The sequence below is a fragment of the Mus musculus genome, chromosome 3, assembly GCF_000001635.26.
Source record: "Mus musculus strain C57BL/6J chromosome 3, GRCm38.p6 C57BL/6J".
Taxonomy (NCBI): domain Eukaryota; kingdom Metazoa; phylum Chordata; class Mammalia; order Rodentia; family Muridae; genus Mus; species Mus musculus.
Window position 1 is genome coordinate 115,363,771 of NC_000069.6, and position 72,089 is coordinate 115,435,859.

The 72,089-nt window shown below is 38.6% G+C and overlaps 1 non-coding gene across 1 annotated transcript; it reads left to right on the forward strand.

Annotated features, from left to right (window-relative positions):
- The first annotated feature begins 27,783 nt into the window (after window positions 1-27,783).
- Window positions 27,784-27,915, forward strand: Gm22337. Its single transcript, XR_003954816.1, has one exon. It is a non-coding gene; the product is annotated as a small nucleolar RNA SNORA17 (small nucleolar RNA).
- The last annotated feature ends 44,174 nt before the right edge of the window (window positions 27,916-72,089 follow it).

Here is a 72,089-nt window from a genome sequence, read left to right on the forward strand (position 1 = left end):
AGGAAATTGTAAGGAGGTTAAATCCACCCAGCATTCTCTCCTAAGAAGAAATCCGTTCGGGTAAATGAGGTGGGAGTTTTAAAACCAATGCAAATCCAGTGAAGTAGATTACTAGGTATTAAACGTCAAATATGTTTGCCACAAGGAGTCTTCCCATGTAGTGTGCAGACAGGGAGAGGGGGAGTTGAATGAAGGGACTCTAATTAATAAGTAGCAAAGTAACTTGTTTTAAACAATTTTTATTAATTTAATTTAGCCAAACACTTGGATTATAGCCTGTATTCAGTATAGTAGAGATTGAGAAAGAACTGAAGAAGTAAACACATAATAGAAACTATGATATAATAAAAAGTGTATGAGGAATTTAAGAACAAGGGGGAAGTAATTTTTTAATTCATAAAATTTTGGATCAGAGCCATGGATGTTTAGAAGAGAAATTGAAGATGGGCTAGAAGTAAGTGCACTACTAAAATTTAAAATAATGAAAATTTAAAATGAACAAAACTAAGCCTTATTTTTGTGGGGCACAAAGGGACAATTATGACTTCTACTCAATAGTTTTTATTTTATTATGAAGGAAATTATATACTCATGAAGCTCAGTTAATCTTATAGAGAAACTGTATCTCAGCTAAGTAACACAAGGAACATAAAAGCAGGGAACATAGCTTTTATGGAATGAAATCTATTTGGCCAAAGTTAATCTGAACTCCAACTTGTGAAAGAAGATAGTGACACTTGGAATAATCCATGGTAAGGATTTAACAGACCCTCAGATGACCTGTCAGAAACAAGCCATTGTTATCAGTATAAATAAAACGTATGTCATTATGAATGTAAGTAAAATTGAAAATAAGCAGAAAAATTGTTCTCACTAAGCATTTTCAATTCATACTTGCTCTCAATTTAGACTTACCAATATAACTTTTAAAAATAGAAAACATCAAACCCATACACACTGCATGACCTGCATAATACCGAAGCCTCTAAAGAGTTTCATGATTACTATTCCTTTTTCATGACTAAAGCGTTTCAGATAGCATTAGGAACATTTGCAAGTTATCTGTAATTTCCTTTTGCACTTCCTTTGTGTTGTTTTGTAAGCTGTTTTAAATTTACCATTAATTGATGACTTTCATCTTGTGGACATTAAACTTGAGAATCACAATCTCAGCCTCCTAAAAGGCCACAAAAGAAATTTACTCCATGCTGAGCTGAAGAGCATCTTAAGCGGAAATTCTGGTGAAACTAATTCCCTTGTCAACCTCTGGGAATCAAGCCACAAGCTATAAACTTTACTCCCAGAAGGCAGAAGATGAATGGGAAGAAAATCCCTTGTGTAATTCAGCATTCATCTTGTAAAAATATGTGCTGTACTCGCATGAGCAAAGTATTGCTGGAGGTTCTGGAGCTAAAGCCATGCAAAGGTAGATAGGAGCCTGATGCTAGGAGGCTGATGTGCCAACAAGACAGTCCGGCATTAGCTCCCCTCATTCCATCTGATGATGCCTTTGCTCCCTCCAAGGCTTCCTCATCATCACTATCCCTAATGTCCTCTTTTCCATCTTGTCACTGGAGCACAATGGAAAAGAAAATCAGTGCCCCTGTCACTTCACACACCAGGATACACAAGTTACAGTCTCAGCTAACAGAAGAAACCTTCAGATCTCATATCCTTGCAGAAAACACTGAGATGGCCTCATACATCCTGAATACTTAATTCAGTGAAGCAAACTCAGTGAATGAGCAGATATTTAATGACAGCATCAAACAATTGGGACATGTATGGGGCAAAAGGACAGCATTAAAGTATATTTCCTGGCCTTGCTACCTTGTGGGAGACCAGAGCTCTTCACAGCCACTACATGAGTTGGATTGGCTTCTCAAGAGTCGCCTGACTTCACCTCCAACGTCTTGTATTTCTTGAGACTACTGACCGTTATGCCACCCACAGCATCTGGCTTTTACATGTGTGGAATCTTGTGAGCCAAACTCAAGTAGCCAAGCTAACATGGCAAGTGCTCTATCTGCTGAGCCATCTCTCCATCCCCACAGGACAAATACTGAAGCAGGTGCTTTATATTCAAGTATTAAAAGAAAATCCTAGATTTTGATGAGTTTCCCAGCTGTTAAGTATAACCCCTCAAAAGGATGTAATATGGATAGAAAATAGATGTACCAGATGGGAGAAATGAAATAAATACCATGGGAATTCTGAAAACATTGTCACTTTGTAGGTATAATTATGACGAACAGTGGAACTCTCAGTTAATTCATACAACAGTCAGTAAAATTTGAGACATTTCCGTCAAATGAAGTCTCTATAATTTGACTTTCAAAAATTATAATTTAAATACTCAAACATTATCATTTACCTGATACAAAATTTAATTAATTTTAATATTACTTAATAGAAATAGAAAAAATAGCTTTAATTACTTTGTGTAGCTTCTGGCCTGCTTTATCCTGTGATATCATGGTTCTGTGAAGAAGAATGGCATTTTTTTATCCTGATTAAGACAAATATGAGTTTGATTCACCAAGCTAGAATCAAACAAACAATAGATTATAAACTAAGGTCTATAGAAGCTCTTCAAGAAAGCAATATTAAAAAAAAATGTAAAAGGCCAGTTGCACAACTTACTTCCTCAGTGAGATCTAAAATTAGTCCCAAAGCCACAAATTAATGAACTCTAAAAGAGATTATCCCTAAAATAGTATTGTACACTTCCTAAGGTACATTTTGTTAAATGGTTTCCAATTATTCGATGTCTCCAGTGCCTCTTCTAATCTAATCCTGTGCCACAGAACTGATTCCTTTGGATTTATGGGAGTTTAGTTCTGTATATTTTAGACATATGTCCTACAAGTAACTTTATTAATTACTTTTTCCTTCTAGTGCAGAAATACCTAAAAAAAGCAAGGTAAGGAGCGTGAGTCCTCTCTGCTTCAAAAGTCTGTAGAATACAGTCCATCAGTCCATCCTGTCTGAGAAGCCAGGGAGCCAGGGTATGTGGTAGTCAGCCATGTTGCATCAACATCCCGGATGTAGACAGAGGGGAATGCTAGTGCTCAACTTAGTTAGTTAGTTAGTTAGTTAGTTAGTCAGTTAGTTGGTTAGTTGTATAAAATACAACTAAATAATCAGTCTGGTATTTAGCCCATGGGATGATGCCACCTATATTCAAAGTTGGTCTTTCTTGTTCAAGTAAATCTTTTTAGAAACACCCTCATGGGTGTGCTTCTACAGTAATTCTAAATCCAATCTAGATGAACCATCAATGTAACCAATAATATTGTTTATCTACAAGTAGATGTCTATGTTTGCAACAACACCCAAACTTCTGCTTGTTTTTCCTCTACATTATATCTTTTTCCTGATAATCCCTGAGAACAAGCTCACTCCATGGAGCTTTCATCTTCAAGAGTGAACATCATTACACAGACAGTTTAATGTCTCTGAGCAAGTGTTTTAAGATAAAGAACAAGTGTTGCTTGGAGCTGCTCACCACTGCTGACTTTCCCTCTCATCCACTGCTACCCTAGACGCATGAAACTACAATAGAAGGATGCATAAAGGTTCACCTAGATGTGTACTGCCTGCCCCTTCTCAAAATTGAATGTAAACTGATCAGTGGGAGACAGGAAAAGATATCTGGGTTTGACCTGATGTATAGTTTTTTCTTTCTGAATTAAAGCAATTCCATGGTGGAGGGAAGTTCACAAGACGCAAGAAGCTAAGAAAAGCTACAAGGCCCTAGAAGCTCACAGTTTCCATTTTTTCAAGGTCAAAAACGTTATGAAAAGCATGAAAAATCAGAGGAGGAAACTTTCTAACCTGGTGAACTGTCCAAAAGTTATATAGGGGCTCCAGTTATGTGGCTTTTGTAAGTGATCACTCAGGTTCTGGTTGGCCTTTTGGTAATGCAGCCATCATTGAGTTACCCATTCTCCTGTAAGTAATCCCTTACCTGTGCTCTGTAAATGGCACCAATATGTTATTAGACGCGTTCTCACGACCGGCCAGGAAAGACGCAACAAACCAGAATCTTCTGCGGCAAAGCTTTATTGCTTACATCTTCAGGAGCCAGAGTGCAAGAGAGCAAGCAAGCAAATGGCGAAACCCCATCCCTTTTTAAGGAGAATTATCCTCCACCTAGGACGTATTACTCCCTGATTAGCTGCAGCCCATCGGCCCAGTTGTCATCACGGGAAAGGCAGAACACATGGTGGGAAAACTGCCCCTGCATGTGTGCAGACTATGTTTACCACTTAGAACACAGCTGTCAGTGCCATCTTATAATGGCAAATGTGAGGGCGGCTCCTCACAGATCCCCCTTTTCTTTTAATAAGAGCAATAGGCCACCCATATTAATGAGAGTGGAGATAGAGGTCAAATCCCCAGTGTGCAGGTAAAGGAGCCGTACACATAACCTCCTCCCAGGCTCATCACCCAGAGGGGTCCTGGTCTGGTCCCGTGTTGTTTTTCCTGGGGGAAGGACACTTGAACACTCAACCTTCTTGAAAGATGACATGTCTCCCTAGAATAGGCTCATATGTGCCGCAGAGCCTTTCTACTGCAGTGCTTAGCCTTGCAACTCTCTCGGGCTGCTGAAGCACACTCACTCTATCCCGTGCAATGAGACTAGCCTCATGGGAATATAAGAGCTGAGTGGCCAGCGACCTATTGCCTAAGCATAGATAACCATATATCAGGGGGAGCACCATGTTCTAGAGCTGCAAGCGCCTGGGCAATAACCACCTTGTCTCTCCTAGTTTAGGCCTTAAGCTTACAGACCAACCAAAGAAGCAACACTAATCCACAGCAAAGTGTATCTCCACATAATCCCACCCCCATCCATTCTTTAAAGAAGGAAAATGCTGAGGAGATCCAATTGGGTAATCCTTTGGTCAGCGACAGGTCCAAGCGCGTGGAGTTGACCTGAAGTCTCAATTCCCGAAGGGATCTGTTCAAATTCAGCCATCCAATTCTGTAACATATACTGAAAAAGACTTTTTGACAATTTAGCTGCCCTAGTAAATTTAACATACTGAATGGAAATAACACACAATCCCGGAAACTTTTGTTCACAACCCTGCTGAGTTATTTGTCATAATACATCTAGTTGTATCTGGACAAGATCTATGAGTTGATTAACCAGCATGAGACCTCTCTGTATCTTGACATTAGCTGAGGCCTGTTTATCTATGACTGTAGTCACTGAGGCTGACAAAGTGTTAATGGTGTCAGTCGTCTGGACCTGTCCAGACAGAGCCAAGGCTGTCTGAATCAAGGCTAAACCCAGTTCCTAGTTAGTGGTAAAAAAGCAGGAGAATACTTGAGCATTATACATCACCGTCATTGGGAGTGGAAATATCGACATTATCCCCCAACGCTGCTCTCTCATTGGACAAAATAAGGCCCAAATGCTGCATAATATCCCTTCCCCAGAGGTTAACCGGGAGTGGGAGCACATAAGGTATGAATTTCCCTTGCTGTCCTTCAGAGGATTCCCACGTCAAGGCAATGGAGCTTATAGTGGGACATGATTGATATCCTAGGCCCTGTAATGAATGAGATGACTCTGTGGTGGGCCATGCTTTGGGCCACCAATGTGTAGAAATTATACTTTTATCTGCTCCGGTATCAAGGATGCCTTCAAACTCTTTTCCATTAATCTTAAGGCGGAGCTTAGGTCTATCATTTAAAGATACAACCAAATAGGCAGAATCATTTCCTGAGGAGCCCATTTTCTTTATCTCAGGTCCTGCAGATTTCTCCCTGGTATTATCAGGGAGGAGCAGCAGCTGAGCTATCCTATCTCCTTTACTAATAGAAAAAACGCCTTTGGGGCTTGAGCACAGGACCTGTATTTCAGGGGAATGTTGACAATCCATAACTCCAGGGTGGACTACTAAGCCCTGCAAGGTGAGTGAACCCCGGCCGAGAATAAGGCCCATGGTTCCCGGGGGCAAGGATGGTATAGGCTCCACTGGCACCGGCTGAATACTCATTTGAGGCATTAATAGGAAGTCGGAGGCGGCACGCAGGTCCACCCTTGTGGGTCTTCCTGGGTCGCCTCTCTGACTGCTTCCTGGGTCCTGACAAACCGGTTCCCATATCTTTGAGGGCCCTGGGACCGAGGGCCCAATGACCCGTTTTTTGGCACATAAGCTGATTGACTATCAGGTGGGGGAAGAATTCTGCCCTTTATATCCCTCACAGAGCGACACTGGTCAGCTCTATGATAACCCTTGCCACACTTAGAGCAAAGAGTGAGGGTCCCCCCCTGTTTATCTGGAGCTCTGCAATCTTTCTTAAGATGCCCAGGCTTTCTGCAGTTAAAACATGTCCTCCGATCATTTCTGCCCATGGAGCATTTTTGGGATTGAAGGATGGCAGCCGCTAAGCCTGCATTGCTGAGAGGTCCCCCAAGCTCTCGACAGACCCTGAGCCAGTCTTGTAAGCCTTTGTTCTTTCTTGGGGCTATGGCCGCTCGGCACTCCTTTGTGGCTTGCTCATAGATTAGCTGTTTTATCAGAGGCGCAGCTTGCTCTGACTCTCCAAAAATACGCTCTGCTGCCTCTGTCATTCTGGCCACAAAATCTGAGAAGGATTCCTGTGCACCTTGAGTAATCTTGGTCAACTGCCCACTTGCCTCTCCCTTCTTAGGTAGTGCTTTCCATGCCTTAACAGCAGCAGCTGAGATCTGAGCATATGCTCCCCAATGATAATTTGTCTGGTTAGCAGCGTGTTGTCCCTGACCTGTAAGTAATTCAAAAGTCCACGTTCTCTGATCCCCTTTCATGGTGGCATTGGCCCTTGCCTGCGTCTGGCAGGAGTCCTGCCACAAGGCTTTCCACTCAAGATACATTCCCATACTGGGGGCTACAGCTTTTACTACCGTCTGCCAATCACCAGGAGTCATAGCGTGATTCGCAAGCCTTTCCACTTGTGCTATAGTGAAATTAGCACTGACTCCATAGTTACGGACCGACTCGGCAAGCTCTTTAATCTGTATATACGCTACCGGAGCGTGGACACGCCCACCCTCGGCTCCTTCAAAGACCGGAAATGCCTGTTGTATTTTCCTTTGTTCCTCCTTTGGAATGAACGAGTCTGTGCATTGCCTCTCTGTCCATTGCCTCTCTGCGCAGGGCTGATGCACTACGCAGGGCGGGGGCTCAGCATAGGGTGGAGGTGCACTATGACCTTGAAGCCGACTGCCAAGAGGCCAAGCAGCAAGCTGGCCTTTGCCAGCCGCTTTTGGCTTCCTTAACTGATTAGCTAGCACTTTACCTGGCTGGTACCCTTTTTTCTCATAATGAGCTGCTTCTTCCTCCCAGTCTGTTTCTTCAGAGGAGAATTCTTCATCTGCTTCAGAGCTACTAAGAGCTGGCTTCCTGAGCTCATCTAGTGACGAGTATCTCCTAGAGACCTCCGCTAATCGATCTTTTTTCTTTTCCCTTTTTCCTCTTTTTCTTCTAATCTCTCTCCAGGTATTCCTACCTAACCTTAACTTTTCCTCGGGTTCAAGACCCTTGGAAAGGCCTGTATACTTATTTTGTGTACCATATTTTCTCTTTGCTCCTACTCTCTCTCCCCGCTTTACTTCTGATAGCTTGTCCTGAATTTCCTCTAGAATCCGCCCTGCCTTAACCACTTGATAACATGTGAAAAGGAACAAAAGGGCTTTTAACACTAGAAAAAATTCAAGGCCAAACATTTTCCACTTTACTTCTGATAGACTGTCTTGAATTTCCTTAGAAAGTTCAAGATCAGACTTACCTCGTAAAGCTATACTCACTGGTACTCTCGTTCCCCAGCTGAAAAGTTCTGAATTCATACAGTTGAATCCTTCTTAACAGTCTGCTTTACGGGAACCTTTATTACCGCGACCCGCAGTTCTGGTTCTGGAATGAGGGATCTTCCTTGCGCCAGTCCCGAGTTTTTTTTCTCGTCCCGGGTTTCGGCACCAATTGTTATTAGACGCGTTCTCACGACCGGCCAGGAAAGACGCAACAAACCAGAATCTTCTGCGGCAAAGCTTTATTGCTTACATCTTCAGGAGCCAGAGTGCAAGAGAGCAAGCAAGCAAATGGCGAAACCCCATCCCTTTTTAAGGAGAATTATCCTCCACCTAGGACGTATTACTCCCTGATTAGCTGCAGCCCATCGGCCCAGTTGTCATCACGGGAAAGGCAGAACACATGGTGGGAAAACTGCCCCTGCATGTGTGCAGACTATGTTTACCACTTAGAACACAGCTGTCAGTGCCATCTTATAATGGCAAATGTGAGGGCGGCTCCTCACACCAATAGACTCATTCGTTCACCAAGTCAGACAAGCTCTTCTGTTCAAACATTCTCCTTACATCTCTTGATTTGATCTGACTTTGAAGCTCCAGACCAGCACTCTAAATCAAATGAAGAACAAGAGGTAAAAAAAAAAAAGCTGACTTGAGCTGAAATTTTATGTAAGCATTTTAATAAATGATATCTATAGGCTTCATATATATCATAGTCCATGTGTTCTTCATAGTAACCTGTGAGTTAAGCATCAATGGGAGTTGGCATTCAAACAAGTATAAGCCATGCTCCTTATTAATTGGTATTGAATTTCTCATATCTAGACAATTCATAGTATTGAAGACTAGACAGAAATTTAATGTAGAATCATAAATAGAAACTAACCACTAACTTTCCTAATTTTGGTGAAGGCAATTAAGACTGGATGGCACTCCAACACAGTGGGAAAGTTAGCACATCTGTCACATGAAGTATATTATATTAGATGCCAAGAAAAACTTGCAAAAGGATAATACAGATTCTGTATGCCATCCTATAAAGTTTTATATTATACATAAAGCTTTATATTACATACATAAAACAATAACATAGACTTAAACCCAGTACCCATTTAATCTATGCAATCCAATGAGCATTTGTTCAGTTTACTTTAATTCACAACCTCGATAAAAATAGCAAAATCAGAGTCCATATTAGGCATGGGAAAATTTTAAGGATATCAAGGCTAAAGGGGAAACAGCTTGCCGGTTACCAATTAAAGTTTCAATACATGCTACCACCTGCTAGAACCCAAGGAAAAAATGTGACTCACATTTCTTATATACCCAAGGATTATTTGCCAAGCAAACACATATACTAAATATTAAAGAGATGCAATTTTTTATAAAAATATTTTTTCCATTTTAAAATATAAATATTCAATCCTAGGCAAAGTTATCTGTTGGCAAAGCTGAGAGGGTAGCCCATTCATAGACATGATTAAGCTTCATAGACTGCAAATCAGTCTTACTCGGAGAATGACATTTGGAAAATCTATTTAGTGAAAGGCCAGTTGTCAGGGCAACGAACACATGTATCTTCACATCGGTTCCCTCATGCTGGCTGATACAGATGCTTTGTCAATGACAAGATTAACATCAAAAATCGAGATTTCTCAAATGTATTCATTGCAATGCCTTGTTTTTAATACACATCGCAATAGTAAGGATTTGGAAACTTATATGTTGTAGTCATTATACATTTTAAATGTCAAGAGCTACCCTTTGACATACACTTCACTGATGGCTTACTTCAGATGCATTTTTAGAAAATAAAAAATGGTGTTTGTTTTCAAAATAAAAGTATCTTGAATCAGCTTAGGTCCAGTTACAGATAAACAGAAAACATTGTAACCTTCTGATAGTCTAACGACCCCACAAACCCAGAAAATTTACAGTAAAAAAATTACTGACCAACAAGCAACAACCTGAAGATTTGAAAACATTATGCACATAATTAGCTTTAAAACAAACAAAATGTTGAAAAAGGAAGTTTCCTTGACAAGGTGTGAAGATGACACTTTATCTGTGGGCATAAGGACAAATATTTAGAATGTAGTTAGAGATTATGCTTATCTTGTAAAGTGTTCATTACAGGTTCTCCCTGGAGATCCATGCCTTCAATAGTCCTGAGTAGTTGGCTAGATTTATAGTTCCAGGAATGGTTGGTTTTTCTCATTGAATGGGTCTTATGTCTAATTAGAGAACTGCTGACTACCATCAACGTATGTGTGCGACTGCTATACCAATTGGCTTATCAAATACCACACTGGTCATCACTGTGGTTCATAGGCAACATAGCTGGGATGGTTTGTTGGTTGCTTCTTCCTTTTGACACTTATATGGCGCCTCTGGTAGCATGAAAGCTAGCCCTCAGGAAGGAAGTCAGGACAGAAAACCATGACTAATTAAAATACAGAATGTGAAGCCCAGTCCCAATGGATACATATACAAAACATCTCCCACATCCAAATCTCAGGGAACAGTGAAGAAAAGAGAGTGAAAGAAGTTTAAGAGCCAGAAGATTGGGGACATTGCTTTAAGATTGTGTCTCTTAGTAATCCCAGAAGTCTCACCAACATGACTGCCTAAACAAAAGCAGAACAAAGATAACAGTCATGCCAAAGTGGATGAGGACAAGACCATGACGCCTCAATAGAGAACTGCAGGTAACTAAAGAACACGGAAAGTGGGAGAAATAGTCTTTCCCAGGGAAGAACACACAAATTGGTTATCCAATTCTGAATGGTTGTCACTGAAACATACAGAGAAATAGCATCACACTGACTGAGCACATTATACTTAGTAGTGAAATAGAGAGAAAGAGAGAGAGGGAGAGAAGGAGAGAGAGAGAGACGTAAAAATAATTAACAACAACAACAACAAAAACAAAGGCCAAGTATCTGAAAGAGAATAAGGAAGGTTATATGAGAAGATTTGTAGGGAGAAAGGGAAGGGGGAAATGAAGTACTTACATACTATAAAGTAAAAATAAAAGAAATAATAAAAAATGTAAAACATAAAGATGAATACATGTACACTGTTTGTTAAGGAAAAGACAATCATAAGTGACATGGAAAAGGATAAAGACCTAGAAGACATGTAAAATTGTATCTTCCTGATTACTCAGCCAGTAGGAAAGGGAAGTGTCTTAGATATCTCTCCACTGCTAGGAGAAGACACCATCACCAACTCCTAGAAGAAAAAGTGTATTTGTGGCTTAAAATTTCAAAGGGTGAGAGTCCTTGATCAACATGGAGGGAAGCATAACAATAGGCATGGCACTGGAGTTCAGAGTTCACATTTTGAGACACAGCCATGATGCAGAGAGCACTGGAAATGACAGGGCTTTTGAAATCTCAAAACCTGCCCCAAGTGATACAAAACCATACCTCCAAACCCTTCTCAAAAGCTCCACTAATTAGAGACCAAATACTCAACATATGAACCTATGAGGGCCTATTCTCATTCAAACCACTACAAGGCAGATGTGCTCACCTTGGGATAAAAACAAGAATCCATTCTTTCAATCAGCATGCATGTCATTTTAGACTGACCACTTAGGTTTGTAAGATCATAAAATAAGCTGCCTCTATTTTGGTGTTCTGTGTCTCTCATTCTGTCTCTCCAAGTCTCTGACTCAAGGAGTTTCCCTTCAAAATAGATTGTTTCATCTGGAAGGAGTTGCTATACAACAATGTAAGCAAGACTCTTGTTTTGATAAGACAATAATCCAGCAGAGAAAGAATGGCAACAGTTATGTAATAAAATGAATAAATATGAGCTTACTTTACATGATGATTAATTCTGTGATGGAAATAAGTAAAAGAAAAGAAAGTAGCAGGTTGAGAAATAAGTAACAGTGTTTAGAAGCTAGGTGCCTTAGCTAGGATGCACCCGAGAGTCCCCTCTGGAAGTCTGCCCTCATGTGATTTAAGATGCTTCAATTTAGGGGAATACCAGTGCAGAGAGGCAGGAGTGGGTGGGGGAACAGCCTCACAGAAGCAGAGGGAGGGGAGATGGAATAGGGGGTTTTCAGTGGGAAACCAAGAAAGGGGATAACAACTGAAATGTAAATAAAGAAAATATCTAATTTAAAAAAAGTTTGAAGTGATGAAAAAAAAAAACAAACTATCATCTCAATCAACTTTGTAAAACAAATTGCTAAGAAGGAGAAACAGTAAGAGTAAGGGAGAGGGACTAGGGAAAAAGAGAAAAGCAAAAAGGCCAGTGAGCAATGTTACAGAACAAGTGGTCTGATGAGGCCTCATTGATACAGTTTAGGACTAGGGCTAAGAAAGTACTTATGAATTTAACTGGGGTAGGTGAGAAGATTAGGGTGAGGAAGAAACAAAAATAACTAGAAAGTAGAAAAGCAAATTCAGGTTTGCTGTGTTAAATTTACAGTCTATAAAATTAATCTCTGTGAAATTCATCCCCAATGAACCTCTGTACGTGTGATTCTTGAATTCAGGGTCAAGGAACTGAAAACGCTGATGGCTTTATTAGGGAGTTACTATAATGTCAATCTGTGGAAGTAAATACTATCATAAACGAAAATTTGAGCAGAAGTGAAAGGTAGCCACAGAAGATCACTGTGGTTATAAACATTTAGGGATCCAGCAGAAGAAGCAAGGGAGACTGTGAAAAGATATCATCTAGATAGGAAATTGAGTTTTGGATATATTAACTTATGAGGCCTAGGTGTCCTTGATATGACCATTTCAAATACTTCCTAACAAGGAAAGCTCTCAAACAGAGTATGTTTGCTAGGTATTTTCTCATGACAACCCGCGACAGAATTTAATGCTTAAACAAGAATTGAGATTTTCACATCTATAGGCAACTGGGTGGCTTTACTAAATGACGAGGTTCAACTGACCTCAACTTAGCTTGAGCATATATCTGTAACCAACCAGTAGGTCACTAAGGAACCAGCTTCTCTAGAATGGTTTCAAATGCAAGAGAAAAAAATAGCATCAATATTGCAAAGGGAAGCCCTGGCTTGTGTCCAGAACAGTGGCAGGGTTCTGAGAAAGATGGAAGAAGAATGCAGGGCTTCATCAAATCCTGCTGGCAATTAGCACACCATTAATTCTCTCACAATGAATTGGCCAGGTCAAGTCTAAGCTGATTCCAGAATCAGAGCTAGTGAGGACTACAAATATCAGAAATTAAGGGCATGGAGGACAGGGGTTATAAATTAGAGCCCATGATGCAATTAAGTTGCCATAAATGGATGAGAAGTTTACAGAAGAATAACAAAGAGTGCGTAGAAATGACACAAATTAGTCTAAAGCAATAGATAAATGTGTACAAAATCTGGAGTTGCTGCCCAGCCAACTTTTCTGTCTTCTTTGTCTATTAGATGTTTTCTTTTTAATGATGAGCTATGAAAGTCACAAAGTGATTGAAATGATTCAAGAGAGGTAGTTAGTTAGTTCCAGGGAGATGGGGCTATCAGTGGTAACAAGACCACTGTGGGCATACATGCGAAAATCAGTGGGAGAGGCTTTATAACACCTTGTTGGATATTAGACATGAGGAACAAAAAGGGGAGGGAGTTGTACCACTTGATGATCTTTCTGTTAAATTGGATGCTAATTTCAGTATTCTCAGGGATGAAGAAATTTCAGGTAGGCTCCATGAGCTCAGGAGGATTGTCTCCTTCAGTGCACCTGTTCACAACTCAGGATTACACAGAAACCTGTTCATGCCAGGGGATTTCACTCCAGCAATTAAATAAAACTGTCAAGAGACAAAGGCAAGATTGAACTCAAAAGAGAAATTACTTGCAACCAGTGACTTGATTCCAGAAGACCGAATATTTGACAATGCCATGAAAAATCTGTGATTAAGTATCTAGTAAACTGTGTCCTTGGAGAACTTGCTCCTCTAAATAAAACCCTAATTTGAATCTATTGTACAAAGTTGCATCTTTATGAAGTCCTGGAGTGGTACATTTTACATGAGCAATATTGCTGCATCCTTTATTTCTTTAGTTACTTGAGGAATTGAAAGAGCCATTTAGTAAAGATTGCTTAAGTTTCCAAATCATGGCATGCATGAAAAATTCATCAACTTGCTATGGAGTGCTATGAACTAATTGCTCATTTCTTGGGTCAAATGTCTTTGAGTGTCTAACACTACTTAAGCAAATTAGTGCAGATAGAGGTGGTTAGAGGGGAAAACTTCACAAATTTAAATTTTTAAAAGCTCTGATATATTATGCAGTTTTAGGTAATAAATAGAAGATTTAGTACAAGAAATATATGTCTGACAATAATCTTGACAAGTGAAGTGCTGCTTCGAGATGAGAAATATTCTCTCCTTTAAACCAGGAAGTAATTACCCTGAGAAGCTGGGGTGAATGAATATCTAAAAAGTATTACACATTTTTATGTCATTTCTGAGGTCTTTACTTTCACATGAGAGAAAGCTAATACAAAACGACTGGTAGGTCAAGAAAAGAACTTCCATAATTTCAAAGGCTTTCCAATAAATTCTCCTTCTCTGTGATTTTACTGTCAATAGATTGCCTCTGGCTGCCCAGGAGGACACTACCACCTGAGCAAGTAAAACACAAACCAGGCTTTAAGACGTTTCTGGATTTGTTTGCCATTAAAGAAATGCCCTAAATTAAAATTTTACCTACAAATAACTAGCTAGTCAAGTCATCACATGAAGAGGAAAAACAAACTGATACTTGGGAATGTAGATTCAAGATAAATCACTGAACTGGGCACACAGAATGGAAGGACACAGAACCAGCTGGAAGGCAGAGGCAGGCTAGAAACAAAGTTTCTTTGGGTTATATTTATTGAGAATCTACCATGAATGACTCAGAAAAAGAGATAGGGGAAGAATACAAGGGAGACACTCAAGTATATCATACTAATATAATACACCATTAAAGAAACTCACAGTATCTGGCATTCAAAAACAAAACAACAACAATAAAAACAGACAATTTTCAAAGTTGAAAATGATAGAAGGAATATATTAGAGTATATTTGGCTTAAATTGTGTCTTTGTGGGAAAAATGGCGACCAGCAAGGTATGAAAAAAAAAAAAAGATTGGGAGTGAAACACAGAAAAGGTACACCTGAAAAATAATGTCCACAGAAATACAGATGTAATTCAGAGTGGCTGAAAAGATGCCATCAGGAACAGTGGTTTAAATGCGAGCTTTGTTTATAGGTGATAGAAATTTGACTCCGATTTTTCAGTACATACTTAGAAAGAATCAAGAGTGTAGAAGAAACCAATAAAGATGAGCTAGAGAGATTTCTCAGGAGATAAAGACTCCATACCACTATTCCAAGTTCCATTCCCAACATCCAAAATTTCCTGAATCTCCAGGTCTAGGATATCTGAATTTCTCTTCTTTTCTCTATAGGTACTGTGATCAAATGCACATATGCCCCGAGACACAAATGCATATACATAGCTATTTATTTTTTAAAACTTACTTTTAAAAAGAAATAAATAAGTTATGAAAAGGAAGGGTCATTAAGGAAAAAAAATGAAAAGTATGTTGAATTTAATATATATATGGAAATACAGGCAATTCTATTAAAAATTGAGGTTTTGGAGCTGTTTTGTTTTGTTTTGTTTGTCAGAGAGGTGGCCACTGTAAGTGATAAAATAGGAATCACTATATGTGATGACCAAGAGGCCTGACAAGTGATGTCATTTATAGTATTAGCTCCAGTGGAGAACATTTTGTTCCCCTTCCCTTTTACTCAGTGTGGAAATAACTGCAGAGTCTGAGAAGAGTCTGAAGCAGAGATCCAGGTGATGTATCAGTACAAATATCCAGGATATAATAGAAAGATGGGACAAGCATGTGACTTGAAATCTATCTCAGATCATGAGTGACAGAATGACATAAACTTAATACAATTGAGTTAGCAGTTGTTGTAGCCACAGCTACATCTGCAAACTATAGATAATAAAAAAAAACTGATAAAAGAACATAAAATCCCTAAGCTTCACATTCAGCTTTTGCCACCATCAAAATCAGACTGCACCCGCTTGACAGTATTAATTCCAGTTTCTCCTCTGTATAACCTAATTTGGGGGCTTTCAATTCTTCCTTAAAGCTTTTCCACTAACCGTTGGTTACTTTGAACTAATTAATTAAAGCAATTTAGGCAATTGTTAACTAAGAAAAAGAGGCATAGGGGTTTGAGTGGCATTAGGAATAAAAATGCTTAAACTATATTGAATAAACCATTTGCTCTTGCTGCTCAGATATAGCAAATCTCTAAAAAATGCAGCAGAAAAAAATAGTTGAGCAAATATTTCATGAAATCTAATTCATGACAAAAAAACAAGTCTCCATGAGACATAACACATTGCTTGGAAGACAACAGAAATAAGAGAGCTTAGATAATCTGAAAATTAGCCTTCTCTATATAGCATCAAAAGATGAACCTTAAGACATATTTCCTCACTGTTCTGAGTAGCAGGATTAGCTAAATTTCTTTTAAATTATGACATCTACATTTGTGGTATAATGCTGAATGTTCAAGTTCTAATATATACTTATTACAAAGCGAAACTCCTGACAATTAAGGAGACAACTACCTCTTACCAACAGGAAAGAAAACAACAGGCAAAGGCAGAGCTGAAATCCTTCTAATGGGCTTTCATCTTGCCTGGGAAGAGGAGATGATCTATTCCAGGCATAAAGGCATAAACGCAGCCTTCCAGAGGTGTGTTTTTATGTTGCTTTTCAATGGCTAATAGGTGTTCCAACTCTGCTATGAACTCGTGAACCCAGCAGAGATTTAGAGGTACTTAAAAGGTTGGTACTATACAGTGTTCATTCACACCACACATCTTTGCAGGCAGAGCCACTGTACTGCCATTATGGCAAAACACTTCTATGTGGTTTTTGGTGCTAAAATAGGATTCTAAAATTTACAACTGGAAAATATCTACAAATGTTGGATTGAAGCAGCACTAAACAATCAATAGGCATTTATTGTAACACAGAAGCATTCAGGCCCTGACTGGCATGCTGTGTTATCTAGTTATCATGTAAGATTTGTATGGTGTAGTCTTCATGCAAGAAAGTTATATAAGAAACTTAATTTTTAATACTGTACATACTTCATATGTTAGTATTTTTTAAATGATGTTTAGAATCATTTAAACCTGTGTAACATCAGAGTTTCCTGCTCAGGTATTAGTGGTCTTATGCTCAACAAAAAGCAAATTCCTATTTCTCTAAAATGTTTCAATAAGAAGACCTAGAAAGTCAGAATTTCAAAATGTTGCACCATTAGGAAAGAGCTGAGAAATGGACCAGCAAACTAAAATATGTTGTTAATCCTCTTAAAAGGTGAATCATTTGGTAAGTTAGAAAAAAAATGGATCCATTGACAAATCTTCTGGAGAAGAAATAATTCTAATTTCAGGAGCTGGAACTTGGATGACACTGTACAATCTCTTTGTTAACACTGGGTAACCTGAGTTTGAAACAATAAACCCTATGATGGCTAACCAGAGTGATGCACCAGACACCACTTGGGTTACTTCAAATATTCACGTATCTGTAGCATTAATTTAGCTATGAAGAATAGAGCTAATTGCATCTAAAATATACAGTATATAAAGAAAAAAATTCATGAGAGGATTTTAGATCAGTAAATGTTCTGGATTTACAGTTAGCTAAGTTATACTGATAGAATTCCCCACTTGGGCCCAAAACAACTCCAGACTTCATACTTTCCAGCCAAAAAGCAGGAACTATAACTCAGTAGTATCTTTCTTTTGTGACTTGCTGATGTTCATGGTCTGTCTACGATGAGAACTCTTTGTCAATGCCTTCTATGAAGTCTGGCCAGGCTCTACTTCTGCCCTTGTATTTACCACCTCTGGGAGCTGGACCAGAATGGAAGGAAGGAAGCTTGACCATATATGGGTGGGTTCACAGGAACTCGGTAGTTTTGAGTGTGGATGTGGGCGAGTCTTCTCCAAGAAAGTTTTCATTGTTACAGCCTTCTTTATTGTGAGTAATGGGGGCTATATAAACTTTGGGGAGTGGGTAGGAGGTTTTCCAGGTGAGTGTTCATTATTGGTTAGTACAGAGGTGCTGGAAATACTTCATTTGCATGAATAGGAATTCAAGGTACTTAAATCTGTAATTTGGTTCTCAAGCTATGTAACTACCTTACACATGGTGGATTTAGGGGATCACAAGGCTATTTGCCTCAGGGTATCAGTCCCAAAATGAGAGAGCCTTACTCCTGCTGGCCTCAAGATTAGATTTTCAAGGTTTGGACACATTTGGACCTCACTCATGCTCCAGGACAAATTACATTTCAATCTCACATCTTAAAATTATATATGGTGAGAAACTTTTGATAAGGTATTCAGAATGAGCTAAGAAGAACATAAACAATGGATATATTTGCTGCAGTCTCTGCCTAGCATCAACATTCTTCATTCTCCTATGTGTAGTGTCCACACAACAATAACTATATAACAAATGTCAATTAACATTTAATATAATGCCACTATGCTTCCCTTTAAAATGTGTTTACTATTTTAATCAAAATGGGGCAATCAAGCAAATCATTGAGTAATATGTTGACCTAAAATCCAGGGCCAATGAACTCTAGCCAACAGTCTGTAACAAATGGATAAAATAGAGATGTCAACCCTCATCAATATTGGTAGTAAAATGAAACAAGTAAAATAGCAAAGGAACTGATGTATATTAGTTTAAGCATCTAAACATGAAACATATAAATATCACAGTCAGGGGACATCAACACTAACTCATCTTGGCTACTGGAAAATTAAATATTCAAAAATGTTAACTGAATAAGCCTGGTCTAATGCTACAACCACTCCACTTAATAACTCAGTGAGTAGATACAATGTAGTTGGAAAATAACTGAGGACTTTATTAACATGTATGTTATGTATTTCTCTGATCATAATACAGACACACCAGTCATATGCTATGGTATATAAATGTGCAACTTGTGTTTCACTTTGAAAGGATATCACAGCAGGTATCTTCCTAGGAGATCTATTGGAAGGTTATTTTCGTGTAGTTTGCCTTCCTCCCTCTGACAGTTCATATCAAGCACAAGACCACCTGCCATTCTGACACCCTATTACCTCCAGTTTGAAGGTACCAGTGGTGTTCTCTGAAATAGGAACTGAATGATAATGCCTACGGGCTACACATTTTTTGTGACCCCAAAGAGTTAAAATGGACTCAAGATAGGGAGGGCAAAAGTATTTGACTCCTACGAATTAAAACTGCTTCTTCTGTTGTCCTCTGCACATATGAATGTATTGAGTAGCAAGAGCTCTATAGTAGGTGCCAGAGACTGTGTTAATCTCTTTCAATAAAGCAATAACATTTGGAGCTGCAGTCGAACCATTAGTCACTATCAAAATAAGCTAAGGAAATCATGTCACATTTTTAAAGGCTAATATACTTTCTGAGCAGTCAAACAGCTAAGTTAAATGAGGTTTCTTACTATCTGGGATTGGCTTGCCACCACTGCCCAAGGCACTGTACATATTAAATGACTGTACATTTGGGGAGGGTTAAGTGGGAGATGTAAGTGAAGTATTACAGTTTCACCAGACCTTTATTCAAATACACTGTGCTTCTATCTTAGCATTTCCAAAAATTGGTAAAAATTTTCAGAGCTCAGTCCTCCTATGTGATTATTAAGTCACTAGTAGCATGTTCTTAACTGAAGTAAGAAAACCTAAAGTCTTCCTGTCTGTTATTTTTTTCCATAAGCCAAAGCATAAGGCAGGTGTTCTGTTGCAGAACCAAAGGAAAAGGACCAACTTCAGACCCATCAATCATGGCAAAACTTTCCTTGGCTCAGGTTATACTGGACATTGTGCTATCAGAAAGGTAAAGGACACTAGGTCCTTGGAGCTTACCAATACCCTTTCATAAGTACCTGTATCATTCAGGTAAACATGGGTATTCATGGCTTCAACATGCCAGAGCCTTGGACTCTCGAAGATGCTAACATTCCCTGCTTTCTATGCTAATCTTGTCAGATCCCATAATCAGCCACCAAACCCAGACACTATTGCAAATGCCAGTAAGATTTTGCTGAAGGGACCCTGGTATAGCTGTCTCATATGAGGCTATGCCAGTGCCTGGCAAATACAGAAGTGGATGCTCACAGTCATCTATAAGACGGAACACAGGGCCCCCAATGGAGAAGCTAGAGAAAGCACCCAAGGAGCTGAAAGGGTCTGCAACCCTATAGGTGGAACAACAATATGAACTAACCAGTACACCCCCCCCCCCCCCCCGGAGCTTGTGTCTCTAGCTGCATATGTAGCACAAGATGGTCTAGTCGGCTATCACTGGGAAGGGAGGCCCCTTGGTATTGCAAACTTTATATGCCTCAGTACAGGGGAATGCCAGGGCCAAGAAATGGGGGTGGGTGGGTAAGGGGGGCAGAGTGGGGGGAGGGTATAGGGAACTTTTGGGATAGCATTTAAAAGGTAAATAAAGAAAATATCTAATAAAAAATAAGTAAATGAAAAAAAATTATGTTGTTTGCAAGCTTGCTTGTTACCAAATTCTAAATGACTCTTAAGTTCTTAGTTAGAACCTGTACTCACTTTATCATATTTAATCATTAAACAAAAGGCATTTTAGAGTATTAGTAGAAAGCCTAGAGAATCCCTAGAAGAGCCAATTAATCTGCCCTTAGGGCTGCATGGCCAGGAACAATGTCCAAATCACCTGGCTGGGATGTTCATAGCCTCAGAGTCATTACAGTTGACCTTTACTGGAGAGGCCTGTACAACGGTCTCTATACCCACAGCTTCTCTACTACAGGCTATAAACCCTCGACAAAGGAGTCTTGAGCTCCCAACAGACCCTGAAACTCTCCCTGTAACATGACTGAACAAGATAGTTTCAGTATTTTCCCTTCTTAAAGATCATTTATTCGCTTTACATCCCAATATTAGCCACCCCTCTCCTCCTAACACCCCCTCACACAGATCCTCCCCTTATTCTTCCCTGCCCTTCTCCTCTGAGGAGGACCCCCCCTCCTTGGCTAGACACTTCCTTATAAGACCATAAATTTATAAAAGAAAGGTGAGAGTACCACTAGAAAAGAAACAACAAATTCTTAAAAGATTAACAAATTGTAGAAACACCTTCAAATTTTCTTTTTAAATGGCATTTGCATTATTTTCCTTAAGATCCTTTTTTTTTTCTACATTTCTGGACATATTTTTGTTGATTGCCTCTTCAAATGCAATGACTTGATAACAATTTTTCTTCATAAAGAATATAAAAATGACTTAATCTTTTCCTTCTAAGATGGCTAATTAACATATGAGGGATTTATATTCATAGTTTAAAAGTTTCTTTCCATTTCACAACTCATTTTTAGTTGATAAACTCATATTTATCACATAAAGTTTTAGATGGTGCTAATTAGAAAAATCAGAGAATTTTTTTCATTTATGAACTTTGAAATCAGAAAGAATTTCCTCACACTAACTGACTGTGTCTCTTTTTTTTTCTTTTTCAAATCACAATGGCTTCATTGCTATATCTACTGCCCCTACCTTAAAGAAATTGTGAGAAAAAAAAATGTGAGAATTTGTGAAATTTAAGTTTATTTGAAGCTAGTTTCCAACCTTGTGCCTCCATTGCAACATCAAGAGAAGCTAGAGAAATAAATTCTTGATTTCTACATGATATGTCAGCTACATGAAGTAGGAAATTTACTAAAATATAGAAAGAATATTTTAGAAGTTATTCAGTAGCTACACAGCCATTGTTGGAAGTCCTAAAGACCTCCCTCACTCTGACACCAAGCACAAGTTCAGGGGTTTTCATAACAACATATTTCCCAGAATTTACTAGAAGTACCAACAAGCTTCTTTGGAGGCCATTTTACCCATGACTATGGTTTGTCACAGTGCAGGGGTCACGTGGCAGGGGTTGCATGAGACAGAACCCTAGAGAGAGACAGAGACAAAGGCCCAGTTACAGACTCTCAACAGAACCATAGATACTACTACCTTCATCCAGCAATGATTTCTGAGAATATGAATGAACATTTCCAACCAGGGAGTCTCACCCAAGCCTCTATATAGTTGACCTTGGTTTCTAATCGCCTGGAAGTCAAGTTCATGCAGCTATCGGGCACAGTGCAAGGCCCCCAGAGAAAAACGATTTATCAGAGAAAACATATTTTAAAATAAACCTAAATTACAAATTTTTAAATAATAAAAAGAAAAAAGTGGTTGTGATTCCATACTAATGAAAAGAACTCTTTGCAAACCCTATGGGTGGAAAATTCAGAAACGGGACTCTTCAGAAATGCCTGAGAGAGAAGCCGGGGTAATGGATGTGGAGTGATCTGCCTTCCTCTCTCTTTGCTATAGCTCTGCTTTCCGAAGTATAAGGCTCTTTCCTACAGAGGGGTAAAGATGACCACTGGCAGTTCAAAGCTCTGTAAAACCTTATAAATAATGGTCCAGAAAAGAGTGTTCCTTTTGCATGGTGCTTTTTAAAAAGCCCAGAAAAAAAAAATATCCTGCTGACTTATCAATACACCAAAGATTCTTTTATGGGCCAGACCAGGGATCCTATGAGATCAAACTCCAAGTGACTGTGAGATAGAGAATAGTGTATAACTTCTCTAGTAAATGTCAGAGTGAAAAAGAGAACTCTATACAAACATACATATAATATTTCATAAAAGATCTTGAATCTGGAAATTTTGTTTCTAAAAGTATGTTTAACTGTAAAAAAAAAAAAAATGATTCCAGGAACTGGCAGTATCAGTAACTACGCTAAAATTTTCTCATTTATTCTCTGGTTTGCAATGTTCTCGGTAAATCTTTAAACCAACGTCAGGTTCATCCATTGGTGCCCTCTAGATTCTGCCAAGAAACAGAAAACATGCAAGCTTGAAAAGAGAGAAAAAAGCTTTCTCCTTCCTGTTTACTTCCCACTTCCTCCTTCCTGCTTGGGTTCTGATTCCCACAGTGTCTCCTCACCCAACAGCAGAGGTTAATTCCAGAGAAAGCAGCAGTTTTTCAGTTGGCGGTCACTTCTACGCCTATGCTCCTGTTCATTAGAACTGTGTTTGTTTGTACTCTGCAAGGCTCCTTTTCCTGCCATTGGAGTTTTCAGTGTCTCAGCCCTTCCTTCTGTGCTCCCCAGCTGTTCCCTGCCATTGCTGCTTTGACACTATGCTGGAGTTTGCTGTTTGGTTTTTGTATCTTTTTTGTATTGGTTTGGTTGGGTTCTCCACCACCAGCTAAGGACTCCTTATATGAAATTCTCTCTCACTGACAGCTACTTCCTGTGCCTTTTGCTGCCGTGTGGATTTATTGGGGCCCTTTTGACATTTTCCATTTTCCCACACCAGGTAAGTGTTCTTTATATGTTTAATTCTTTCTATGAAAATATCTTGCATGACTTCTTCTGACTGAACTCCATTATGTTGATTGATTCTATTTCCAAAATTAGTTAAATGAAATGATACATATGTCATTTTATTCTGGAGTTGGATGAGAATTTGGATTCAGATTTTGTGCTTACTTTACATTTTTCTTGTTTCCTTGTGTTGTTGCTTCATCTAGTATATCTCCAGGTTCACCGTTAATTTATTTAAAAAAAAAAAAAAACAGTGCTGGGACAGAAACCAATAGATGGAATTCTGTTAAACCATAGAGAAGTGTGCTCATTAGTTAGTTTCAACAACATGACAAAGTATTATCTGGAGAAAGTCCTAATGAAGAATTATCTTGATCAGGTTGGCCTGTGAATGTGTCTGTGTATCTGTGTCTTAATTGTCATTTGATAAAGGAAAATCCTGTCCACTGTGAGTGGTCCCATTTCCTAGACTCTGCCTAGGCTTCCCAAATACTGTCAAAGAAGGAAAAGCTCTCTGGAAGCAAGCAGGGAAGGTCCAAGCATTTATTCTCTCTGCCCCTTACTGTGGATATCACACTTCAAATTTCTGTCTTGCCTTTCCCATAATAACAGATTATGATCTCCAGTTGTAAGCTATACAAACCCTGTCCTCCCCTGTGTTGCTTTTGTCAGGAAATTTTATCGCAGTTACAGGAATGAAACTAGAACAATGAACGTATTAAAAGTCTCAGTGAAAATAGGACAATGTAGGTATATTATCAAATAATGACCAAGCATAAGGACAACCCAAGGGGAATGCATGTAGCTAGAAAGTATATATTCTTGATGAGCAAGGTTCTCAGAACTTGTTTCCTTTCTGCTCAGAAAAAAGTCACAATACCATTTTATTAACAGTTTCAGGTCATTCATACATGTATTTGTTTTAAGACTGTTAATACAAGTCACCTGTTTTCATTTTGTTGACATAGTGTAGTATGAGAGCTAAAGCTACCTTGCTTAAACCCACCCAGCCTCTGTCCCTTGAACAAGTTATCTAAGCTTTTCATAAGATGTCTATAGTTCTACTTCCTGAACTTGCTGTTTCCCTAGTAGTTATTGGGGAATTAAAATTCAGTAAAAATTAGAGCAGTACAAAAGGCTCGATGGCAAGCATTGTTGCTACTATGTTTTTCCTATTCATTTTTATTTCGCTAACGTCATAATTTGTAAGTATTTGGCTATGTGCTGCATACTTACTGAAGACATTCTCTCCCTCTTGTTTTGCCTGACATAACATTTTCCTTACTGAACAATATCTTTCCATTGTCTCTTGTCTTACTGGTAGAGGACCTGAAGCTTCAGGAAACCCCTATGTGTCCAGTATATTTGAGGCTAACATTTGGACTCTGAGCCAACACCAGGATTTGTATCCCAACCTTTATGCACTTTGCAGCCTCCTTCAACATTTTCAGCTTTACCATGTATGGTATGAATTTAATTATATGTAAAATGCCGGAGCAAAAAAAATCCATAACAAAAAAAAAACTCTTCAATAAATGGCAACTGAACACTCTTAGTAATAATATTATTACCATCAACACAAAATCATTTTTATTATTTACCACACACACACTTACTGCAAATGTCTTCAGAGAAAATTATAAATAATCCAGTAAAGAGAATGTGAAACTAAAAGTTTCAGTTTTACATTAGATAACCTCAGATCACAAATCAAGGTGTCTCGGTTCACAGTCATAATTGACGATCTTTATTCACAAAAGGAGAAAACAACATATTTCACTCACACCTCACTAGGTCTGAGTTATGAGGCATTCATTACTCTAAGAGTACCTCCCAACCCTCTCTACCATCCATAAACTGTGTTCTCACCTTGTACCATTGACAATGTGAAAAGGGCAACTACAGCTTCTACACAGCGCATAGCAATTAGGATAATGATCTTTCTATGTACAGGGCATTCGATAGCTCCCCACACCATCCCATTTAGCAGGCTAGGAAGGCTTGCCTCCAGATATGTTTAAAGAGAATTGTGAATGCTTAAAAAATAAGTTGAAAAAATGACCATTGAAGACAATGATTACCAAAAGTTGAGCCTGTGTCTCTTTTATAAAAAAAAAAAAAAAAAAAAAAAACTTTAAATTCTTTCAGTTTTTTTAATTTTAAAGGTTTCTTTCATTTGTTTTGAAAATACAAATATGTGCTGATGACAGTATTCCAGAACTCTGTTATTTACTTACTATTCTTTTCATATTTCAGCATAGTATTTTAACTGATTCTTTGGTAATTCATATCAAATAATACCATAAAATAACTTTTTCCCAGCCCCTTTATGCACATTCCCTCCACTCTTGTGATTTCCCCTTCCCCAAAGACAGAAATAAAAATAAAAATTTTAAAGTAAATAATTACATAGAATAAAAAGATAAGGAAAAAAGTCCAATTTGTGTTATCTATATGCTACAAACTCAGTGCCCTGCCCCTTAAAGAGAACTGAGTTATTCCCCTTCCTCTCCCTTGACAGAAGCCATCAAAGTGGAGAGATAACTTCAGCATCCTTACCATAATGTTAAGAGGTTGTTTGTTTGTTTGTTTGTTTGTTTGTTTGTTTTTGATGGCTTCCTGATGGGCTGCTGCTTTTTCAGGGGGTTGATAGGTGGGCTGGTGGTAGGAGTTGTCCCAGAAGCCTTTCATGTCCCTCTTTCTCAACTATGCATCTGCAATCATTGATATCACTTTGAAAGTGTCACTGCTCTTTACAGTCAGTGGGAGCATGAATCATGGGCTTCTACTTTGTGTCCAGCGATGGCACATGCCCCATGCTGCTGTAGGCCCACAGACCCAGACAACGCCCTTGGAAGCAGCCCAGACCATTAATATCACTGTGGCCTCAGGTTTTGATGCTGGCTACTCACATCAATATATCCCCTGCAGCAGCTCGGGCCACGGGCCTCAACGTGGTTTTAAGCTGCTGCACTGATCATGGACATCTATACGGACTTTGGTGGTAGCATAGGCCACAGATCTGAACCTGGCCCTGGCTGCAGTAGGACCACGGACCCACACATGGTTCTCAGAAGCAGCATAGATCAGAGCATCACCGTGGCCTCAGGTGGCAGCACAGTCCACTCTTGTCATCCTGGTCCTCACCCCTCTCAAATCTCCAGTTCTGCCTCTCTCCTAAGCAACAGCACCTCTCCAGTTTTCTCTTTCCCATCTCTCCATCACGTATTTGTTCATTGTAGTTCATGGGGCTGCTGCCCTGTGCCGTTAAGCAGGGTGGCCTGCAGGGTTTTGGTGTTTTGTTTTTGTTTTTGTTTTTTTAATTCCAAAGTAATATTTTTAATTCCAAAGTAATATTGAACCTGAACATTTCAAACAAATAAATATGGTGGGACAAAAAAGCTTCAGAATATTGTGGTTTAATGTTAATATAAGTCAATACGGTCTGGGCCTTTTTATTCATAATTCAGCTGTGAAAGCACCAGGGACACGATCAGTCTAACACTATATTCACACTCATTTATGCTGTGCATTCAAAGTATTGGTTTACAGAACCTATAAGGGCCGTCCTTTCCCTTCTGCATACTCAGTTGATGAAAGCCTTTCTAGAGGAGAAAACTAGAAAATGCATTTGATGAAATACATAATAGGTGCTTGGGGGACAAATGCTTTATGCTTCAGTTCATTTCTCCTCAAGATGAACATTCCCACCAAAAGGAAAAAAGAAAGAAAAAAAAAACGCATCAGAGTAAACGACACACCTCATTACCTTTCCATCTCTTATGTAGCATGTATGAATGGAGGTGTAACACTGAGTAATGGAAATACATTAAAATAGCCAAGACTTGGAAATAGTCAAGGGAGGACACAAAGATTCGCTAGATTTCAGAATAAAAAAAAAAATGTATAAAATGAACATAGTGGTCCCAGCGAAGCCACTGAAGGGCAGAATCAGCTTTGCTATGGTGAGATCTAAGGTTGGATTGTGAGGACGTGGTCAGTTCCCCATCCATCACTCCCCAAAGGACACTGAATGGAAATAAATTCTTCAGATTCAGACCACTTACCAGGAAATTTTATAATTTCAACAAGAATATGGGGAAGAATGTGCACAGGTTCTTATGACCTACATACAACCTTAAAACAAACTTTAATATGACATTCCTCTCAAACCAAGATTGACAAAGTATTCAGACATCCTTGATTTCCTAGAAAAGTCAGTCTTGGGCTTCCAAACAAAAATTTTAAATAAAGGCTTTGTCAATAATGTTAACAGATTACTCAATCTTCACACCAATCTACTGCCAGAACCTGAAGCTCAAGAATACAAGAAACTGAATACTGATGCCAACTTTTATAGCAGCAAGAAAAATAAAACTTCATATTCAGTTGAGTCATAGTGTGGAGGATCAGTTAGACCCATTATCTTCAAAGGACACCAATCTGTATCATCCACTCAACTTTGCTCCATTGTTTTTCTACAGTTCCACCACAGAGTGACTTAAATAAGTACGATGCCCTGGCCTTAAAGGAGTTGCAGGTGTGGCTGCTACATCACATGTGTGTTAATAGAATTGTAAAGAAGAGAAAGACTATGTCTATACTCTGTATTCAGAACGATGAACATCCGAATGATTTGTAGTCTAAAATTCACTAAAGAAAATAGAGTCTGAGATGAATGCCAGTCTGTCGCCGGGGAGTCTGTGCTGCTCAGACCTGGACAGGGCTTCCAGGATAAAGCAGAGACTAGAAAACCCTCCTGGGACTGCTCACTATCCTCATGTGGAGCCAATTGGATGGGCCAGGAGAGGAGCAAGCCTGAGCTGGCTACAACTGGTGCCATGGGGTCCAGACAGGGACCTAGCCTGAGATAACCACAAGCCTGGAACCATTCAGGCCTGGGGATGTAGGGAGTGCAGACCATGCCCGAGATAATGAAAGAGTGGGACATAGTACTTCGGAGACCACTGCTTAGATGAGCCAAGACTATCAGAGACACTGAGAAACAGTGAAAGAAGCAAGTAAGTCATAGAGAAATGGAAGAGAAAGAAAAACAGAAGGATGTGGTTACAATGAAGAGAGACAGAACTGGAGACTGGAAGGTAGTGAGGAACAGCCTGATGTGAGTAACCTGTGATGGTACTTGGGACCATGGAGGGGTCCTGGCCTGTGCTACCACTAGGGGTCACATCTAGATCTGTGGCCTTAACAATAGCAAGGGTCTGTTACTAACAAAGGCCAGGTGAACATCCCTGGTCCAGGGTGCCACCTGAGGACATGTTGATGACATGTCTGATTCCTCCCGTAACCAGCTGCAGTACTTTGGAAAGTGGCCCTGATTAAGGGATAATAGAACTCATGTGATATAAACCTTGCTGGAGGATATAGCAGGGTTAAAAGTTTAAGTTGGGATGGGCTCATAACAACAAAAAAAAAGAAGAAGAAGAAAGAAAGAAAAAGAGAGAGAGAGAGAGAGAGAGAGAGAGAGAGAGAAGAGAAGAAAAGAAAGGAAAAGAAAAGAAAAGAAAAGAAAAGAAAAGAAAAGAAAAGAAAAGAATAAGACTGGTTAATCAAAGTCAAAGCTTGTAAAAATCTTTATGGAAATTCACTACTTTTAAGGTAACTTAAATGTACAATTTAAAAGAGGATTTGGAACACAGGTATCCTGCATAGGTGGATAATACTTCCACAGAAAAGAAATGAATTATTTAATAAAAACTCTCAATTTCTGACAATGGATGCTTCCCTATGGTCAAGAAATTTCCAGAGTCCCTCAAAATAGAATAAGCTATTGTCATTCTTCTTGCTTGTTTACTATAATAAAATGATAATACTCTATTGCTGAAAGCACAACATATTTTAGTTGCAGGTCAAGAGAAATCAATCTTGAACTGAAATAAAAAGGTCTTCTAGCTAGATTTCAAAGTGCCAGAGAGTATTGTTTTTCAGAATGCTGAGGAAAAAAGGGCATCAGTGGTGTCACTAGAGTTCACATGCTCCAGTATTGGCCTGCCAGGCAAAAAGTGCCCACTGGTACAAGTGGCATGAATGTTATGGGGGTAACCAACCATTCTCTGATTTGGGCTGTAGCTTGCTATATTGGAGGGGATTCATGATTTACTGTAAATCTTTCAGAAGCATATATATCAAAAGGTCATAGGCCCTAAGGGTTTCCACTTTTCAGTATTACATTTGTTTTGATAAAGCAAGGAATATTGTCAAACTGCATTCTAAATATGTATGTTCATAACCATAGATTAGTGTTGCTCTCAACTTTGACCAGAGAAACTTCTTTCTGAAGTAGGTAGCAATATAGAGACTTTTATCTGGTCAAGATGCTGAGAATAAGTGAGTGTTGGGTACTGAGCCACAAATGGGACATCTATATCAAACCCTAGACTTAAAGGCTCAGAAGCATTGTGAAAGAGTAATATGAAAGAATACGAGATCCAGAGATAGAGAGAAGTACTGTGAAATGTAGTCTTCTAGACTTGACATAGCCGATGAAGTCATTAACTCACTGTAGCTATGGTTACTTGCACATGGTCAGGCCAACAAGATCATTATATATGCCAGTAGACAGTATTAAATGGACTCAAGTAGAAAAAAAAAATGTTAGGAAACGAATATGTTGGAAAATATCTGGGACAAGTAGAAGGAGAAGTTGGGGTGACTAGGATCAAGATATGTTACTTCATGTGTGGAATTGTCAAACAATGAATAAAAGATACCCTGATAAAAGAAAAAAAAACAAGAAACCTTCTGCTCGACTCGAGACTCGAGCCCCGGGCTACCTTGCCAGCAGAGTCTTGCCCAACACCCTAAAGGGCCCACACGGGACTCCCCACGGGATCCTAAGACCTCTGGTGAGTGGAACACAGCGCCTGCCCCAATCCAATTGCGCGGAACCTGAGACTGCGGTACATAAGGAAGCAGGCTACCCGGGCTTGATCTGGGGCACAAACCCCTTCCACTCCACTCAAGCCCCGGGCTACCTTGCCAGCTGAGTCGCCTGACACCCGCAAGGGCCCACACAGGATTCCACACGAGATCCTAAGACCTCTAGTGAGTGGAACACAACTTCTGCCAGGAGTCTGGTTCGAACACCAGATATCTGGGTACCTGCCCTGCAAGAAGAGAGCTTGCCTGCAGAGAATACTCTGCCCACTGAAACTAAGGAGAGTGCTACCCTCCAGGTCTGCTTATAGAGGCTAACAGAGTCACCTGAAGAACAAGCTCTTAACAGTGACAACTAAAACAGCTAGCTTCAGAGATTACCAGATGGCGAAAGGCAAACGTAAGAATCCTACTAACAGAAATCAAGACCACTCACCATCATCAGAACGCAGCACTCCCACCCCACCTAGTCCTGGGCACCCCAACACAACCGAAAATCTAGACCCAGATTTAAAAACATTTCTCATGATGATGATAGAGGACATCAAGAAGGACTTTCATAAGTCACTTAAAGAATTACAGGAGAGCACTGCTAAAGAGTTACAGGCCCTTAAAGAAAAGCAGGAAAACACAGCCAAACAGGTAGAAATCATTAAAGAAAAACAGGAAAACACATCCAAACAGGTGATGGAAATGAACAAAACCATACTAGAACTAAAAGGGGAAGTAGACACAATAAAGAAAACCCAAAGCGAGGCAACGCTGGAGATAGAAAACCCAGGAAAGAGATCTGGAACCATAGATGCGAGCATCAGCAACAGAATACAAGAAATGGAAGAGAGAATCTCAGGTGCAGAAGATTCCATAGAGAACATCGACACAACAGTCAAAGAAAATACAAAATGCAAAAGGATCCTAACTCAAAACATCCAGGTAATCCAGGACACAATGAGAAGACCAAACCTACGGATAATAGGAATTGATGAGAATGAAGATTTTCAACTTAAAGGGCCAGCTAATATCTTCAACAAAATAATAGAAGAAAACTTCCCAAACATAAAAAAAGAGATGCCCATGATCATACAAGAAGCCTACAGAACTCCAAATAGACTGGACCAGAAAAGAAATTCCTCCCGACACATAATAATCAGAACAACAAATGCACTAAATAAAGATAGAATATTAAAAGCAGTAAGGGAGAAAGGTCAAGTAACATATAAAGGAAGGCCTATCAGAATTACACCAGACTTTTCACCAGAGACTATGAAAGCCAGAAGAGCCTGGACAGATGTTATACAGACACTAAGAGAACACAAATGCCAGCCCAGGCTACTATACCCGGCCAAACTCTCAATTACCATAGATGGAGAGACCAAAGTATTCCATGACAAAAACAAATTCACACAATATCTTTCCACGAATCCAGCCCTTCAAAGAATAATAACAGAAAAGAAGCAATACAAGGACGGAAATCACGCCCTAGAACAACCAAGAAAGTAATCATTCAACAAACCAAAAAGAAGACAGCCACAAGAACAGAATGCCAACTCTAACAACAAAAATAAAAGGGAGCAACAATTACTTTTCCTTAATATCTCTTAATATCAATGGACTCAATTCCCCAATAAAAAGACATAGACTAACAGACTGGCTACACAAACAGGACCCAACATTCTGCTGCTTACAGGAAACCCATCTCAGGGAAAAAGACAGACACTACCTCAGAGTGAAAGGCTGGAAAACAATTTTCCAAGCAAATGGACTGAAGAAACAAGCTGGAGTAGCCATTTTAATATCGGATAAAATCGACTTCCAACCCAAAGTTATCAAAAAAGACAAGGAGGGACACTTCATACTCATAAAAGGTAAAATCCTCCAAGAGGAACTCTCAATTCTGAATATCTACGCACCAAATGCAAGGGCAGCCACATTCATTAGAGGCACTTTAGTAAAGCTCAAAGCATACATTGCACCTCACACAATAATAGTGGGAGACTTCAACACACCACTTTCTTCAAGGACAGATCGTGGAAACAGAAACTAAACAGGGACACAGTGAAACTAACAGAAGTTATGAAACAAATGGACCTGACAGATATCTACAGAACATTTTATCCTAAAACAAAAGGATATACCTTCTTCTCAGCACCTCACGGGACCTTCTCCAAAATTGACCATATAATTGGTCACAAAACAGGCCTCAATAGATACAAAAATATTGAAATTGTCCCATGTATCCTATCAGACCACCATGGCCTAAGACTGATCTTCAATAACAACATAAATAATGGAAAGCCAACATTCACATGGAAACTGAATAACACTCTTCTCAATGATACATTGGTCAAGGAAGGAATAAAGAAAGAAATTAAAGACTTTTTAGAGTTTAATGAAAACGAAGCCACAATGTACCCAAACCTATGGGACACAATGAAAGCATTTCTAAGAGGGAAACTCATAGCTCTGAGTGCCTCCAAGAAGAAACGGGAGACAGCACATACTAGCAGCTTGACAACACATCTAAAAGCCCTAGAAAAAAAAGGAAGCAAATTCACCCAAGAGGAGTAGACGGCAGGAAATAATCAAACTCAGGGGTGAAATCAACCAAGTGGAAACAAGAAGAACTATTCCAAGAATTAACCAAACGAGGAGTTGGTTCTTTGAGAAAATCAACAAGATAGATAAACACTTAGCTAGACTCACTAAAGGGCACAGGGACAAAATCCTAATTAACAAAATCAGAAATGAAAAGGGAGACATAACAACAGATCCTGAAGAAATCCAAAACACCATCAGATCCTTCTACAAAAGGCTATACTCAACAAAACTGGAAAACCTGGATGAAATGGACAAATTTCTGGACAGATACCAGGTACCAAAGTTGAATCAGGATCAAGTTGACCATCTAAACAGTCCCATATCACCTAAAGAAATAGAAGCAGTTATTAATAGTCTCCCAACCAAAAAAAGCCCAGGACCAGATGGGTTTAGTGCAGAGTTCTATCAGACCTTCAAAGAAGATCGAATTCCAGTTCTGCAAAAACTATTTCACAAAATAGAAATAGAAGGTACTCTACCCAACTCATTTTATGAAGCCACTATTACTCTGATACCTAAACCACAGAAAGACTCAACAAAGATAGAGAACTTCAGACCAATTTCTCTTATGAATATCGATGCAAAAATCCTCAATAAAATTCTCGCTAACCGAATCCAAGAACACATTAAAGCAATCATCCATCCTGACCAAGTAGGTTTTATTCCAGGGATGCAGGGATGGTTTAATATACGAAAATCCATCAATGTAATCCATTATATAAACAAACTCAAAGACAAAAACCACATGATCATCTCGTTAGATGCAGAAAAAGCATTTGACAAGATCCAACACCCATTCATGATAAAAGTTTTGGAAAGATCAGCAATTCAAGGCCCATACCTAAACATGATAAAAGCAATCTACAGGAAACAAGTAGCCAACATCAAAGTAAATGGAGAGAAGCTGGAAGCAATCCCACTAAAATCAGGGACTAGACAAGGCTGCCCACTTTCTCCCTACCTTTTCAACATAGTACTTAAAGTATTAGCCAGAGCAATTCGACAACAAAAGGACATCAAGGGGATACAAATTGGAAAAGAGGAAGTCAAAATATCACTTTTTGCAGATGATATGATAGTATATATAAGTGACCCTAAAAATTCTACCAGAGAACTCCTAAACCTGATAAACAGCTTCGGTGAAGTAGCTGGATATAAAATAAACTCAAACAAGTCAATGGCCTTTCTCTATACAAAGAATAAACAGGCTGAGAAAGAAATTAGGGAAACAACACCCTTCTCAATAGTCACAAATAATATAAAATATCTCGGCGTGACTCTAACTAAGGATGTAAAAGATCTGTATGATAAAAACTTCAAGTCTCTGAAGAAAGAAATTAAAGAAGATCTCAGAAGATGGAAAGATCTCCCATGCTCATGGATTGGCAGGATCAACATTGTAAAAATGGCTATCTTGCCAAAAGCAATCTACAGATTCAATGCAATCCCCATCAAAATTCCAACTCAATTCTTCAACGAATTGGAAGGAGCAATTTGCAAATTTGTCTGGAATAACAAAAAACCTAGGATAGCAAAAAGTCTTCTCAAGGATAAAAGAACTTCTGGCGGAATCACCATGCCAGACCTAAAGCTTTACTACAGAGCAATTGTGATAAAAACTGCATGGTACTGGTATAGAGACAGACAAGTAGACGAATGGAATAGAATTGAAGACCCAGAAATGAACCCACACACCTATGGTCACTTGATCTTCGACAAGGGAGCTAAAACCATCCAGTGGAAGAAAGACAGCATTTTCAACAATTGGTGCTGGCAAAACTGGTTGTTATCGTGTAGAAGAATGCGAATGGATCCATACTTATCTCCTTGTACTAAGGTCAAATCTAAGTGGATCAAGGAACTTCACATAAAACCAGAGACACTGAAACTTATAGAGGAGAAAGTGGGAAAAAGCCTTGAAGATATGGGCACAGGGGAAAAATTCCTGAACAGAACAGCAATGGCTTGTGCTGTAAGATCGAGAATTGACAAATGGGACCTAATGAAACTCCAATGTTTCTGCAAGGCAAAAGACACCGTCAATAAGACAAAAAGACCACCAACAGATTGGTAAAGGATCTTTACCTATCCTAAATCAGATAGGGGACTAATATCCAACATATATAAAGAACTCAAGAAGGTGGACTTCAGAAAATCGAATAACCCCATTTAAAATGGGGCTCAGAACTGAACAAAGAATTCTCACCTGAGGAATACCGAATGGCAGAGAAGCACTTGAAAAAATGTTCAACATCCTTAATCATCAGGGAAATGCAAATCAAAACAACCCTGAGATTCCACCTCACACCAGTCAGAATGGCTAAGATCAAAAATTCAGGTGACAGCAGATGCTGGCGAGGATGTGGAGAAAGAGGAACACTCCTCCATTGTTGGTGGGAGTGCAGGCTTGTACAACCACTCTGGAAATCAGTCTGGCGGTTCCTCAGAAAACTGGACATAGTACTACCGGAGGATCCAGCAATACCTCTCCTGGGCATATATCCAGAAGATGCCCCAACTGGTAAGAAGGACACATGCTCCACTATGTTCATAGCAGCCTTATTTATAATAGCCAGAAGCTGGAAAGAACCTAGATGCCCCTCAACAGAGGAATGGATACAGAAAATGTGGTACATCTACACAATGGAGTACTACTCAGCTATTAAAAAGAATGAATTTATGAAATTCCTAGGCAAATGGATGGACCTGGAGGGCATCATCCTGAGTGAGGTAACACATTCACAAAGAAACTCACACAATATGTACTCACTGATAAGTGGATATTAGCCCCAAACCTAGGATACCCAAGATATAAGATATAATTTGCTAAACACATTAAACTCAGGAAGAATGAAGACTGAAGTGTGGACACTATGCCCCTCCTTAGATTTGGGAGCAAAACACCCATGGAAGGAGTTACAAAGTTTGGAGCTGAGATGAAAGGATGGACCATGTAGAGACTGCCATATCCAGGGATCCACCCCATAATCAGCATCCAAACGCTGACACCATTGCATACACTAGCAAGATTTTATTGAAAGGACCCAGATGTAGCTGTCTCTTGTGAGACTATGCCGGGGCCTAGCAAACACCGAAGTGGATGCTCACAGTCAGCTAATGGATGGATCATAGGGCTCCCAATGGAGGAGATAAAGAAAGTAGCCAAGGAGCTAAAGGGATCTGCAACCCTATAGGTGGAACAACATTATGAACTAACCAGTACCCCGGAGCTCTTGACTCTAGCTGCATATATATCAAAAGATGGCCTAGTCGGCCATCACTGGAAAGAGAGGCCCATTGGACTTGCAAACTTTATATGCCCCAGTACAGGGGAACACCAGGGCCAAAAAGGGAGAGTGGGTTGGCAGGGGAGTGGGGGTGGGTGGATATGGGGGACTTTTGGTATAGCATTGGAAATGTAAATGAGTTAAATACCTAATAAAAAATGGAAAAAAAATTCAAGAAAGAAGTTATGGGGAATTCTATTTACATTAATTTCAAAGTAAATAAATTTTAAAATATATTTAGGGAGAAACATAACCAAGAAGGTAAAATACCAATGCAATAAAAGGTTTAAGAAACTAAAGGAAGAAATTTAAGAATGTACTAGAGAATGGAAAGAACTCCCATATGTATAGATTAGCAGAAATAATATTTTGGAGAATACTGTATTACTAAAACAATCAATGGATTCAGTACAATCTCCATAAAATCCAATTATAATCTTCAAAGAAACAAAGAAACAAACAAAAAAACAGTCCCAAAAGTTTGTGCAAATAACCCTAAGTAACGAGAAAAATCCTGAGCAAAGTGAAAAATCCTGGAGTTATCACAATTCTTAACCTCACAAAAAGTACATGAGACTAACCCCAAATAAGCATGTAGACTATTAAATAAAATCAAAGATGAAGAAATAATTATACACAGCTAAAGCTTTAAGAAAGTGTCAAAACAGATATCCCAAAATGATAACCTCGTTTGTAACAGTCAGTTCTGAGGACACCAGATACTTACCTGCCGAAAAATAAAATTAGATTCATAGTTTTCACTATGCATAAAAACAAATCAAAGTATATCAAGACGTTAACTTAAAACCTGACTGAGCAGTGGTGGCACACATGTTTAATCCCAGCACTTGGGAGGCAGAGGCAGGTGAATTTTTGAGTTTGAGGCCAGCCTGGTCAACAGAGTGAGTTTCAGGATAGCCATGGCTACACAGAGAAACCCTGTCTGGAAAAAAACAACCCCCCCCCCAAAAAAAAAAAAACACATAAAAAAGAAAGAGAAAAGGAAGGAAGGAAGGAAGGAAGGAAGGAAGGAAGGAAGGAAGGAAGGAAGGAAGGAAGGAAGGAAGGAAGGAAGGAAGAGAGAAAGAGAAGAAAAAGAAAAAACCTGAAAAAGCTAAAACTGCTAGAGATATAGCTAGAGGAAACACTTCAGGATATAGACACCGGCAAGGCCTTACTGAAAGGATAGAAAGCAATCCTGGGAGGTGACAAATGGAAGAGTATAAAATACAAACGCTTCTGCACAGCCAAAGGAGAGACAGTCTGCAGAGTGGGGAAAAAATCTTTTTAATTCCCACTAGTCTCCTAACTTTGAAAGTTTCCAAGTTTCCATGACAAGAAACATTGACAACAAATGGACACCTGGTGTAGTCATAGTTTAGAGCACGAGGTAGCCTCTAAGGGCATTTAATAACTTGGAGAAATATTAAGATACTATATTAAGGACAAGAGGCAAATAAATCCATATATTATTTTTTTTTTTTAGGAGTGGTGCACGACTTTATTTTTTTTTCATTTTTTATTAGGTATTTAGCTCATTTACATTTCCAATGCTATACCAAAAGTCCCCCATACCCACCCACCCCCACTCCCCTACCCACCCACTCCCCCTTTTTGGCCCTGGCATTCCCCTGTACTGGGGCATATAAAGTTTGCATGTCCAATTATGATCCTAGTTCTTGGTTAGGTATTTATGTATAGACAGATGATCTAAATGGTAATCTCTGCACCATTATCTGAAAATTGCTTTCTTTTTAGCTCTATTTAAAAATTATCTTCAGTAGATAGAAAATTTGGAAAATACATGTGTGTATAAATATTATGACAAGACTTTTCCTGGTGAGACTCAACATATATGTCTACTAATCCCAGTTAGAGAGCCCTTGATAGACCAAAATAAAGATACCAACAAGTCCAACTTTATGAGCAAGGTTACTTACAGGAATATGGGCAAGGGGTTATCTACAGGCACAGAAATGACTGAAAAGCTTCATCTCCAAGGCATACCCCTGCATGGGTGATGGCTCGCAAAGGCTGGGAACTTGGAGTACACTGCTCAGCCAGCAGACAGTTCAACAGGTTGGAAACTGCTTGCTAAGCTTCCCAGCAGGATAGAATGTTTCAGTATCAAAGGAAATTGCTAAACACACAAGAAAATTAAAGATTGTTTGTATTTTTGAGGTTTCATTATCAATTAATCAACTGTATGGCTTTCTGTTCAAACCATAAATTATAAACAGTAAAAAACACAAGTAAACTTTAAAAAAAAATTAAAGAAAAGGAGAAAAAGCAGGTTTTTTTTCTTGTTTCATTTTCCTTTTTATTGAAAATAGGTTTTTCTCTCAAACATACATCCTGACCACAGATTCCCATCCCTCCTCTCCTCCCAGCTCCCTCCATCTCCCCCATCTCCTGATCCTTTCCCTCTCCCTTCAGAAAAGTACAGGCCTCTAAGAAACAACAGTCAAACATGACAAAAGAAAACACAGTGAGACAGAGCAAAATCCCTCACATCAAGCCTGGAAAAAGGCAACCCAACTGGAATAATAGTCCCAGGAGCAGGCAAAAGATTCAAAGATACATACCTGCTTTCACAATCAATTAGCAGTCCCACAAAAAAATAAAAATAAAAAATAAAAGAAAAGAAAAGAAAAAGAAAAAGAAAAGAAAAAAAGAAGAAAAAAAAGAAGAAAAAAAGCTAACAGTCACAACATATATGCAGAGGGCCTGGCAGAGACACTTTGCATGCCTGATATATTACAGTATCTCTGAAATCTAGCTGCACATTAATATGACTGGTTTTATTTTTTTTAAATATTAATTCTGGATGATGTCTAGGCCCTGACAAAGGGCTTAGATTTATTCAGTTTTCAGAATACTAGAGAATTATTTTGTTTGGTTTTGTACTGAGACGTTGGCTGGAGTTTTCTTTTGTTTTGTTTTGCTATTCCTTTTTTACTTATGTCTGGGAATATTTCATTTGAAATCAGAGACAAAACTTCAGCCCTCTACACATGTGGTTTATCATCTGTTTACAGGGCACCGTGCTTTATAAGAGTAAAAATGCATATGAAAATGTATTCATTGACTTGACAAAACATGCATGCTGAACCTTTGGAGTTGATTAAAAAACAAACAAACAAATAAAAAAACATAGTCACTGCCAGGATCCATCAAGTAGAAGCTAAAAAAACTAGCAGGTGATCTTCCTGAGATGGTTCCACCATGGACTGTCAAAGTCAGTGGCAGAGTTGCTTCTCTGGGTAAGGCTGAGAAGAATTTCATTTTAGGAAAGATTTCTGCTATTAAAATGCTTTCCCTGTTATTATTAAATATATATAACAATCACTAGGTATTAGCCCATCCTTTTGAGCAGATATCTGCAGAACAATGAAGATGTACTATCTTGTAATGACACTATATAGACAAATAGATAATTTTGTAATTCTTAATGACAATCTATAAGAATTCCTAAAAATATATTAGTAATTATTAAGCTATTTTATAATAGGACTGTTATTAAGTTCTCTATGATCTCAAAACCAATGAGAATTCTGCAAGTCTTCAAGTATCATGAGTTTATTGCTTCTGAGATAGCAAGAAGGCATCTAAAACTTGGATCACATTCCAAGAGGTTGTAAAACAATTAACCAAAAGTCATGAAAAAGGAACTGTGAAATTACTATAGGTTCAAGGACAAAATATAAAATATTGAAGGAGTTTATCTATACAAAGCTTCAATGAGAACTTGGTTATGGTAATTACTCTTAGTGGATATGCATGTTAATATTCTCTGTTGTAAACTTATTCAATTTATGATTTGAATTTATGTTTGAACTTCTAGTGAACTTTTGTTTTTAAAAAAAGGGTGCTTGGAAAAAACCATGTGATCTATTCTCCTAGAAAAGTTATAAAAGACTAGGGAAGATTACTTTGGCAGGTATAACATTAGAGAGATACCGTTTAGGAACATAGCATTGGCAGTAAAGGCATTGTTAGTAAGGCACAGGAGCAAGGGCATTATTGCATCAGAGCCAGAGGAAAGAACAAGATTAAAAGGAGAACACAGTGTGGAATAACTTAGAAAGTATAAGGCAACATGAAGAATTAAGAGAGTATCATGCAGAATGTAAAGGAAAAGGAAAAAAAGAAGCTGCATAGAGGATAGATGGAGCAGGCAGGCTTCTCCTTACCACCGGACAGATCAGGTCTTTTTTTTTTTTTAATTTTTTATTAGATGTTTTCTTCATTTACATTTCGATTGCTATCCCGAAAGTCCCCTATACCCTTCCCTGTCACTGCTCCCCTACCCACCCACTCCCACTTCTTGGCCCTGGCTTTCCCCTCTACTGGGGCATATAAAGTTTGCTAGACCAAGGGGCCTCTCTTCCCAATGATGGCTAACTAGGCCATCTTCTGCTACATATGCAGCTAGAGACAGGAGTTCTGGGGGATACTGGTTAGTTCATATTGTTGTTCCACCTATAGGGTTGCAGACCCCTTCAGCTCTTGGGTACTTTCTCTAGCTCTTACATTGGGGGACCTGTGTTCCATCCTATAGATGACTGTGAGCATCCACTTCTGTGTTTGCCAGGCACTGGCAAAGCCTCACAGGAGACAGCTATATCAGGGTCCTTTCAGCAAAATCTTTCTGGCATATGCAATAGTGTCTGCTTTTGGTGGCTGATTATGGGATGGACCCTCAGGTGGGGCAGTCGCCAGATGGTCCATCCTTTCATCTTAGCTCCAAACTTTGTCTCTGCAACTCCTTCAATGGATATTTTATTCCTTATTCTAGGGAGGAATGAAGTATCCATGAGTTTTACTAAAAAGAACAAACTTTCTTCTTACATACTTGATCTTAATTCATTTAGGAATAAAAGGGTAGAAGCTTTTCCTTTCTCTATGCAATAAAGATTGAAACTCTTTTTTCATCCAGAATGAGTTCTTTCTGCACTGGCACTTGGTCTTTTGCTCCATATACATATGTATGTATGGATGTGTGTACGTGTGTAATTATGAGGTACTATGTGAGGTGGGCCCGACTGGTTTGAATGGAAATGTACAAACAAATATGTATGCACAAATCTGTATATAAATTATGTGAGTTTAATCCATAGTTACATGTATAAAGGTTTTTATACCCTCTAAATATCTCTAAAAGACCAAGTTTTACCCTTGCCAATGCTCTTCCCCGTCAACTGCCTCAAGAGGGACCAAAAGAAAGAAGAACCACTCGGGCTGGCCCCTGGCCAGTCACATACTAAATGCCTCACCAAGAAACAGAATAAATAACAATAAAATTAGCAATGTATAGATATGTATGGATATGATCAGGGGATTGTTTTGTCATTTGACTATCCTCTATGTTATCTGTTGGAACTGCATTTAAGTAAATTCAGAGATGATAAATATTTGATCCCTTTACTAAATTTTCAGTTATTCGAGAGCTATATTAATTCTACTGAACTCTACACTTCGATTGTAATTTAGTTGTTCTTAAACCAATAAATTAGAAGTTGTTGTATTTGCTAGAAAAAAAAATGATGTTGGTGGTCAAGAACAAATCAGATTGAAACTATGCTGTAGAGACATACAAGAGCTTTAATGGTTCCTCCCAATATTACTTTACTCAGGAGAAATTATATCAACCTAATCTTAGAAGACATTTTCAGACCTAGAGGGAGCAAAGACATTAAGCAGTAAGACAAAGAGGGAAAAGAATCCTATTTCCATTATGTATTAACTAACTTCTCCTTCTCACTCCCATATTTCCATTACTATTCCTTAAAGAACTGATGATTGTGTTCTTTGTAACTTAAGGTAGATGAAGCACATTAATGCAGAGTAGTACCTAAACTGGGTAAAGTTTCAGGCATTACCCAGCAGAAATGGATGTAAGAACAAATAAGATTTTGAACCTCCCATTTTGAGGAAAGGTCAGCCTCTCTAAAGTGGGGGCAAATGGCTCTTTAGATAAATCACATGCTGCTCGCTCCTATCACCTTGGGCAAGTCTGAAGAAAGGAGGGGTTATGCACGCTGCACTACCCTAGGAACTGAAGCAGACATTAAAGACAAATTCACTTAATTCCAGTAGCTTATTCTCTGTTCAGTAAAGGTTAGAAGACAGCCTACATTTCCTAGGTTCCCTGAAGCTAGGTTACACATTAGACTACATTCCACCTCAGTAGGAAAGTTTAATGGTAGAGATTGTACTGTGGATCAGAGAGTGTCTAGACTGGGACCCAGGGTCAAGGAGGCCTTAGATTCTGCAGCAGTGACTCTGAGGAAATATTGAGCATAAAGGTGTAAATAGCTATAGGCAGAGGCAAGACCTTATCCTTTTCTTACAACAGTCAGATAATTTGTTTGGACATTTTTTCTATCTGTGTTACTTCTCTCTGGAAAACATTAATTGGCTCAAAATATACCAGAAGTTGTCCAAGCCAACCAATACCAGATAATCTTTTCTCATTCATACAAACCAAGGTTAAGGCCTGTATAAAACATAGGGTTGTACAAGGAGATAAAGTAAACACAGCAGTGGCCCTCATAGAAAGTAACCATATGTGCATAACATCTACATGAATACAATAGAATAAGACCATGATTATATGTTACTTAGAGAATACATATTGTAAAAATGTATAAATTATGTTTATTTTAAATTGTCTCTCTATCTAGAATTGTTGGTGGAAGGGTACATTATAGGCTTGATTTAAAACAACAACAAAAAAACTAAGATATTGTGATTTCTTTCATTGAGTGGTGAAATGAATGAGGTAGCTACCAGACAGCAGCTGGGTACATGTCGCATATTAGTTCTTCACACCTCAAAAATTTTAACTGTTGGTATTTTAAAAAGCAGCTGGGGTATCATCCAAGAAGTGCTAAGGACATATAAGAAAGAAAGACATCATCCTGGTCAGAATAGGAGGGTGAAACTTCATTTCTTTTAGAAGAAAAGAAAGTGTACCTTAGGTACCAACTTGACAAAGGCCAGAGATCAGTTTTAAAGGTGTATTGATAACTTTAATTTGAAAATGGTCATGGTCTGTAAACCATTAAGAATCATTTAATAAAGCATAAGAGTAGACATGTAGCTGGGCAGTGGTGGCGCATGCCTTTAATCACAGCACTTGGGAGGCAGAGGCAGGAAGATTTCTGAGTGCAAGGCCAGCCTGGTCCACAGAGTGAGTTCCAGGACAGCCACAGCTACACAGAGAAACCCTGTCTCAAAAAGCAAAAATAAATAAATAAATAAATAAATAAATAAATAAATAAATAAATAAATAAATAAATATAAAAATATCATATGAGATGCTCTGAAATCTAAGACTTCGCATAAGCCAACATGACAACATATGCAGAGAACTCTACAGGGAAACTCAGTTTCATACAGATTTGAAAACTACTTTATAAAATTACCTTTAAGTTCTGTGTATGAGGTATTTGTGAACCATAAGTAAATTATAAGTACATTGTTAGGTTCTAATCTCAACATATACCATTACATATATAAAAATATTATAAAAATCAATACACTTCTTCATTGAATCTGTATGTTTTTACAAGTATATATATCAGTATCCAATGTGAACTCAAGAAACAGTAAAAATGAAATTTTGTGTATAATAAAATGTGATATAAAAGTTAATTCTACAACTGTAAGGAAGGAGGGTGTCAGCAATATCTTCATGTCAAAAGCATCAAAAATTTCATTAAAACTAAGTGAGGGGTTTAGTATTGTAATAAGGAATTCTGAAAATATTGATTAAATTTCAGAATGTACTACTCAGGAAGAAATGAAGATAGTGTATCTTCTAGTCTCATTAATTAAACCAATCTTGTAAATAAATATTAGCTCCATTCCAGGTATGTGACCTAAGAGAAAGACAGAGAACAGATATTTGTGCTAAGGACTGCGATCAAGCAAAGGTCTAGAGGCAGTGTATATATGGAATTTTTAGGAAAGCTCTATCTTGGGTGTCCTGGAGAAAACATAACTGCTTTAAAATATTTGTGGGAAAACAACGCAACCGCAAAATCAGAGAATGCTGCTGGCTAAGTTGCCTGAAGTCCCTGGCATGGTGACATCACCTTTACTTTTATTATTATTCAAGCAAAGATGGCCTTCCTGACTTCCTAGGATCTGTAAGGTGCTCTGAGGGAAGAGGATTGCTGCTCCTCTTCTCAACTCCATGTCCACTGCTCTCACTCACTGCCTCTGTGCCCATGCTGCTCTTTTTAGTACTTCTCATTGCCTCACCCTCTTCTCACAGAACCTAGAGTTTCTGTAACCCAAATCTGCCCTCCTTTGGTGTCAGAGGACATCCACCCTACCACAGTGCTATCATATAACAGATTTAACTAAAAATCTTTATTTCAATAAGCAACCTTAGCATACAAAACCCAATACAAACCCTGAAAGAATTTTCCAAAGCAAGGGTATTTTTGCAGTTCAGAGCCAAGTAATACCATAAAGTTCCACCATGCAACAAACCTCACCCAAGAGATTTATTAGGGAGAAACGGAACAGTAGCTGCTTCTAAGTGGGAACACAGAGAGCAATGGGCTGGGTGGAGAGGTGGGCTTTTATAGAGGCTGTGGGGCATTTACAATGAGTGAGGTAGTGGAAAAGTACAGTGCAGCTAGAAGCATCCCTTGCCTATTAACCCTGAGTCACAAGATGCGGATTTCCAAGACCCTGCCTCGGTTATAGGCCAGGAGTGGGACAATTTTCCACTGGCCTGTTACCCTATAAAATCTATGTAGTTAAATAAAAAAGAAACAGTGTTCTTCCAGCCAATCTACCCACCACCATGAATTTGAAAACTAATTATCTTTTTGTTTCTCTCTATAGTTACAGAACCCCAGTCTCCAACTTATAGATTACAACTAAATTAAGGCAAAAAAAAATCATATCTCTTAGTTAAATTTATTCCTTTCATTTTTTCCTATAATATTCCTGGCCCTACTTTGTAATTATCAAAAATTCTACTTTTGGAACAAAAAAAAATTTCAATCTCAAATTATAGCTTTATATATTAAAAAATATCCTAAGCTAGAGAAATTACTCAAGGAGCTAAAGGGAACTGCAACCCTATAGGTGGAACAACATTATGAACTAACCAATACCCCGGAGCTCTTGACTCTAGCTGCATACGTATCAAAAGATGGCCTAATCGGCCATCACTGCAAAGAGAGGCCCATTGCACTTGCAAACTGTATATGCCCCAGTACAGGGGAACCCCAGGGCCAAAACGGGGGAGTGGGTGGGTAGTGGATTGGGGGGTGGGTATGGCGGACTTTTGGGATAGCATTGAAAATGTAAACGAGGAAAATACCTAATAAAAATAAAATAAAATTTAAAAAAAGAAAGAAAAATGATATACAGCTACAAAAGAGAAAACTGCAAAAAAAAAATCCTAAAAAGATTTAAAATTTGAGGTTTTGCTTAGGACCCCACAAATATTAATAACCACGCCCATAGGAGATCTCATGGCCAATGTCACTGCACTCTGCTCCTTACTACTACCCAGAAGAAAGTGGATAGATGAACAACTATAGCTTGACATGAGTGCAGCCATCTTGAGTCAGAGCCACCATGTTGCCTAGAGTAACTTTTTCTCAGTTTCTCAGTGAACCATAAATAGATCCAATCTTTATAGTTTTTTGTGGAGCTTTAAAGTTAGACATTGACTGTAGGAGAGGCCTAGGCCCTTCGGTATTATCTTAATGTAAACAAGGTACATTTCACTCAGGAATCCGTCACTTTTATTCTAGCTCACAAATATGGACTCTTACTAGCCCAGATTGCCAGAAGCTAGATAGTTTTGTTGCCACCCAGAATTAATTCCTTCAGGAAATGATACACTGAGCTATTATGGCTCTGATTCCCTCTCTTTCTTCAGTTTCAGGGTTTTCTTTAGGTCAGATTGTTACATGCTAAGACCAAATTGTTTGCTAACATTAAGTAATAGACAACAGATTCAACTCCTGCGCATAGCAAGCAGAGTGTGGGTGTACCAATGATTTCTCTTGTTTCATAGAAAAACATCCTAATATTTGGTGCCATCAACAAATGCTAAGGCTGATTCTAGGGTCTGCAATAGCCCCATGGTTTCATTCTAATACAGAATCTACATGATTTGGAGATGTAGTGCAGAAATTTACTCTGAATCTCCTTGTGAGGGGAGAGAGAAGCTCTTAAGACTCAAGAGATATATAATTCACAAGAAGTTCCCAGGGAATTCCTGAAATTGACAAGATGCATGCCTTAGTTGGAGTTTTATTGCTGTGAAGAGACACTATGTCCAAAGCAAATCTTATAAGGGACAGCATTTAATTGGGCTTGGCTTACAGTTTCAGAGGTTTAGTTTATTATCATCATGGAAGAAATTATAGCAGCGTCTAGGCAGACAAGGTGATGAAGAAGGAGCTGAGAGTTTTTCATTATCGATCTGACTGTAGCCAGGAGAGACTAGTCAGACTGGGAAGAGCTTCAAAGCCCACCCCACAGTGATGAACTTCCTTCAGCAAGGCTACACCTACTCCAACAAGGCTACCCCTCCTATAGTGACACTCCCTGAGCCAAACATAATCAAACCATCACCTAAATCCATTCCTCAGGATTCCAGAAGCCTAAACAACTGCCGGAAGAGGAGACTGTCTGATCTGTGCAGCTACCTGCAAGTTGTGAAGGGAGGTTTAGGGAGGTAGCTTTCATGAATTCTCCCCAAAGCTGAAGGAGGTTTTTCAATTTTTCAAATGTCTATACTTCTATAAGCAAATCCTCACTCATACTCCCATAGGTATCCAATAAACTCACAGGCTACAAAATTGGACTATATTGGAATGGTTACGTTTGTTTGTTGTTAATCTTAACTGAAGAGACATTTGCTCATGTCTTCCCCCAAATAAATTCCCACAAGAGAGGCCTGTTGTGGGGCCAAAAGTCAAATGAGCTACTCTTCCATCTCTGCAAGCACATAGTTCATTCAGTTTCTATGATCATTCATAAAGGACCATAAACATTTTCTTTGGGGACAAATACTTCACATAATAGAGAGAAAGAAAAATAAGCCAAATAAATTAAATCTTCTGTTTAATTTAATTTTACCAATAAGTCACATAGTGTATTTTGTTCATTTTTACTCCATCTGAAACAACTGTATTTTAATGAGAACTGCTTCATTTGCTTCTTTATAATTCTCTGCTAATCCTCCATTTGGGCTAATGACATTTCCCACAAAGAGCAAGTCCAATTTTGGAGCACTGTGAACCAACCTCATTCAGACTCTTAAACCCTTTTCCCTTGGCTGCTTCTGACTCTAAGTAAGTTCTCTAAGACTCACATTCATTCTCATTAGTAGAAAACTCCTCTTAGGGATCACCAAGGTTCCTTTCCTAATAATGAGAGGCCGTTTAAAGGGAACTAGTTTTAATAAGGAGTTTTATTAAAATACTTTTACAGAATTTCAAACTCTACCTTTTTGTCTCGAGCTGAAATTATGTGCCCGTAGCATAATGACAGAGTCAATGTTCCTATCTCAATAATCGATGTGCAACTCTACACCATAAATTTAGCTCTGGGAATCGCTGACAATCCTAATAATGGCACAAATTAATCAAATGTGGCATTGCACAACAGCATATGCTCTACATAGTTTTTTTGTGAATATAAAATGTCTAGACTTGGTATATTGACATGGGGAAACTCAAGTCATTTGAGTCTTCATTTAAAACCCACCTCTCTATCAATTTTCAGATAATTGTTAACCACAAAGCCTTTTGTTGTTGTCTCTTAATTGCAATAGGTCTGAAAAGACTGTATTGTTCTGTGCTCTCCTAGGTGTAGAGGCAGAATCTCTCTGCAGATAAGTCTTAACCCTAGCCATATCTTATATATAATTTTCCATGTTTGTACGTCAAAATGTGTCTTTCTTCTAGATACATTTATGTAGCATCACCCCCCCCCCAAAAAAATGCCTAACATCCTTTAGATACAACTGCAAGAATGTCACTTCCAGCAAGACTCATTCTACCAGGAGAAAAATTTTAGGACACACCATAAATATTTAAATTTGTTTGGTACGATGTGTCTTACTCTATAGGTCAATGGGAAAATATTTTTTTTACTATTGCCCTAAACTTCTAATCACTTAGTCTACATCTAGATTATCCCCCTGAATTCCTCTTAATCCTTCACTTTCTATTGCTTCACGATTTACAAAACCCACCACTAAGTCCTCAGAATAATGCCCATTCTGCATGACATCTTTTCTTTCCTATTTGCCACTATTAGTAGGTGTAGTTTTACTGTGAGTTTTAATCTTTTTTACTTTTGAGATTATGATTTAAATACACTTCTCCTTTCCCTTTCCTCTTCCTATCCCCTTCTCTCTACCTCTTTCCCTGCTCTCCTTCAAATCCATGGCCTCTTTTCTCACTAATTGCTATTGTGTGCATGTATGCATTTATATATACATATGTATTCCTGAACATAACTTGTTTAACCAATATAATGTTACTTCTCTCTCTCTCTCTCTCTCTCTCTCTCTCTCTCTGTGTGTGTGTGTGTGTGTGTGTGTGTGTGTGTGTGTGTGTGGTGTGTTTTCAGGGGTAACTATTTGGCATTGGACAGCCAGCTGATATGTTCTTCTCTGGGGAAGACCACCTTGCCTCCTCCCAGATTTCCTGTAGCTATCTATAGCTCTTTGTGTAGGATTGAAGCTCTCTCTCTGTGTGTGTGTGTGTGTGTGTGTGTGTGTGTGCGTGCGTGCACGTGTATGCGAGAGTACGTGCATGTGTTGTCTTTTTTTCCCCCATCCAGTTTAACTAACATGATCATTCATGTCATACTTGCTCACGTTCAGGTGGTCATGTCGATGAAAGGAGTGAGTCTGCCCCATACTCTGCAGATGCTACCTCCGCCAGGTCTGATGCTGCAATCATTACCATAGCTAGAAAACAAATGCAACCTAATGGGGTTGCAAACCCCTTCAGCTCCTTCAGAACTTTCTCTAACCCCATAGGAAGAATGGCAATATCAACAAACCAGATTCTTCAGAGCTCCCAGGGACTAAACCACCAAACGAAGAGCACACACGGCTCCAGCTGCATATATGGTGAGGATACCATGAACCTTCAGAAATAGGGCTCAGAAACCCCTGAGCTGGAACTGACCTGAATGTCCCATCCCTAGGGACTAGCTTTCATGGCACTAGAAAAGGTGACATGCAAGCTTCCAAAGATGAGCAGCAATCAATAGTCCTACCCTGCTACTATGCCTTATGAACCACATCAATGGCCAGCAGAGCACAGTACTCTAAAGCTGCAGTAGTGGCACACATACTTTGGCAGTAGCCAACAGCTCTATAATTGGATGGAACACTTGCTCAACAATGGCTAAAATTTTCCTGGTACTGGAAATGTGGCTAACTATTATTAAGTGCTAGTGAACTTGTGATTATTGGAGGAGAATCTATAACCACTAATTTACCAAACCAAGATAATCCGTAAAAACAATCTATAAATGTATGCCTTTAAACCCAAAGATAAGTGTAGTCTTCATCCCTCATCAAGGAAATTTCTCTTTGCAACAGATGGAGAGAGACCACAAGAGAAAACCACAACCAATCAATATGCAGAGTTTTAGATTTCAGTCCTAGTAGATACATCTACAAAATAGTCTTATACCTACGGCTCAGGAAACATTACAGAAGAGGGAAAGGAAAGAGTGTATGAATCAGAGTATCAGGAAGTTTACTGTGAGGTTGTACCTTTTAGTGATATCAGAAGTTATATTGTGATTTTATTTACTGCATCCCATCAACACATTACTTATATCTATTTCACCAAGCTATGTAGGCTTCATCCCAGAGATGCAGGGATGGTTTAATATATGGAAATCCATCAACGTAATCCACTATATAAACAAACTGAAAGACAAAACCACATGATCATCTCGTTAGATGCTGAGAAAGCATTCAACAAAGTCCAACACCCCTTTATGATAAAAGTCTTGGAAAGATCAGGAATTCAAGGCCCACACATAAACATAATAAAAGCAATATACAGCAAACCAGTAGCCAACATCAAACAAACTAAATGGTGACAAACTGGAAGCAATCCCCCCCCCCACACACACACACAAAAGGACTAGACAAGGCTGACCACTTTCTCCCTACCTATTCAATATAGTACTTGAAGTCCTAGCCAGACTAATTAGAAAACAAAAGGAGATCAAAGGAATACAAATTGGAAAGGAAGAAGTCAAAATGTCACTATTTGCAGATGATATGATAGCATATATAAGTGACCCCAAAAATTCCACCAGAGAACTCCTAAACCTGATAAACAACTTCAGTGAAGTAGCTGGATATAAAATTAATTCAAACAAATCAGTGGCCTTTCTCTACACAAATGATAAACAGGCTGAGAAAGAAATTAGGGAAACAACACCCTTCAAAATAGTCACAAATAATATAAAATACCTTGGTGTGACTCTAACTAAGGAAGTAAAAGATCTGTATGATGAGAACTTCAAGTCTCTGAAGAAAGAAATCAAAGAAGATCTCAGAAGATGGAAAGATCTCCCATGCTCATGGATTGGCAGGATTACTATAGTAAAAATGGCTATCTTGCTGCAACATGTAATTAGGACACATGCTCCACTATGTTCATAGCAGCCTTATTTATAATAGCCAGAAGCTAGAAAAAAAACAGATGTCCCGCAACAGAAGAATGGATACAGAAAATGTGGTACATTTACACAATGGAGTACTATGCAGCTGTTAAAAACAATGAATTTATGAAATTCTTATGCAAGTGGATAGATTTGGAGGATATCATCTTAAGTGAGGTAACTCAATCACAAAAAACACACATGATATGCTCTCACTAATAAATGGATATTAGCCCAGAAGCTCAGAATTCTTCTTAGATGGGGGAACAAAATAACCAGGGAAGGAGTTACAGAGACAAATCTCTGAGCAGAGCCTGAAGGAACAACCATCCAGAGACTGCCCCACTTTGGGGGATTCATCCCATAAACAGCCACCAAACCCAGACACTATGGCAGATGCCAACAAGAGCCTGCTGACAGGAGCCTGATATAGCTGTCTCCTGATGGGCTCTGCCAGTGCCTGGCATACAGAAGTAGATGCTCATAATCATCCATTGGACAAAGCACAAGGTCTCCAATTAAGGAGCTAGAGAAAGTGCCCAGAGAGCTGAAGGGGTCTGAAGCCCCATAGGAGGAACATCAATATGAACTAACCAGTACCCCCAGAGCTCCTTGGAACTAAATCACTAATCAAAGAAAACACATGGTGGAACTTGTGGCTCTAGCTGTATATGTAGCAGAGAATGGCCTAGTCAGTCATCAATGGGAGGAGAGGCCCTAGGATCCTGTGAAGATTCTATGTCTCTGTATAGGGGACTGTCAGGACTGGGAATGGGAGTGGGTGGGTTGGGGAGCAGGGGGAGGGGGAGAGGATAGGGGATTTTCAAAGGGGAAACTAAGAAATGTAAATAAAGAAAAGATCTAATAATATAAAAAAATCTAGTAGTTTCTTTTTTACTGTCCTTTACCAGATATTTCTCTCTCCTAAAATCAGTTTTCTTGCTGTCCTTCTTACCTCTGAGCTACATTAGTTCTTTGAGATGACTTTCCTAGCTATGAGGGGATCTAAAATACTTAATAAATAACTTACATGTGATGCTTGGCCAGTAAGAGGAGCTGTGAACAAGAATTCCAGCAAAGAAACTGTATCTGCAAAGACTGATGGTTGACTGGGTACAGCAGCCATGGTGCAGAGAAGATGGAACATTCTAGTTCCAGAGGCTAATTACTGTATTTAGGGCTGGCTTTAACACCCTTAAATAACTGTTTCTTATCCATCTCTGTGTTAGAGCTAACATCCTGTAACTGATAGATTGGAAGCCTTTTGGAATCTATTACTTCAGCAGACCCCTAGCCTCCACCAATCCAAGAGCTCGATGTGACATCAGACAACGTCTGAACCATGTAGAGGAGCTCCCCCGACGTCCTTGTATCTCCCTTTCTGACATCCCCATCAACGTGTTTTAAACTTGCCTTGATTTATGATTATCTTTGTTCTCTATAAAACTATGAAATTATGAGTTTGTTTCCAAGTTGGAGCACAAAATCTGCAATAACCTACACCTGTGTTTCTGAGTCATAGTGACTCAAATACGGCTCTTTATGTAAAGATTTGCTTTCCCTTAAAAATACCATATAACATATTTCAGTGATATTGTTTTCCCTCCCACAGTTCTTCCCAGATACCCTCTCCTGACTCACCCAACTTTCATATTTTTTCCTCTCTCTACAAAAGAAACACAAAACAAACCTAGGTGTAGGGTAGGCTATTGCATGTGCCGGCAAAGTGCCTGAGCCTGATAGCAGTCTCCAGTCTGTGTGATCTATTTAAAAAAAAAAAAAAAAAGACTCCCTTTTAAAGGGGCCAAAAGTACCAAATAGACAAATAAGTAATTGTTCACACACACCCAAAGAATACAAATAAACCGGCATGGGGTCCTCAATCTCCTCTTTCTCACTATAGCAAGGAATTATTAACTGCAATGCAAACATTCGAAGACATACCCTTGGGACCAGGACTATTTTCACCATGGCACCTGTCATCTCATCCCCACTTTTCTTTGCTAGAATGTACCCAGAGGACCAAAAGTAAAAGCCTCAAGACATCAGCTCTACTAACTAGAAATTCAATCCTTTTCTGAGTCCTTAATCTGAGTTCTGTGAGAAGCATACAGGAGGGGAAAGAAAACCCCAGCTGCTAAGCACTCTAACAACGTTAAAATTTTACAAATGTTTTAATGATTATTAGTCTGAGGAATCATCATTTTATAATTTACAATGGGTGTATTCTTACTTTTACACTACTGGACTTTGTAAGATGCATGGTATATGTACACTGGCAACAAAAACTTTCTAAATAGATTCAATGTGTTTGTTTGGTATAAGATGGGTGTGAGCATTGAACTGAAGCAGGCAACAGTCTTCGCAGGAATAGTCTGGCTATACTTATATAGGATTTAATATAGTTATTTTAAATCAATAAAATACTTATAAAGTTTAAACCAATATTCTATTTCTAGAAATCTTTCCTAAGAAAACTACAAAGATTGCACACATGCAAAATAGGCCTGCAATATTTTGAGAGTTGGATAAACACAGAAAAATAGCTAAATTTTTCTATCTGTAAAATGAAATATGCATTCAGCAAACACTATGCCAATGATGAATTTTAAATAATAAAATATGCTATTAGATGGCATAATTACAAAGTCCACCACCTTATACTTTTGTAATGAATACAACCAAAATTCTATCAATATGTTTGAAAAACTAAACAAAAATAAATAAAATTAACTTTACCTTCCACATTTTTCTGGAGAGTATAAAAATATTATTATATAGTGAATAGAAATCCTCTAGAAAAAATATTTATGAGCAATTTATGAACCAAGAAAGCCTTTGAAAGCTGGAAGGCTTCTAAATCCTTTTGACCTAACAAGGACTCAGTGCAAATTAGACATTATAAAATGTTACTTATAGTTTTTTCTCGTGAAGTCCACTAGGATTTATTATAATCTGGTTTTACTGCATTCCATTAGGAAAAATAAAAGTGCATAAGAAGACATATGTTTCCTGCTAATTAATACTCTTCATTGGCTTAATATTTCTTGTACCTGAAGCATGTCCTATGACCCTAAGACACATGCCCTTTAGATCCTCAGCATTAAGATGGCAATTATATTCCTATCACTAGCCAAGTTATAAGGCCTCTGGAATCTGGTAGTTGAACCATCTGAGTTAAGAAAAAGACAGCAAACCTAAAGCTATCAGTATGGAATCCTTGGGTTCTTCACCAAAACTTCCTCATTCAATAAACTCTGGCAGTTTGAAAAAACACACAAATAGGCTTATCTCTGTGTCAGACACAACACATTCATGCAGCTCCATCCATGATCTAGAACAGCCAGAGCACCTTGTTTTTTCTGGTCTCAGTTGCTCATCTGAAGTCAGTCAGGGAAACCTGAATGTGCTCTTCCTGTATCTGTCCTCCCCCTCTGGGAGGCAAGCCCAGACATGATGCCACGAGAAGTTCTGAGATTGAAGAGGAAAATCAAAGCATACATTTTTTTTCCCCAAACTTCACACCATATCTGCAAGTTGCATGACCAAAAAAGTCAAGATATTCTGCTTATTTAGCAAGTACTACAAATTCATAAGGCAAAAATCAAGGTTAGAAAGAAGGGTAAAAAATTGGGCATTTTAATACCTATCATCTGCCACAAAGGTACTTCCGGCTGTGTATTGTCAACAATCTCTGTTTCAACAAGGCGCCTACACTGATGCTACTCATGGCTTCTGCAGGGTTGTTATTGTATGTCAAAATCTAAAGTAGGAATAGAATTGAACAAAAAATAGTTTTTAAAAACATAAAACCCACTTTTTTTTATAGTAAACACTACTATACAATTCTCTATCATTATTAGTGGCTAAAGTTATGTATATTGAAAGTGAATGCAACATGTACTACAAAGAGAGTTGGATAAACACAGAAAAATAGCTAAATTATGTAGTAAATTAAGTAGAACTCCCTAAGAGATGTGTCCAAATTTTGACCATCATAACTTATGACGGTAACCCTAATTAAAGAATGAAAATCTATTGCAGATGTAATTAAGTTAAAGAGCATGAGATGACTTTTGACTTTATCCTGAATCTCAAACGCAGTGGCAGGTATAATTACAAAAACAAAAAAGACATAAAGTTCATAAAGACATACTGAAGAAAGCCATCTGACTGACAAAATCATTGATAATTTGTGTGCTGAAAAGAACCAAGGAATGCTTAGAGCCATTCAAAACGGGAAAACGATAGTCTTTAGTAAGATCACATCCCATGGAAGCCTTAATGTCATGATTCTGGCTCCAGAAAAAGAATAAACTTCAGTTGTTTCAAGTGGCATAATTTATTATAATTTGATCTGGCACCCTTCAAAGCAAATACACCTTACCTGAATGGTGCCAATATCTGTATGAGCAAAAATTAAATGAATGGTTTCTTCGTTTCAACAACATAACCGTTTTAAGGAAGATAATCTCTGTGTCCTACCTGAGTGCTGCAGCCATATAACCCCAAGTCATCCTTAAAATCTGATATGCAATGTTCCCAGTGCACTTGTATATGTACATCACTGGTCTTTAGCTAATGGCATTGTAATGGAAGAATACATACCCTTTTGGATAGAAGGTAGATCTAGAAGACATAGAACTAGGAGTTAAAGGTTATGTGCTGGCTCTGCTTCTCTCCCAAGTTCTGTGCTCCGGCTTCCCTACCATGGTAGACTGTAACCTCTGACCTGTGACACAGGGTAATTCCATTCTCCTTAAGGTGTCAGGGCAGTGAGAAAAGTAGCTGTAATAATGACATAACAAGTCATTCCATTTCTTCAGGCCAGAGAAAGGCTGGCAAGTAGTCTACCCCACCCCCAACCCCAAAAAAGACCAAAAACAGCAGCATCAACAGAAACTCAATGTAACATTTATACTCAACGAAACAACAAAGTTGGTTCTTCATAACTTTACATATATCTCGTCATAAAGATAAATTAAGAATTTAGAGGTTTTTAAATATACTAATATGTTCACATATGCATATATGAAGTTATATGCAAAAGTAATGTAAACTTCCTGGTCACTTTTGTATCAGTAATCTACACTAGTAAAACACACTGCTTTAAAAAGTTAGTGACTTAAATCAACTGACATTTATTATCTCCTACTGTCTGCAGGTGGAGAATCTTGAAGTGGCTTGCAAAGGATTGTAGGTGAGAAGGACAGGGTGATGAACATTTGAATCTTAACTCTGATAGAAAATTTGCTCATAGGTTCTCTCTCCTGTGGCTCTAGCCAGCATCCTCAGTTCTTCACTGATGGTTGTTCAGAGGCCTTAGTCCCTCTCTGAGTAACCCTCTCTTCACAATACAGTGGCTGATCTGCTCTAGAGTGGCGAGGAGAGAGTGAATGGAAAAAGAAGGCAGAAGGTCATGTGTAAGATAGTCTTGGGATTGACACACCACTGTTCTACAATGTCCTATTGTGCAGAACAGCTGTAGTACAGAAGGGAACACACAGAGGGTGCAATCAGAGTTTTATCTCAGCCAGTCTTTCTAAAAAGTATCACTATCTCTCAAAACAGCTCACTAGCCCATGTTTCATGTATTTAGTCTCCCCTCTATTGTCAAAGGATGGATATATTTTTTAAATTCTTATAAACTAAGAAAAGTAAAATTAAAGAAAGATAGACATAGTACTATATGCCTGTAATCCCAAACGTCAAAGAATGAAGGAGTCAGCAGGAGGATGATTGTGAGCTTGAAGCCAGCCTAGACCATGCAGAAATTACCAAGGTAGTCATGGCTAGTTTCTGCCTCAGAAAACATAAACTAAAAAAAAAAAAAAAAATCACAACTATCATGTCTAACAGTCTATGCGGAATGAAAATAGACAATAATTTGAGGAAAGAAGAAACTCTGAGTTACTTTCATCCCTATAATTCACATTAATGGACCATGTGACAATATTCTTTATTAATTAGTTAATATGTCTTACCCTCCAGATGTATCCTCATCATCAGATTAAAGAGTGGATCTTCGGCTCCAGACAGCCGGCCACCTTCCTGGTGAGAGCACGGGGGTCTGCCCGGCCTGAGAGGTTTGTGTCACAGGCGCCGGCAGGAGCCTTCTTGGCTCCGGGACTCCGAGGAGGGCAGGCTGCACGGGTGACCATGTGGAATACAGAGGCCAGCCGTTTCTGGTACGGGCGAGAGTCGCAGAGCTTCTGGGGCGGCGCCATCTTCGGCTCCAGACAACCGGCCACCTTCCTGGCGAGAGCCACAGAGCTTCTGAGGCGGCACCATCTTCGGCTCCAGACGGCCAACCAACTTCCTGGCGAGAGCCACAGAGCTTCTGAGGCGGCGACATCTTCAACTCCAGACAACCGGCCACCTTCCTGGCCAAAGCAACACAGCTTCTGGGAAAGATCCTGTTTTGGGCCTTCACCTTCAGCCAGGAGGAGGTCCAAACACCAGATAACTGTACACCTTCCCCGAAAGAGGAGAGCTTGCCTGCAGAGACTGCTCTGACCACTGAAACTCAGAGGAGAGAGCTTGTCTCCCACGCCTGCTGATTGAGGGTAACAAAATCAACAGAGGAACAATCTCTTAACAAAGACAACTATAACAACTAACTCCAGAGATTGCCAGATGGCGAAAGTAAACGTAAGAATCCTACTAACAGAAACCAGGACCACTCACCATAATCAGAACCCAGAACACCCACGTCGCCCAGTCCAGGACACCCTAACACACCTGAAAAGGTAGACCTGGATTTAAAAGCATATCTCATGATGATGGTAGAGGACATAAAGAAGGAATTCAATAACTCACTTAAAGAGATACAGGAGAACACTGCTAAAGAGTTACAAGTCCTTAAAGAAAAACAGGAAAACACTGCTAAAGAGTTACAAGTCCTTAAAGAAAAACAGGAAAACACAACCAAACAGGTAGAAGTCCTTATAGAAAAACAGGAAAACACATCCAAACAGGTGATGGAAATGAACAAAACCATACTAGACCTAAAAAGGGAAGTAGACACAATAAAGAAAACCCAAAGTGAGGCAACGCTGGAGATAGAAACCCTAGGAAAGAAATCTGGAACCATAGATGCCAGCATCAGCAACAGAATACAAGAGATGGAAGAGAGAATCTCAGGTGCAGAAGACTCCATAGAGAACATCGGCACAACAATCAAAGAAAATGGAAAATGCAAAAAGATCCTAACTAAAAACATCCAGGAAATCCAGGACACAATGAGAAGACCAAACCTACGCATAATAGGAGTGGATGAGAATGAAGATTTTCAACTCAAAGGACCAGCAAACATCTTCAACAAAATTATTGAAGAAAACTTCCCAAATCTAAAGAAAGAGATGCCCATGAACATACAAGAAGCCTACAGAACTCCAAATAGACTGGACCAGAAAAGAAATTCCTCCCGACACATAATAATCAGAACATCAAATGCACTAACTAAAGATAGAACACTAAAAGCAGTAAGGGAAAAAGGTCAAGTAACATATAAAGGCAAGCCTATCAGAATTACACCAGATTTTTCACCAGAGACTATGAAAGCCAGAAGAGCCTGGACAGATGTTATACAGACACTAAGAGAACACAAATGCCAGCCCAGGCTACTATACCCAGCCAAACTCTCAATTACCATAGATGGAGAAACCAAAGTATTCCATGACAAAACTAAATTCACCCATTATCTCTCCACGAATCCAGCCCTTCAAAGGATAATAACAGAAAAAAACCAATAAAAGGACGGGAACCACGCCCTAGAAAAAACAAGAAGATAATCCCTCAACAAACCTAAAAGAAGACAGCCACAAGAACAGAATGCCAACTTTAACAACAAAAATAACAGGAAGCAACAATTACCTTTCCTTAATATCTCTTAATATCAATGGACTCAATTCCCCAATAAAAAGACATAGACTAACAGACTGGCTACACAAACAGGACCCAACATTCTGCTGCTTACAGGAAACCCATCTCAGGGAAAAAGACAGACACTACCTCAGAGTGAAAGGCTGGAAAACAATTTTCCAAGCAAATGGTCTGAAGAAACAGGCTGGAGTAGCCATTCTAATATCGGATAAAATCGACTTCCAACCCAAAGTTATCAAAAAAGACAAGGAGGGACACTTCATACTCATCAAAGGTAAAATCCTCCAAGAGGAATTCTCAATTCTGAATATCTACGCTCCAAATGCAAGGGCAGCCACATTCATTAAAGACACTTTAGTAAAGCTCAAAGCACACATTGCACCTCACACAATAATAGTGGGAGACTTCAACACACCACTTTCATCAATGGACAGATCGTGGAAACAGAAACTAAACAGGGACACAGTGAAACTAACAGAAGTTATGAAACAAATGGACCTGACAGATATCTACAGAATATTTTATCCTAAAACAAAAGGATATACCTTCTTCTCAGCACCTCACGGGACCTTCTCCAAAACTGACCACATAATAGGTCACAAAATAGGCCTCAACAGATACAAAAATATTGAAATTGTCCCATGTATCCTATCAGACCACCATGGCCTAAGACTGATCTTCAAAAACAACATAAATAATGGAAAGCCAAAATTCACGTGGAAACTGAACAACACTCTTCTCAATGATACCTTGGTCAAGGAAGGAATAAAGAAAGAAATTAAAGACTTTTTAGAGTTTAATGAAAATAAAGCCACAACGTACCCAAACCTTTGGGACACAATGAAAGCATTTCTAAGAGGGAAACTCATAGCTCTGAGTACCTCCAAAAAAAAAAAAAAAAAAAAAAAAAAAAAAAAAAAAAAAAAAAACGGGAGAGAGCACATACTAACAGCTTGACAATACATCTAAAAGCTCTAGAAAAAAAGGAAGCAAATTCACCCAAGAGGAGTAGACGGCAGGAAATAATCAAACTCAGGGGTGAAATTAACCAAGTGGAAACAAGAAGAACTATTCAAAGAATTAACCAAACGAGGAGTTGGTAATTTGAGAAAATCAACAAGATAGATTTTAGCTAGACACACTAAAGGGCAAAGGGACAAAATACTAATGAACAAAATCAGAAATGAAAAGGGAGACATAACAACAGATCCTGAAGAAATCCAAAACACCATCAGATCCTTCTAAAAAAGGCTATACTCAACAAAACTGGAAAACCTGGACGAAATGGACAAATTTCTGGACAGATACCAGGTACCAAAGTTGAATCAGGATCAAGTTGACCTTCTAAACATTCCCATATCCCCTAAAGAAATAGAAGCAGTTATTAATAGTCTCCCAGCCAAAAAAAGCCCAGGACCAGACTGGTTTAGTGCAGAGTTCTATCAGACCTTCAAAGAAGATCTAATTCCAGTTCTGCACAAACTATTTCACAAGATAGAAGTAGAAGGTACTCTACCCAACTAATTTTATGAAGCCACTATTACTCTGATACCTAAACCACAGAAAGATCCAACAAAGATAGAGAACTTCAGACCAATTTCTCTTATGAATATCGATGCAAAAATCCTTAATAAAATTCTCGCTAACCGAATCCAAGAACACATTAAAGCAATCATCCAACCTGACCAATTAGGTTTTATTCCAGGGATGCAGGGATGGTATAATATAGGAAAATCCATCAATGTAATCCATTATATAAACAAACTCAAAGACAAAAACCACATGATCATCTCGTTAGATGCAGAAAAAGCGTTTGACAAGATCCAACACCCATTCATGATAAAAGTTTTGGAAAGATCAGGAATTCAAGGCCCATACCTAAACATAATAAAAGCAATCTACAGCAAACCAGTAGCCAACATCAAAGTAAATGGAGAGAAGCTGGAAGCAATCCCACTAAAATCAGGGACTAGACAAGGCTGCCCACTTTCACCCTACCTTTTCAACATAGTACTTGAAGTATTAGCCAAAGCAATTCGACAACAAAAGGAGATCAAGGGGATACAAATTGGAAAAGAGGAAGTCAAAATATCACTTTTTGCAGATGATATGATAGTATATATAAGTGACCCTAAAAATTCCACCAGAGAACTCCTAAACCTAATAAACAGCTTCGGTGAAATAGCTGGATATAAAATTAACTCAAACAAGTCAATGGCCTTTCTCTATACAAAGAATAAACAGGCTGAGAAAGAAATTAGGGAAACAACACCCTTTTCAATAGTCACAAATAATATGAAATATCTCGGCGTGACTCTAACTAAGGAAGTGAAAGATCTGTATGATAAAAACTTCAAGTTTCTGAAGAAAGAAATTAAAGAAGATCTCAGAAGATGGAAAGATCTCCCATGCTCATGGATTGGCAGGATCAACATTGTAAAAATGGCTATCTTGCCAAAAGCAATCTACAGATTCAATGCAATCCCCATCAAAATTCCAACTCAATTCTTCAACAAATTAGAAGGAGCAATTTGCAAATTCATCTGGAATAACAAAAAACCTAGGATAGCAAAAACTCTTCTCAAGGATAAAAGAACCTCTGGTGGAATCACCATGCCCTACCTAAAGCTTTACTACAGAGCAATTGTGATAAAAACTGCATGGTACTGGTATAGAGACAGACAAGTAGACCAATGGAATAGAATTGAAGACCCAGAAATGAACCCACACACCTATGGTCACTTGATCTTCGACAAGGGAGCTAAAACCATCCAGTGGAAGAAAGACAGCATTTTCAACAATTGGTGCTGGCACAACTGTTTGTTATCGTGTAGAAGAATGCGAATGGATCCATACTTATCTCCTTGTACTAAGGTCAAATCTAAGTGGATCAAGGAACTTCACATAAAACCAGAGACATTGAAACTTATAGAGGAGAAAGTGGGAAAAAGCCTTGAAGATATGGGCACAGGGGAAAAATTCCTGAACAGAACAGCAATGGCTTGTGCTGTAAGATCGAGAATTGACAAATGGGACCTAATGAAACTCCAAAGTTTCTGCAAGGCAAAAGACACCGTCAATAAGACAAAAAGACCACCAACAGATTGGGAAAGGATCTTTACCTATCCTAAATCAGATAGGGGACTAATATCCAACATATATAAAGAACTCAAGAAGGTGGATTCAGAAAATCAAATAACCCCATTAAAAAATGGGGCTCAGAACTGAACAAAGAATTCTCACCTGAGGAATACCGAATGGCAGAGAAGCACCTGAAAAAATGTTCAACATCCTTAATCATCAGGGAAATGCAAATCAAAACAACCCTGAGATTCAACCTCACACCAGTCAGAATGGCTAAGATCAAAAATTCAGGTGACAGCAGATGCTGGCGTGGATGTGGAGAAAGAAGAACACTCCTCCATTGTTGGTGGGATTGCAGGCTTGTACAACCACTCTGGAAATCAGTCTGGCGGTTCCTCAGAAAACTGGATATAGTACTACCGGAGGATCCAGCAATACCTCTCCTGGGCATATATCCAGAAGATGCCCCAACTGGTAAGAAGGACACATGTTCCACTATGTCATAGCAGCCTTATTTATAATAGCCAGAAACTGGAAGGAACCCAGATGCCCCTCAACAGAGGAATGGATACAGAAAATGTGGTACATCTACACAATGGTGTACTATTCAGCTATTAAAAAGAATGAATTTATGAAATTCCTAGCCAAATGGATGGACCTGAGGGCATCATCCTGAGTGAGGTAACACATTCACAAAGGAACTCACACAATATGTACTCACTGATAAGTGGATATTAGCCCAAAACCTAGGATATCCAAGATATAAGATACAATTTCTTAAACACATGAAACTCAAGAAAAATGAAGACTGAAGTGTGGACACTATGCCCCTCCTTAGAAGTGGGAACAAAACACCCTTGGAAGGAGGTACAGAGACAAAGTTTGGAGCTGAGATAAAAAGATGGACCATGTAGAGACTGCCATATCTGGGGATCCATCCCATAATCAGCTTCCAAATGCTGACATCATTGCATACACTAGCAAGATTATGCTGAAAGGACCCTGATATAGCTGTCTCTTGTCAGAGTATGCCTGGGCCTAGCAAACATAGAAGTGGATGCTCACAGTCGGCTATTGGATGGATCACATGGCCCCCAATGAAGGAGCTAGAGAAAGTACCCAAGAAGCTAAAGGGATCTGCAACCCTATAGGTGGAACAACATTATGAACTAACCAGTACCCCGGAGCTCTTGACTCTAGCTGCATATGTATCAAAAGATGGCCTAGGCGGCCATCACTAGAAAGAGAGGCCCATTGGACACGCAAACTTTATATGCCCCACTACAGGGGAATGCCAGGGCCAAAAAATGGGAGTGGGTGGGTAGGGGAGTGGGGGTGGGTGGCTATGGGGGACTTTTGGTATAGCATTGGAAATGTAAATGAGCTAAATACCTAATTAAAAAAAATTTTAAAACAAAAAAAAATTAAAGAGTGATAAAATACTGCCTTTAATTTTATGATATTTAACACAAAAATGAAATGCATTTTAAGCCACTGTCAGCACACTGAGCTACAAACAGAATAGACCTTGACATGTGCTCATGAAGGGAATACTAAATGATGCTAATGCAGGGTGGCTCCAAGAAATAATACAGTTGTTGAGAATAATAAAATAATAATAATAACCTCTCAAATATTTATGTGCTCTAAAGAACACTATCAAACATCATTCTTTTTCTCAAAGACAAATCATGTATCTCAAAACACAACAAAAACATATAAGAATGGTAGCATATATGCCTGTCATACCATTGCTTAGGAGGCAGAATCAGGATAATTAGGAGTTTAAAGCTATTGTCTGAAGCCAAGTTAAGTGTGAAGGTGAGGTTGCATGGTGGCTACATGAGACTCCTAGCTTCAAAACAAATGGCACTGGGGCTAGAGAAATGATGGCTCATTGGGTAGGAGTGTTTTCCATGCAAGCATCAGATTCTGAGTTCAAATCCCCAGCATTTACATAAAAAAATCAGGCATGGGCACATACACAACTTTAACTATGAGAGGCAGAGATGATAAGATCACAAGGCTTTCTGGTTTTCTGGCTTTCATGTTCATGTAGAGACCACAACTCAAAGGAATAAGGTGGAGGATCACGGAGTAGGAAATTCAAACATACCCTATGGCCTCCATGGAAGGATACACAGATGCATGCACCCACATATATGTGTGTAAATACACCACACAATACAATTCACATGCATTCATACATACACATGAAGTTAAAATTTTAAATGACAATAATGAGTCATAATTACTCATGAAAATACAGAAGCACATGGCAACACTTTTTGTAACACTTGAATTGCAATTTCATACCATAGCTAAATTGTACATTGTTTAACTTCTTCCAGCCAGAACTTCCTTACACCTTTAAACACACACACTCACACTCACACACAAATTCTAATTCATATGCATATTCAATATCCAATTCTGTTTTTTTTTCAGATGCAAAAATACAAAGTAATTGCTAACATCTGTTGTCTTAGACAATTTTCATGATATGTGTGTTACCTAGAATTTTATTATAACTATGAAAAGACCACATTACCTGTCTTAGTCAGGGTTTCTATTCCTGCACAAACCTCAGGACCAAGAAACAAGTTGGGGAGGAAAGGGTTTATTCGGCTTACACTTCCATACTGCTGTTCATCACCAAGGAAGCCAGGACTGGAACTCAAGCAGGTCAGGAAGCAGGAGCTGATGCAGAGGCCATGGAGGGATGTTCTTTACTGGCTTGCCTCACCTGGCTTGCTCAGCCTGCTTTCTTATAGAACCAAGACTACCAGCCCTGAGATGGTCCCACCCACAAGGGGCCTTTCCCCCTTGATCACTAATTGAGAAAATGCCTTACAGTTGGATCTCATGGAGGCATTTCCTCAACTGAAGCTCCTTTCTCTGTGATAACTCCAGCTGTGTCAAGTTGACACAAAACTAGCCAGTACAATTCACCCCTTGTCAACTTGACACACAAAAACATCACTAGTAAGCCTCAACCCTTACAATCTTATTCATCCCCATTCTAAATAACTTTAAAAGTCCCACAGTCTTTACATATGCTTAAAATTTCAATCTCTTTAAAATATCCATCTCTTTTAAAATCCAAAGTCTTTTTACAATTAAAAGTCTCTTAACTGTGGGCTCCACTAAAACAGTTTCTTCCTTCAAGAGGGAAAATATCAGGGCACAGTCACAATCAAAAGCAAAAGTCAATCTCCAACCGTCCAATGTCTGGGATCCAACTCACGATCTTCTGGGCTCCTCCAAGGGCTTGGGTCACTTCTCCAGCCAGGCCCTTTGTAGCACACGAGTCATCCTCTAGGCTCCAGATGCCTGTACTCCACTGCTGCTGCTGCTCTTGGTGGTCATCTCATGGTACTGGCATCTCCAAAACACTGCATGACCCCTTCAGTCCTGGGCCATCAATTGCAACTGAGGCTGCACTTTCACCAATGGCCTTCCATGGCCTCTCACAGTGCCAAGCCTCAGCTGCTCTGCTCAACTCCTTCATGCCTTCAAAACCAGTACCACCTGGGTGACCCTTACACATTACCAAGTCCAGCCACAGCACAAGGTACAACTTTGGCTATATCTGGAACACAGCCACTGTGCTTTCAGAAAATACTTCCCAGAAGATGTCACCTCAATGATGCTGGTCTCTTCTTAATCACCGCTAATTTCTTAGCTCCAGCTAACCAGCATCAATAGTCCCAGTAATGCAAAGTTTTTGCTTTAGTAGTTCTGGTATCTTGTTAATCACAGCTGATTCTTCAGCCCCAGCTAACCAGAACTACAGAATCTTCACAATCAAAACAGGAATGGCCCTGAAAAGAGTCTTTAATTTTCCCTCTGAAATTTCACAAGCCAGGCCTCCATCTTCTGCACTGTTCTCAACATTATCTTCCAAGCTCCTACAAAACATCTGACAGAGCTCTTAACAACGAATGGATCTTCAAGCCCAAAATTCCAAAGTCCTTCCACAGACCTCCCCAAAACATGGTCAGGTTGTCACAGGAATACCCCACTCTGCTGGTACCAATTTGTCTTAGTCAGGGTTTCTATTCCTGCACAAACCTCAGGACCAAGAAACAAGTTGGGGAGGAAAGGGTTTATTCGGCTTACACTTCCATACTGCTGTTCATCACCAAGGAAGCCAGGACTGGAACTCAAGCAGGTCAGGAAGCAGGAGCTGATGCAGAGGCCATGGAGGGATGTTCTTTACTGGCTTGCCTCACCTGGCTTGCTCAGCCTGCTTTCTTATAGAACCAAGACTACCAGCCCTGAGATGGTCCCACCCACAAGGGGCCTTTCCCCCTTGATCACTAATTGAGAAAATGCCTTACAGTTGGATCTCATGGAGGCATTTCCTCAACTGAAGCTCCTTTCTCTGTGATAACTCCAGCTGTGTCAAGTTGACACAAAACTAGCCAGTACAATTCACCCCTTGTCAACTTGACACACAAAAACATCACTAGTAAGCCTCAACCCTTTCCTCCCCAACTTGTTTCTTGGTCATGATGTTTGTGCAGGAATAGAAACCCCGACTAAGACATTACCTTTATTTTTGTTCAGATACAAATTCCAGGAATGTAACAACAGCATCTGTGACTGTCAATAGTCTGGGAGTCATTCTGTAGAAATATTACAACCATGTGTTGTTGATATATTGGAAATTATACCTAAATATAAAATGCTAATTGTGGGTTTTATGAGTCTACAGGCCATAACCAACTGAATTGCTATAGAAACATAAAAAAATCTTGGTTAGTCCAAATAAAATTAAAAATAAAAACAAATGATGAAACAACCTAAGAGGTGGTCCTCACATACCTGTGTAGTCTGGCTTCAAGGTTTTACTTAACACATTCTTTAACAGAAAATACCAAACTATCAATTGTTGAAATATGATGAATGATAATTATTTCATTATTCTAACTATTCTCTGTAAGTAGTGAGGAAATTCTGAGCTTTCTCTAATAACAAAAAAAAATATTTCTTCTTGTGGATTACACATCTAAAATATAAGCATTTCTAGTAAAGTCAATGTGTTTTGGGTTTCTTTTTTTTGGATTTGTATCCTAAGGATGGTTAAAATAGTGACTCCATTCCACTAGTGAAAAGAAAAAGATTAAATACGGGAGATAAAAATTATTCTATTTACAAAAATCTTATTAGACTTGCCTTAGATGCCTTTGTGACATCCAATTCTTTTCATAGAATATTTATAGGGGAAGAAAAATATGTTATCTTCTCCTTTGCATATCTTTTATCCATTGTGAGATCGGTAAAGAAAACTGTGGTTACAGATTAGCCAAAGTGTAGGAATGTATTTAATGTTCTCCATGACACAGAAAGCAGTGTGTCAAAAAATGGATAAATCAAGCTTATGCACTGTTTTGCTGTCTGCTAGGAAGAGTAGATAGCTATGAGTTATTATAGGCTGGGAGGGGTACAGTGTCATAGGAATAAACTATGGGAGATCCAGCAAAGACTGCTTGTTCAGATTCTTCCCTGTCTTCAAGCATCTTCAGAGATGCAAATATTCCTTTCCTCTGGATATAAGTATGAAACATACTTGTGACCTCCTTCAGAGACAGTGGACAAGGCAAGAGTCAGAAAGACTGTCCTGCTTTTGTGGATTTCTAAACTACCTTCAGTTTAAAATATTCAATACACCAAACAGTCATATTCTGAGTAGCTCAGCATTCTTAGTCTCTTTGCAGATCAGAACATATTCCCCAAACTTTAATCTATTTTTTCTTATAATATGGATGAAGTACTTTCCGTGTGAATCTCTTTAAGCTAGTGTGTAAGTCTCAATAGTGGACAAAACATTCATATCATCTTCAAGAAGACTAAGGTTTAGTGGACATAATAGACACAGAAATATTATTTGCAATATAGAATTATAGATACGTTAGGAAAAATACATAACCATAATAGAAATAACAAAGAAGACACAAAGTCTGTTACCAAGCAACTCAATCTTGCCATAAGAAATTCATCTCAAAGTTAAGATCAGGATAATGACATGTTTAGATATAGCTATATAAGAACTATAGACAAACTGGTGTTCTAGACAATGCATTTTGTTCTCTATGAACTGGAAACAGGTAGAGTTAAGAACCCAAGAATATTCCTTAATGAAACAATCAAAGATATTACAAGCATTAGAACTCAATCCAGCAATACAACAATACAAATCATTTTGTTCAACTACTGCAGCAAAAAAAAAAAAAATCAACTATAAGTGAATAAATCCTACCCTCCCTGTCAACAATTGAAAAGTAGAATGGTGAACTAGATAAGATTGTACAAGACTGAAATCTAGTATTTGGGTGATTTAGGCAGGAAAATAATAAGTTTATGGCTAGCTTGGGCTACATATTGTTTTCTAGGACACTCTGAGATATACAAAAAGACTCTCAAACTCTCTCTCTCACTCTCTCTCTCACTCACTCACTCTCTCACTCACTCTCTCTCACACACACACAAAGCAGTCAGTAGAGGCTGCCATACTTTCATCAAATATAAGTAAGTAATTTGCAACACAAAGAATACTAGGAATAAGTTTAGCCAACATAAAATTAAATGGAGAGAAACTCAAAGCAATTCCACAAGATCAGGGACAAAACAAGGTTGTTTCCTCTCTTACTAGCTATTCGATGTAGTGCTTGAAGTTCTATCTAGAGGACTGAGACAAATGGAGGAGAATACAAGGATACAAATTAAAAAGAAAGAAGTCAAAATATTGTTATTTGCAGAAGATATGAGTATGTAGAAGCAATCTCAAAACTTCTGTCAGTGAACTTCTACTAGTGATAAATACCTTCAGCAAAGTGTCTGGATACAAGATTAATGCAAAAAAAACAGTGGCCTTCCTATATACAAATGAGAAAGAAATCAGGGAAACAACACTACACCATAGTCAAAAACACCATGTAATATCTCTTGGTAACCTAACCAAACAAATGAAAAACTTGTATAACAAAAGTTCATGTCTTTAAAGAAACTGAAGATGAGAAGATCTCTCATGCTCATAGATAGTAGAATTAACAGTAGAAATAGCCCTCTTGCTAAAAGAAATCTACATAATCAACACATTTCTCATCAAAATTGCAACACAATTCTATACAGACCTTGGAAGGACAATACACAATTTCATAAGGAAAAACAAAACCACAGAATAGTTAAAATAATTTTGACCAATAAAAGAATTTACACAGGTGTCTCTGATTTCAAGCTGTACTACAGAACTACAATAATAAAAGAAAAAAATCACATAGTATTGGCATAAAAAAAAGATACACTGATCAAAGGAATAGAATTGAAGATCCAGACATAAATCCACACACCTATGGAAACTTGATTTTTATTTTAAATAAAGAAAGCTAGGAATGCAAAATAAAACAAAGAAAGCATTTTCAACAAACGGTGCTCATCAAACTAGATATCTGCATGTAGAAGAATGGAAATAGATCCATATCTATCACCCTGCACAAAACTCAAGTCCAAGTGGATCAAAGATTTCAACATAAAACCAGACAAAATGAACCAAATAGAAAAGAAAGTAGGAAATTGCCTTGAATGCATTGGCACAAAAGGCAACTTCCTAAACAGAACACCAACATCTCAGGTACTAAAATTGGCAATTAATAAATGGGACCTCATAAAATGGAAAAACTTATGGAAGGCAAGGGATACTGTCAACAGGACAAAGGAGCAACTACAAAAACAGAAAAAGATTTTCACCAACTCAACATCCAGTAGAAGATTAGATATATAGATATAGATATAGATATAGATATAGATATAGATATAGATATAGATATAGATATAGATATAGATATAGATATAGATATAGATATGGAGAGAGGGGGGAGAGAGAGAGAATTCAGTAAACTAGAGATCAACAAACAAAATAATCCAGTTACCAGTTATAAAATATCTAAACAGAATTGTCAATAGAGGAATCTCAAATGGTCAAGAAACACTTAAAGAAATGTTCAACAGCCATAGTCATTAGGGATATGCAAATGAAAACAAATCTAAGATTCCATCTTATACTTGTCATACTGGCTAAGATGAAAAAAAAAAAAAAAAAAAACAAGTGACAGCTAATGTTGGCAAGGTATTGAAGCAAGAGGAACACTCCTCCATTGATGATGGAAGTGCAAACTTCTAAAGCCACTGTGGAAATCAATACAGCAGTTCCCCAGAAAATTGGGAATCAATCTACCACAAGACCCAGCTATACTGCTCTTGGGCATATACCCAAAAGATGCTTCATCCTATAGCAAGATCATTTATTAAACTATGTTTAGAGCAGCTTTATAATAGCCAAACAACCTAGATGCCCCCAACCAAAGAATGAATAAGAAAATCTGGACCATAGACATCAATACAGACCCTGATTTCAGTAGGAACTCAGACACAGACATGGCCCTCAGAGGCAGGATATAGACATCACCATGGCTATAGGCAGCAGGGCAAGCCACTCTCATTAGTCCGGTCCTCCCTGCATAGAACTCCATCATGTCTCAAGTTCCTTCTCTCTCCACAGACATAATGCTCCATTTCTCTATCTTTCTTATATCTCCATCACATATTTGTTTGTCATAATGGTGTCAGATTTTGGAACCATGGAGGAAAGGGTGTGGCTTCTACCACCACTAAATCCATATAATTTTAAACTATTTATACTGTTTCTTGTGATCATTATGGAGATTAAGCATTTTCCTGATTCATTATCACAATGGTGACTGTCAGTCATCAACCAAGAGACTTTTAACCAAACATGCTTTTAAAAAAAATCTAATTTACTAAATTATGACTTAAAAATGATATATAAATCTTGGGCTAGGCATGTAGCTCAGACAAAGAAGTATTTCCAGTATCTTTCAAGCATGAAGACAGGATTTCTGTCTCCATAACCTTTTTCAAAAAATCGGATGGTTCCTTGTAATCTTGGAACTATAAAGGCAGAGATAGGTGGATCACTGGGGTTTTCTGGCCCAGCAGCTTAGCCTAATCAGTGAGTTCCAAGCTAGCAAAACAACCCTCATTTTAAAAAAAAGTAAATGGATCCTGAAGAGTAAAATATGTTGTCCTATAACTCTGACCTCCACATGTATATGCACACATGTGCACATGCATACAAACATAAATGTTGTTGAGGTGGTAATACCTGCCTGGTATCCCAGTACTTTGAAGTTAGAGGCTGGAAGGTTGCTGCGAATTTGACTTCAAATGGGCTGCAAAGTGATTGAGATCAGCCACAAATACCTGGCAAGATTCTGTCTCAAATGACATATACATACATACATACATACATACATACATACATACATTCATACATACATACATACATTTTATTTCATAAAATGAATTGTCAAAGATTTTAGTTTGTTAATTAATAAGGTAGTTTGATAAATTATCTAAAATTATTCAATAAATTTGAAATTCAGACATGCATTTATATGTAAAATAAGTATTATTAAAAAATAAATTTGATAAGATAAAGATAATGACTTAAAATATATTTTAGGTCACTTTTATATGGGATGTTACATCTGTGTCTGGAGAGTTGTAAATTAGTGCAGTCACAGAAAGGCAAAATTCATCCCCATGAAACAAGATAATCCCAACACTACTTTTAAAAGTATTGTCATATAGGAGACACAAGACCTGAAAAAATAAAGAGGGTGGTGGTCAGATACCTCACTCCCTGGTAGCTAGCTTCCATGTTACCATAAGGTACTATGCGTTCTTCCAGAGAGAAAACAAGCAAATAAACAAACAAATCAATAGTCTTACCTGTTGTGAATTCTGTGATCTTCAATAATGACCGCAGCATAGAAAAATAGATTCCTGGGTAGAGTAATACCACAAATTTTATGGATGTAATAAATTGTCTTCTGTTTGGGTTTAAATCCCAACTCTACAAGTGGAAACATATTCTTGACACTGTAAGTCTGATCAAGAACTCATGGCTGAAGTCTTCACAATCTCCCATGGATCCCACAGAATTTTCCCATCTTATGTCCCTTATAATAGTCCTTACTTTGTCTCAGACCACAAGCCCAGCAGGAACTTCATGAGAACACTCTCTGAAAATCCAGATAGGAAACAGAAAGCAAGGAACAAAACCCATGCAACAAACACAAATCCAGAAATCAGACCTAGACTTTAAATCATCCCAAAACCAGATGCTGAGAAGCCAGCATACAAACACAATCGAACTATCTCCATGAGAGACCAGATATACTATCTATATATGTTCAGCAGACCCTGAACACCCAATGCAGCTGAAGTGTAAGAAAAAGACCTTAAAACAGACTACATGATGATGATAGAGGTCCTTAGAGAAAAAATTAATTCATCC